Source organism: Impatiens glandulifera, chromosome 1 (genome assembly GCF_907164915.1).
Source record: "Impatiens glandulifera chromosome 1, dImpGla2.1, whole genome shotgun sequence".
Classification (NCBI taxonomy): domain Eukaryota; kingdom Viridiplantae; phylum Streptophyta; class Magnoliopsida; order Ericales; family Balsaminaceae; genus Impatiens; species Impatiens glandulifera.
In genome coordinates, this window is record NC_061862.1 from 27151230 (window position 1) to 27222316 (window position 71087).

Below are 71087 nucleotides of genomic sequence, written 5' to 3' on the forward strand. Positions count from 1 at the left end.
ACAAATTTCAGTGTTATCGACCTCTTATTCATCGGTAAACCAATTACCAATCACAATCAACCTCTTATCTCGTAACCTCACACTTTCACACTTACATTCCTCTAATCCCTCGACAAACCAACCACAAATCCCAATTGACCTCTAATCTTGTGACTTTACGATTCTTTGTTACCGACATTTTTATCTCTTAGAAAACCAACCACCAATCCTAATGTTACCGACCTTTTATTCTTTGGCAAACTAACCATGAATCCAAATCATACTTTCACATGCATTTATTCATCGGCAACCAAACCACCAATCTCAATCACATTTTCACACACCTCTTATCCCTTGACAAACTAACCACCAATCGCAATCGACCTCTAATCTCGTCAACTCATGGTCTTTTATTACCAGTCTCTTATCCTTTGGCAAACCACATCTCAATTACACTTTCACAAGTCTTTTATACATCGACAAACCAACCATCAATCTCAATCACACTTTTACACGTTTCTTATCTATCGGTAAACCAACCGTCAATTCTAATAATATTTTCACACATCTCTTATCTCTCGAAAACCAACCACCAATCTCAATCACATTTCCAAACGTCTCTTATTCCCTGGAAAACCAACCACTAATCTCAATCGACCTCTAATCTTGTGACCTCACAATCTTTTGTTACCGACCTCTTATCTCTCGACAAACCACATCATAATCACACTTTCACACGTCTATTATCCTTAGGAAAACAAACCACCCATCTCAATCGACATTTAACCTTGTGACACCACACTTTGGTTAATCAAATATTTGATTCATATTTTTTAACCACTTTCAATTGTTAACGACCTATTATTCCTCGATAAACCACATCTCAATCGACATTTAACCTCGTGACACCACACTTTGATTAATCAAATATTTGATTCATATTTTTTAACCACTTTTAATTGTTAACGGTTTATTATCCCTTGACAAACCACATCCCAATCACATTTAGTTAAAGGGTTGTACTTGTTTTATTAGGTTTTAAGTTCGAAACATACATATAACATTTTTAATTTTATTTTTAATCGTTACAAGTTTATGGGCGGGTCGACTCACAATCCGACCCAATTATCCTTTTACTCTCACGTATATATTCAAATTAACCATAATTCTCGACCCGATAAACCAAACAAATCAAATTAAGCATTATTATATATATTAGTTAGTTAAAAATTGAACTTATATTATTAAGAATGTCCCGCGTTCATCTAATTTGATGTTGAATTTAAAATATAAAATCTTATTAGCTTAATTGGTTAATGAGTTGTACTTGTGTTTTTAGTTACAAGTTTGAAACATACATATATATCATATTTAATTTTCAACCGTTTCAAGTTTATGGGCGGGTCAACCCACGATCTAACCCAATTATCAATTTACTCTCACATATATATCAAAATTAACCACAACTCGTTTTAATTTTAACCGTTTCAAGTTTATGGACGGGTCAACCTACGATTCGACCCAAATATTAATTTACTCTCACATATATATATTCAAATTAGTCATAGCTTTCGACCTGACAAATCAAGCAAATTCAAATAGAGCATTATTCTATATATATATATATTGGATCGGTTGTGTGCTTGCTCTTGCTCGATAGCTTTGAACCTTTGAACCAAACAGTCTAATTATCAGACAAACCCCAAATTTTGCAGGTTTCTTCCTCTAGAACGTCCGAAAATTGTAGATTTCATTTTTATTTTTATTTGAAGCTTCAAAATTCAAAACTAATTACACAGACAGCTTCTAAATAACCTTACGATCAAATTTCAATCTTTAAATAAAAATTAGTTTAGCATATAACGAACCAAAAACTTGGTTATGATATTTTTTAAAGTTGAGAACTCATATTAAAGTGATTTGAAGACTTAAACGGATCACAAACAATTAACTTGTGTGAAGTATTTGAGGCTTTAGGATGAATTAGGACAATCTCAAATTACCTTATCCGACAAATTTGAAAAATCAGAAACTTGAAGAGCTATCCTTTAATGGCGTTTTTATTTCGGAAGTATTGATACATATGAGAGTTAAGTTGAGAAGAGAAGAGTCACTATTCGTTTGAGAAGACGAAGGTAACATGATAATATAACAAAAATAGGAGAGAAAAACAAAAGGGAGCTAGTGCTCGTTCATTCCATAAACTTACTGAGCAAAGATTCTCTGAGCTAAATAACAATCATTTTAGTGAATATTGCCCTAATTATGTTACATATGGTATTGCCTAACAACACGATGGCTAAAACAACAAAATAAAAGAGTTCAGAGACTAAAGAAATTAAGACAAATAGTTAAAATAGAAAAGATGTAAGTTTTTAGTGCTCTCACGTGGATCTCTTACAATCGTTAGATCAATCTTCATTCACCCTTGTATCAATACCCCTTCTTCAGAACTTTGGCGTCCTCACCGGAGTCGAACCGAACGTTTCTTCTTATTTCCCCAAGCCACAAAGGTCTCCCGGTGTTGAAAAATCAGTGATTTTGCATCCTCCCATGAATTCTCCTCTTCTTCGCGGTCTGACCATTTAATCAGCACTTAACAACGTCAACCGTTTTCTATGATCACTTTCCTTTCATCTCGAATGTCCTCTGGAATCCCATTGGGCATGTTCAAACTCTGAATTTCTTCCACCCTACTCAGTGTGCCCATGTATTTCTTCAGCTGAGAGATATGGAAGACATTTTGTATCTTCACCTCTTTCTCAATTTCAATTGGTATGCCACTTTTCTAAGTCGCTCCATCACATAAAAAGGTCTAAAGTACTTAGTAGAGAGTTTGTGATATTTCTTTCTTATAGATAATTGACGATATGGTTGTAGGCTTGTAGTTTAACCAAAATCCAATCATTTACTACAGATTCTGCATCTTTTATTTGTTTATCTTGTACTTGTTTCATCCGATTATGAGCTCTTGCCAAATGAAACTTAAGAAGTTGAAGTGTTGCCTCCCTCGTTAGAAGAGTTTGGTTAATATCTTCAACTCTCGATTCCCCTAATAGATATGGAATATGTACCAGTGATTTATAACCATATATTGCTTCAAAAGGATAAGTTTGGATGACTGAGTGGAAGTTGGTGTTGTACCACCATTTCTTGAGAGCAACTCATTTATCCCATTGGTTTAGACGTTTTTCTGCCATACACCTCAAGTAAGTTCCCAAATAGTAGTTTACTACCTCCATTTGTCCGTCAGTTTGCGGATGATAAGCTGAAGATAAAGCTTGGTGTACACTCTGCAATTTCAAAAACTCATGCCAAAAGATACCGAGAACTTTTTTGTCTCGATCAAGTGGCATACCATAGAGTTTCCAGATGTTTTCAATGAACACCCTTGTTATCTTCTTTGCTGTAAGAGGATTGTCGAAGACCAACAAAGTGAGCGAACCCCAACCAGAATAACTGTTTTTCATCCTACTTTTGGTAAGTGTTCAATAAAATCCATCCATATTGATTCTAAAAATTTATTTGAGATGGGCAAGAGTTGTAGAAAGCCTTTTGGACATGCATTGTCTGCCTTATTTCGTTAACAAACATCCTAAGTACTTATTGAATTCTCGAACATCTCTTGAAAGTTCTAGCCAACAATAGTTATAATTAATAAAATTATTTATATGATATAATTGTTAGAATAATAATTTTAACAATTTCAGTTATTATTTTACACAATAAAATAATATTCATTTATTAAACAACATATCCTTGAAAAAACAAAAAAAAAGGGAAATTTGACGAAATGACCTTAAAGACTGGGTTATTTGACCTGGTGGTAATTTGATAATTTAATTGCGCTCGTGGTTCTATATTTTTTTTATACGATTTTACCCTTGTCGCGAAACGCTAAGTGACTTAGCGTTTCGCGAAGTGGATTAAGGTTAGTATAAATACTCAAATATTTTCATTTTCTTAGTTTTCTTTCTCTCTCTTCTCCCGTTCTCTCCTTCACGGCGGCCAGCGGCGACGACGGGCGGCGACGGACGGCGGCGGTTATCTATACAGATTTACAAGATCTTCTAACATAATCCATTTATGTTTTTATCTATACAGATTTACAAGATTTATAACCCTAAATCTATTTTGCATGCAGGTTTCCGATTCTAGGGTTTAGGGTATGCAGATCTCCGATTCTAAGGATTTGAAGGTCGTCGAGGTAGATGTTCATTTCAGATCTGATAAACAGCTATGTTCATGTTTATATTTTCTTCATTTCAAAACCTGTTCATATTTCGTTCATATTTGGTTCATATTTGGTTCATATTTGTTCATATTTGTGGGTTCATATTTGTTATTTGGTTCATATTTGACCATTTCGTTAAGTGTGGTTCATTAATGGGTTTTGCATATAATCTTGGATCATATGAGTTCCGTTTCAGGGAAGATTCGTTAAGGACTTACCGTTTCGCTAAGTGCTTAGCGTTTCGCTAAGTGCTTAGCGTTTCGCTAAGTGCTTAGCGTTTCGCTAAGTGTTTAGCATTTCGCTAAGTGCTAAGCACTTAGCGAAACGGATCTTGTCTGTCTTCATCACCGGTGAGACTGAGCTCAAGATTCCTAAAGGCTCCAGTTAGAGCCATGAATCCTTTGATGGTTGCAAAAGCCTTAGGTGGAAAGCTTACATGGTATGTATCATGTATGTATGTATGTAATGTAAGAAAATAAGAGTATAATTGAAATTTGTTTGTTTGATTGATTGTAGTTTCGAGAGGGATTGGCTACGGAAAGATCTGAACGTGATTGGGTTTGGGTTGATCGGATGGTTAGCACCTTCCAGTATTCCGGCGATCAACGGACTCTTTCCAGCATTGGGACTGAGCAATTAAAATATATTTCTGTTTCTTTCTAATATTAATATACATAAACAAGTAAACAAACAGGTTAGGTTGGTTACTTGACACTTGAGATTGTTCTTGGCATTGACTTTTGGACAAATTGGATTCAAGGGCAGGACTGAAGATTACTTCAGTAAATAAATAAATTAATTCTAATTAAGAAAATAATAATATGTAAAAAGTGAACTACTTTCTTTGGTATTTGTTAATGAATGTTTAAGCTGCTTTTGGTATTTGGTAATGAATGTTTAAGCTGATTTTGTTTCATTTCTTTCTATATCATTTCATTTATGCATCAAACTAAAACATAACCATTTCTCTACAAATGAACATTTGATTTATGCAAAAGTAAAAAAAACAAACAAACATTTTCTATACCATTTCATTTATGCATCAAATTAAAACATAACCATAACAAACATTTTCTATACCATTTCATTTATGTATCAAATTAAAAATAATCATTTCTCTACAAATGAGCATTTGATTTATGCAAAAGTAAAAAAAAAAAAAAAACTATAAAAACACCATCTGTGGGAATTGAACCCACAACCACATGGTTAAAAGTCACGCACTCTACCAGCTGAGCTAAGACAACTCATGTTAAAATATTTAGCGAAACGATAAGTCCTTAGCGAAACGGGAAGTCCTTAGCGAAACGGTAAGTCCTTAGCGAAACGGGAAGTAAACCCTAAACAACAGTGATTCGAAGATGCATAAACCAAACATCAATAAACTTGAAATATCATAAGATAAACGTACCAAGTGGAACAGTGCTCGTGCTCGTCGTGAAACTCATTGTCGTTTCGCCGCCGTCGCCGCCGATCGCCGCCGCCCAGTTTAGAGAGAAGGAGGAGAAGAACGGGAAGAGAGAGAAGGAGAAGAAAAGAAATGAAAAAAAATGAGGGAAGTTATATTAAATAGTAAGGGTAATTTGGACATTTCACACATTTTCACTTCGCGAAACGCTAAGTGACTTAGCGTTTCGCGACAAGGGCAAAATCGTTCAAAAAAAATAAAATCACCACGAGCGCAATTAAATTATCAAATTACCACCTGGTCAAATAACTCAGTCTTTAAGGTCATCTCGTCAAATTTTCCCAAAAAAAAATAGTATAACATTGGTAAAAAAATCTCCACTAATTGTGAGTAATAAAATTGAACTTAATTACCTGGTAGTAACAAGTTACAATAGAGAGCACATACGAGAAAGAAAAGCACTCAAGATCTTCATCATTAGTCTTCTTCTTCTTCTTCTTCTAGCTTCATTTCTCAAACCCTCGTCTGTTTTTCTCTTATTAATTCCCCCCAGCGGTCTCCTTCTGTTCTTGTGATCTCATGTCTAAGATGATGAAAGGTGCAACTTCGAGTCCATCTCCAAGTGGGATGTATGATGTTTCCAAGACCAAGCTCAAGCATCAGACTCTCTTGCAGGATTATCAAAAGCCTCAGATGGTAATTCTATCTATTTTCTTTCTACCTTCATACCTCTTTCAGATCTAGGGTTTAATTTCTCATTGCTCTTTCTGGATTCTCGCCATTTTCTTCTTTACTGTTCCCATCAATTTTAGGCTGATTTTCTTCAATTTCTCTCATGGGTCTCGAAATAAGTTCTATTTTCTTATTTGCCCACTCTTTGATCCAATACTATGTCTACTTTTGTTTTAAGAGGAGAAAATCTGAAGAAAAATAACAGAGAAGTTTCTAGGGTTCATGCTGATCCAGAATTCCTGAATCTTATCCCTCCCACACAATGTTTGGAGATAAATGTTAGGAATAGATAGTATTTGAGACAATGTGATGATGAACACTTAACTGCTCATTTGCAATGTTTAAAGATTTGTAATTATGAATGTTTTCCTACAGGTAAGTTTGAGTGCTTTTGCATTCTTGTTTTCAGAGCTTGTTCAGTACAATCAGACCCAGGTTGACAATATTGCAGAACTAGAGCGAAGGTAATTCATGTATTTTTTACTACTCATTACAACCAAGATCTTCTTTTTTGAAATGGTGGCAAAATCTGGTAATAACAATCAATGTATTGGTGAAGTACTGGTTTGTGACACAAAGAGACATTTGGAAAATAAAGTATAGAATCCCATAACATGAAACACTTTTATCTTCCGTTTGATAGGTTTCAATTTCTTTTAACATTTTCAGTCACATTGTTTTTGTTTATCTCATGAATTCTTCACTTGGTCAATTGTGTTATATTAGTGACCTGATCTTATTGTATGTGCCTCTGTTGGGGCAGGTTAGAGGATGCTGGCTATGCGGTTGGTGCAAGAGTTTTGGAACTCTTTTGTCATCGGGAGAAGGTAATGATCAGCATAATTTGGTTGATTGTTGATTTTCACTGATTAAGAAACCTAAGTTAACCATTCTCTTTAAATATCTTATAGATGTTAACTGTATATTAGGAGGCTGTTTATTTTGATTTTGGATTATAAAGTATGAAGTGATTTTGTGATTGAGAAATATTTTAAAATGCGAATATTATATAATCAATGTTATTGGACAAAATAAAATTATTTGACAAAAGTGGAATGTGCGGAGAATCCAAATTTTCTCCAAAGAAACTCTAGCTTCTTTGGAAAGAATAATTACTTAGCATTGTATATTATACATCAATTGTTTATTTTTTTTTCTCAGGGAAACCGAAGAGAAACACGATTATTGGGGATTTTGTCATTTGTACACAGCACAGTTTGGAAAGTGTTGTTTGGAAAGGTAATTAGATAAGTAAGCCATCGTTACATCTGAGATTCTCATATGTGGGTGGCCATTGAATGAAATTCATTACCAAAACTTATTAAACCTCTCGAAAATTGTGAAATCAATCAATCAATCAGGTAGCTGACTCACTGGAAAAGGGGACGGAACATGAAGATGAATACATGATCAGTGAGAAAGAGCTTCTTGTTAATAGGTGACAGTTCTGACATAGATAAAAACTAGTTGTAAGTTTAGTTGCGGTAGAGCTTTACACATACTATTATTCTGATTTTTTCAGATTTATTTCAATACCCAAAGACATGGGTACATTCAATTGCGGTGCATTTGTCGCAGGAATTGTCAGGGTCCGTGCTTGAGTTTGAGTTTTTGTTTTTAAATTAGAGCTGTAGTGATATAGTTTTTGTTTTTAAATTATGTATCGATTTTGTAGGGTGTTCTGGATGGTGCAGGATTCCCTGCAGTAGTTACGGCTCATTTTGTGCCAGTTGAGGGGCAGCAACGCCCTAGAACAACTATTTTGATTAAGTTTGCTGAAGAGGTAAGTAAACAACATCATTTAGTTTCACTTAGTTGGTTGTATATGTATCCATCCATTCTTCTGAAATGGGTTCTAATATGAAAATGCTTCTTACACCCCCAATTATTTCAGGTTCTGAGAAGAGAAGCAAGGCTCGGCTGATCGTCATTTTCACTTGTATTGGGTGGTGGTTATGATTATTTTTTAAGTGAAAGGATGGCCAAATCTGTCTGTTTGAACATTCCAAAATCTCTAGTACCCCTGATTCAACTCAACACCCACACAACATATGAATGAACAATAGTTACATTTTGTAGGCTTGACATTATTGTTCTCAAAATTTGTCTCCCACACAGCAGTTTCTTACTTTCTTACTCACACTCACTTCTGTTATGCATGCTAGGTTAAATCTTTTTTACTTTTTTTTTTAAAACTACAACAATATGCCAAAAGTTGTGTCGATGGTAGAGAATCTGAATCATATACATACACAAAAGGCCAAGTAAACTTCATCAATTAGTTTCCTAAAGAGAATCAGAGTATCTGTATCAAATGCACAAAAAGAGGCCAAACTAGCAGTTCAGTCTATTCAAAAAGGTCAACAAAATGAACAAAAGATATCAGTGAATGTGTGTTGAGTATCTCTGTTAGACCCGCTGTTCGTGTTCCATTCTATCGAAGAATCGTTACAAAACATCTTGTCTCCGTAAAAATGTAAAATGACCCTTCCTCGTTGACCCAGATTCAAAAAAAGAAGTGAGTTGTTGATTTAGTCACCACCTTATTGAATCCAACTCCATCCAGGCTGCTTCAATCCCATATTTGTATTCATTAGTTCTCTCATATAAGCTGCTTCTTCCCACAATCCTGCACTAGCATATATATTTGACAACTGAACATATATAGCCGAATCATCGTTACTTTCCGCCTTCAACAGAAAACCAGCCGCAATTCTTCCTAATCTAATATTACCATAAATTGCACAAGAACTAAAAATTGCCCACCATGTCCTCGGATCCACCTTAATATAACCGCTATTTATAATATTCTCAATCTGGTCAAGATAACCAGCTCGACCTAACAGATCAACCACAGAAGAAAACTGATCTATGCTCGGTTCATGACCAAACTCATTTACCATACAGTTAAAAATTCTTATACCATCATCAACTAAACCTGAATGGCTGCAAGCTGAAAGAACTGATGTGAAAGTAGCAGAATCCGGTAGAACCTTATCCAATTCTTGCATCAACTGAAAGCAATTAACTGCTTTCAATCCTTCTCCATGTTGTGCATAAGCAGCTATTATGGAATTCCAAGAGATCACGTCTCTTTTTGTCATTGAATCAAAAACTTTCAAAGACATGTCGAGAACACCGCCTTTTGCATACATAGAGATTAAAGCATTCGACAAAGATGCTTCGGAATTGAATCTGTGTTTCAAAATGTAAGCGTGAACCTGCTTCCCTTGTCTTGAACACGAAATGCTGGCGCAAATACTCAGAATAATACTAAGAGTATTAACGTTCGGCCTCAATCCAGACAATAACATTACATAAAACTGATTGATTCCCAGAACTGGAAACCCGTTTAGCTGAAACCCATTGATTATTATATTCCATGAGATTAAATTTCTACAAGAGATGAGAAATATACCATATGCTTGATTTATGTTGTTGTGCCTCGAGAATGCTGACATTAGTGCATTCGAAACTTCTATTATCGATATAAGACCGTTCTTGATAACGATAGCTTGAATTTTTTCGATAAATGGAACTGATTCTGAGCTAGTCAGCAGGCTTCCAAAGGTGAATTCGTCTGGTCGAATTCCCATGTTCTGCATTTGAAGGTATGTCGAGATAACTGCTCTACCCGAGTTCATTTGAGCATAGATTTTAATCATGGCATTCCAGGAAACTAAATCTTTCCCTTCCAGTCTCTCGAAAATTGCAATGGCTGTATCTAGGTCTCCCCATTTAGAATACATGGTTATGGCGGAGTTTGCTACAGATGTACTCAATTCAAGGCCAGAAATAATTGATTTGGAATGTATTTGATGTCCAGTTTCCATATCCGAACATGAACTCATAATACTAACAAAAGTAACCTCGGTTGGACTGAGATTCATTTCCTGCATCTGACAGAACATTTTCAGGGCTTCTTCTTCCCTTTCCATACTTGCTAAACCAGCTATCATCGCATTATAGGTGATCTGATCATGAATGGTGAAATCCACTTCATGGAAAACTGTAAATGCATCTTCAACGAGTTCAGAGGTAAAATACATTGTAAGAAGTGCATTAACCACAGAAGGTATGTCTAAGAAGCCAGTTCTGATGACTAAAGAATGCACCTGCTTACCAAAACCCACTGTTTCCAAACTACACAAACTCAAAATGCTAGCAAAAGTATAATTATCATGACAAATACCAATCAAATGCATTTTATGAAACAAATCAAGGGCAATCTGCTTCCACCCATATTTGGCACATCCAGTAATTACAGAATTCCAAACAGCAGTTCTTCTCTGAGGCATTTCATCAAGCAGCTTACAGGCGTATTCAACTTGACCAAACTTCGTCAATGCAGACAACAAGGTAGTCCAGGAATAAACATCTGGGTCTTTGATTTCTTCAAAAACCATTCTCACGGATGCCAACTTCTCTGATTTCGAGTACATAGAGAGAAGAGAATTGGCAACATGAGGATAGGCTTTGAAACCCGCCTTGATAGAGTAGGCATGGAGCTGAATACCTGTGCTGGCGGTGTCATGAAGTTTTGAAGAGGCGGTCAGGGAAGTGGAGAGTGTGTAGTGATCCGGGCGAAGATGGTGAGAGGAATGAACATGACAGAAGAGTTTACAGGCAAGGGAAAACTGGTTGGAACGAGTGAGTTCGAAGAGTAAGGAGTTGAGTCTGTAGAGATCATGGCCGTGATTTCCAATTATTTCAAATAATCCGTCGTCTCTGTAACCATAGAAAGTTCAATTAGATTTATTATCATCAGTTATTTCAGCTCATAGCAATTTACACAGCATTCTTATTTCTTACCTCCTCCTACTACTCCGACCATTGGTACCAATACCAAATCCCAGGTGACGGTGTTGCTGTCTCTGCCAATTCAGCCATTGAGAAGAGCTTGAACATGCTCTCAATCGCCGGCAAAGACTGAATACAAAAGTCAGATTAGAGAAAGGCAAACAGGAGGAATGATTAGTGTTGAAATCTGCTACGCCTACCAGTGAAGAAGAGAGACCTGTAAAACATTACGATTGAAGAGTTTCTTCAGTATTGAGTTCCCCCACCAAACACATATTTCATTGAGATTATTTGAAAAAAATTGAGTTATAATTTGAAATATAAATAATTTAGAATTATTCAAATATATATTTTTTTCAAAAGTCCCAATATGATATAAAAGCTATTTTTTTAAACACAAAACCAATAAAAAAAAATAGAGATTTAATTTGTCACTAAACTCATTCAAAACACAACTAAATTAATCATTTGAAAACATCAATAAAACATAAAAAAAAAAAAATGTTCACCAACAAACTAATCTAACCTAACCTAAAATCTGAGAACATGAACGTAATATAAAATCTAACATTCACCGAGTTTTCAAAAAAATCTTAATAAAAGGTACTTTTGTAAATAAAAAAATATATTATTATTATTATAAAAAAATCTCATCCATAATTAGATTATCGTCATTCGTAATTGCGATCTGATGTGACATTTCTTTCTTCAGTTTGCAACTGGTTAGATCTCAAATCTGGGTGAGAAGGGAGAGAGAGAGAGAGATGACAAGGCGATCGGGCGCTTGCTTGAGGTGCTGTTTGGTGGTTTTCGCAGTGGTATCGGCCCTTTGCGTTTCTGGTCCGGCTCTGTACTGGAAATTCAAGAAGAACATGAAGCTAGGTGTCGCTTCTCCTTCTTGCAGTCCCTGCATCTGCGATTGTCCCCCTCCTCTTTCTCTTCTCAAGATTGCTCCTGGTTCGTTCGTACCTCATACTATACTATGGAGATCTACTTGTTTCTCGATTATTTTTTATTAATCATGTTGTCTGTTGTATGAATGAGTGTGTTCTTAACTGCTATTCTGAAGTTATTCTATTGGTTTTAGTCTTTACATAGTCTATTTAGAACCAAAGAAAGACAGCTTTCTATGAAGAAGATCTTCAATCTTCATCCATGAATCATGTAGAATTAGTGAAAGAGATGAGATGAGAATTCTTTGTCAATGACAAAAATTTCAGTTTATCCCTATATTTGATAGGGGGGTTTAATCATTTGACAGATGGGGGAAGAAGTAGGTGTTGTTAAAGTTAAACCTCTATGTCTTAGCATTCATTTGAATAGGTTAGTTTTCTTATAATTGCAGTCCTTTTCTGCTGTTGATAGATAGATACACTTGATGAACCCTTTTGGAGCTGTAATATAACTTCCATTGTTGTTGTTCTTCTCCTATCATTGACCTTGAGTTTTCTGCAGCCATTTTTCACATGATGATAGGATAGGAGAGATTATATATTTTGCATTCTTATGGTCTGATGTACTAATTTGGTTTGATTTTTGCAGGCCTGGCAAATCTCTCTGTTGTAGGTGAGACTTTTTTTTTTGTTTTTCTTTTCTTTTGAAGTTTTTCAGTTGAAAAAAGGAGGATCTGAGGCTTTGATGTTTATGTAGATTGTGGAGGGGAGGATCCAGAAGCAAAGGAGGAAATGGGGAAGCAATTTGTGGAGCTTTTAAGTGAGGAGCTGAAGCTGCAAGAGGCGGTTAGGGAAGAGAACAGCCGTCACATGAACATAACTTTGGTGGAAGCAAAAATGGCGGCCATGCTATACCAGAAGGAGGCAGAGAAGTGTAATGTTGCCACTGAAACTTGTGAACAGGCCAGAGAGCGGTCAGAGGCATTGTTAACCAAGGAAAAGAAGATTACTTCCTTGTGGGAAAAAAGAGCCCGAAAACTCGGTTGGGAAGGAGAAATAAGCCTTAAGCAAACACACTGATACAACAACAAGGTACATATATTACATACAAATACTACTCTACCACTGACCTGAGAAAGATGCACCTTGTTCAATCTATTATTATTATTATGAAGATAATTCTTGTGGGGGGGCCTAAATTGGCTTATTAATTATCATAATCATAGATTATTTCTCCAATTTAGCCTTATTTAGAGAGATCCATACACTACTATTATCCTTATAAAGAAACCATCAATTTAGCCTATTGACACTATATGGATAATATAAAGGGATGGAAGCTGGTTTGGTCATTTACACCAATTTATACTTGTCTAGCATTGTTTGGAATTCATGATAAGATACAAGGTTAGTAAATTCAAAAGTGATTGAAATGACTCTAGTCCATTATGCAAAGGTGAAACACTTCTATTTAAATGTTCTTATCCTATGAAAATCATTTATAAACTAAATAAAAGTTTGGAGGATGTTCTTAGATATAATTTGTTGTTTTAAATGTTCGAAATTAGTATTATCATGTTCAAAGTAATAATCAAATCTGTGCACTTTGATATTTCAAGAAACACTCCTAACGTGTTAGCGAATTTTAAGTACTAAATAGAAAATTTTGTGAAAAAATAATTTTATAATATATTTATTCTCTACTAATTTTATTAATAAAATATCCACATATCATAAAATAAAAAATAATTGTCCACACTTGTTTGATGTTGTTTTACAAATTTCATCAAAAATATAAAAAAAAAATGGTCAATTATTTATAGATCATAACTTTTATAATAAACTTATGAAAATGTTACACTTTAATATGTATGATTTGGAAGACAGTATTTTTTTATTTTTTTAATAAGATAGGATTCTAGGAAAAAAAAAAGAAATTGTAATTTTTTTAATATATATTTGTCCTATTAAGAAATTTGGTCAAATGTAATTAATTTGACACATATATATTGTATTTTATGAAACATAATAATGATGAAACTAATGAAAAGTAGCTTTCTTCCTACAAGATAAAGTATTATATAATATATTAAATTTGTCACCATTCAATATTATTTTTTATTTTCTCCCTTTTCTTTAACTATGTTTTCTAAATTCTAGATCATATAAATTTATAAAAAAATAATTAAATTAATATTGAATGAATTTATTTAATTTTAATCTATGGATTATTCTAGAAAAAAAGAAAAAGAAAGAAATGAGAAAGTTACCTCCACTAGGTAGCTAGGTAGGTTAGCTAGATAGCTAGCCATCATCATCATCATCGATTGATCATCGAATCAGAGATGGTTAACAGAGCACTTACATCTCCCTCTGAGAATGGCTTCGAAAGAATCCAGTTCCTTTGAATTGTCCCCACATTTGTCTTTCAAATTCAATGTCTTCCTCCGTCAATTCTTTACTTCTCATGCTTGATTCCAATTTATCAATGTCCAGTTGATCTTCATCCAAGCTCGTCGTCCGGTGGTGGTGGTGGATATTATCTCGATGATTCCGTTCTTCATCTTCATCTTCATGTTCTTGATCTTCATCCTCTTGTTGTTTTTGTGCCAGCATCTTCTTCTTCTTATTCTTCAGCATCCTACTGCGTTGTTTTCTCCAAGCCTTCCTACATATAGCTGACGGAACCTTATAAACTGCGAGTACTAGAAGGTTTACCGTCATGCAAGGACAACAACACCAGATCGCTGCACAATCGGCTGTTGCTCCGCCTGCTAACTCCCCTACCCGAGGCTTATGCCGAGGCAATGGAACCAAATCGTGCCGCCGCGACATCAAAGATGTAGTAATCGGTGCAATTCCGTTGATCGATCAATCGAGAAAATTGAGATTTTGATTTGATCAAGAGAGAGAGAATGGAATAGGTGTGAAGATTTGAGATTGATAGGTTAAAATAAATAAAAGAGAAAACGTGATGAATCGATGAGAAACTGGTAACGACCGAAAACGACGGAGCAGAAAAAGATTCAGCTTTGGGTAACAGAGATAGCTGATTTCTAGGCACCAGGGATTTACGCTTGTCACTTGCTAGTAGAAAACGGGCGCGCGTGCTTTTTTTTAATTTTCATTTTTCAAATCCATCTTTTTTTTTTAATTTTCTGAATTATTTATTTTGTTTTTATTATATACATTATTATTATTATGTTAATGCTTCAAACTTTGTTAATTAATAATGTGGTGCTGTCTTCCATATATATATATATATATCATTAAATTTATATTATATCTTCCATTAAGACCTTGGTCCACAATTACAATAGTTTATAAGCACCTTGTTTTCAAAATACAATGTTCTTTTTTTTACTTATTAGATGTGCTCTGATCTGAACAAGGCCAAGAATGATGTGGGCTATATAATGCCGAAAACAAAGTCTGAAAATGTTCCCTTCCCTTGTAAAAGCCCGTGGTGGGCATGACAAAAGTGATATATATCACGACACGACTTTTATTACCCGCTTTGAGGCACGGGTTTATCCCGAGTCCCATAGTGAATAACAAAGATCGGTTAACATTCAATGGAACCATTAGACATTTTTTCGTGAAAGTCTTAATTTAATAATATATACTAAATATTTTAACTTAATTATATATAAAAAGTAATAAATTATTTTGAATTTTATTTTTTAATAAGATTAATAATTTAAATTTATTTATATTTCTATTTATAATCTTTAAAATTAAAGATAATAAATCATTTATAATAAAAATAACTATTTAAACATTTACTAATTAAATCAAGTAAATAATAATAATTAAAATAAAATAACACATTGTTAGAATAGTTTATAAGAGGCTAATTTTTAAACAAATTTTCTTTTTCTTTTGTGCAAGCTATCTCAGTAAAATTGTTCAAAGAATCTTGTTTTGATTTATCTGAATAATTTTCAAATAACTCATCACCTTTCCAACTATTCTCTCATCAATTTTATCAATTAAATTATCAATCAAAACTCAAAATTATATTTATTTTGTTTAATTATATTTTTCTGTTATATATTATTATTTCAACCTCATCAGAGCCATCTAATACTTGGTATAAATTCAGTCAAGTCCAAAAATATTTTCAATTTATGTATCTTAAGAGTGCAATATTAAGACAAGCACAAGATATATATAAAAAAAAAAAACACAGGATCAACCAAGTATCCAGTTAGCTTAAAAAAAAGAGCAGCAACTGAAGTGCCTTGTTTGGGATTAAAACATATATAAGATCAAAAATAACCAGTTGCCATAACTCTGTCTTAATCCAGATATAAGGGAAAATCAAAATCAAAAGTATCATTTCCTTCTTGTAGCTTAGCTCTTAAAGCAATCTTCTTTCCTCCTGTAGTAGTTATATCCAGTCCAGAAAATATGATATACATAGATTCTTCCCATACGCTAATTGTAAATCTTCACTGGCTTCTCATAGGTGTGACGGTTCTGAAATTTCAATTGTGTATACAATTTAAAGGGTGTAATTATTATTTTTATCCGTATAGACAGTACAAATGTAACTCCTTAGACAATAAACAAGAAATCTAACCTGATTTACTGGATAGACTCTTTTTGGAGTATTATCTGTATGTTCTAACCCCAGATACTGTTGTTCCCACGCACCATAAACATCTCTTTTCTGCACACAGATGATTCAATGTCACGACAACAACTCCATATATAATATCCATAAAAACAGAACAAATATTCCAAATAAGAACAATATCATATATGGGAAATACTATAAAAACATACACACCTGAAATCTGCTACACACAACATCCGTGTCTTCCAAATATTCAGGTCGGTTTAGTGACAGAAATGCAAATTTCCACTGGCCAAGAAAAAAACAAAGGAACATAAAATTGCTTAAAAAAACAACTGAAATATGAGAAATATAACAAAAAGGTGGAAATGAATACAGATATGGTGGTTAAGCACTCAATTAAGAATTGTACCTTAGCAAACTCCTCATCAGCAACCTGCAATTTTGCCTGTATTCTTAGTTTGACATCAGACAACGTCTCACCTTCATGGATGACCAAGAAAAATGGTTCTCCGAAGTTCTGAATCTGCTATTAACATTAAACAAGAGAACTCAGCCAAATGAGATTATTACTAGTTAGATATATACATGTGAATTAATAGTTACCATTTGATTTTGAGCAGCCTCTTTAGTAAAATGGTATACATGTATCAAGCGATCATGAGGGCCAAGATTTTTCTCCTCTTCAGAAATCTGCAGAAATGGTTAAAGTGATAAATAAATGAAACTTTGTGACTAAGAAATCAACATTTTCACATTGAATAAAACAGCTTACATACAATGAATACTTTTATTTTTGAAAAGTTCCAACTTTCATATTAAATAAGAACGCAAGGTCTATTCATGGGTTACACAAGCAAGAAAAAAGGAATAGTTGCACATCAATCATTGAATTCCTACACGAATTTGAACTATGCAGTTTAAATTAATACACTCCAAAAAAAAGATTCGATATTTAGTGAATGTAGGTTCACTTATTAACTTTTTCTTTATTTGAAATACAGAATTATTCATCTGTTTACGTGCTAGGTTCATTTATTAACTTCCTGACTCTTTAAATTGGGTTTTCACTTCTGATAGTATACCAGAGATGAATGAAAGTGCTATAAACTTACAGGTAAGATTAAGGGAAATGTCAATGCGATTATTTGATCTGGGTTTATTTCGAAACCATCTGTTTTTTTAGAAACAATCTTGTTAAAGAAAAGTGGTTTATTTGGGTAAAATGACCAAATATTAATAGTATTTAATAATTTAAAATATTATAAAGAAAAAAGTAAGTATAATTTGCTATTTTGGTTGATGAGTTGATGATAGAAGAATTAACTGATGATGGATATTGGTTTGATAGGGTTTAATCCAATTAATCCACCTCAAACAAGTCCTAGGTTTAATAGTCAATTTTTTTAGTTTCAATCCTTCCAATTGAAACTAAACTGATTCTCTTAATATTGTTTCGGCTAAATATTTTGGATACAACTGATCACATTGAAAATTAAATAATGGACAGTGAGGGAGTTAGCAGAGAGTCCGCTGAAGGGGCATAAAGATAGAGAGAGTACCTCTTCTGCTCGCAAGGTCCAATACTGATCATTAATATTCTCGATCTTTTCATTGAGTGGAAATATCTGCATGCATAACATCAGAGGCAAAAAATTGTTAAAAAACAATAAAGAGTCTTCAAATACATGACACTTTAGCAGTTGGACAAACCCTCCAAAGAGTACACTAACGGTTTTGGAACTTGAAAAAAGTATTTGAAATGCATAAGAATGTGGTTAAGATTGTAAAGGAAATTACAGTAGAAGACGAATGCTACAGGAAATTATATCAGTGTTCTACCAATGGAGAAGCAAGGACTGAAAGGAACAAATGTACACACCTTGTAGATCTTATGATAAAACACTTCGAGCAACCTGAGTTCTGCATTTGGATGAGATAACTCAACCTGTTTGTGTAGATGAAAAATAAGTAAACACATACAAATAGGAGTCAGGCGATGTTACAAAGAAGCACCATATAACAATCTTATGAAAAATACCTTAGTCTTTAATTCACTAATAACATCACCTACGTTACTCTGCTTAGGAAGTCTAATAATGTGTATAGACACCTGAAACAAGAATTACAGATATATCAGATTCATCGGCTTTTGAAACAGAAAACATCCAATAAATTGGAGGACAATCTACATACTTCATCTTTCTTTGGGAGATGAAAAGCTACTTTCAGTGTTTTCAGCCCTTGCAATTCAGGCAGAGGGATGTCCAGTACTTCATAATACAAAATATCAGATGTCTGCAACCAGAATACATAGAATGGTATCAAATATTCTGAAACCAGTAAATAATGTGGGGGAATGTTTTTTACACAAAATAGGGAAAAGATGTGAAATCCTAGACAGGAAGGGCTCAAATGCAATCAAGAAGGAAAGTATAGGATGGTTGCATCACAGCCAAGAAGACAACCAGCTCATAAGTAGTGATAAGCTTCAATTTTGGCAATCGTTTTCACGAAAAAAAAGTGTGATTCCAATCAAAATGATAAGAAAGATATCATGAGTTGACATTTTTATACTTGTCTTTCCTATTTGACATTTTTTGTTCCCTCCTTTTCTGTAGGTTGATCACATTTCGTGTTCATAAACGTTTTTTATACAAAGTTGTCCCTTTTCTCAAAAAAAGAAAAGAAAAATATGACATGATACCTGATTGTAGTGCACCAACATGTCTGATAAATGATCCACACCACGGTATTTGATAGGTTGTGGTTTGGGTTGCTGAGAGTAGCAATTGTGAGCTGTCATCCTGACCTTGGATGGATCATCCAAACCAAGATGATGGGCTACTCTTTCCCCAACATCATCATAAGTGTGTTGCTTTGACCTTGACAGTTCCAATAAATTAAAAAACATATTTAATATAACATCAATTTGATAATCACATGTCAGGAAACATTAAGCTTTGACCTTGACAATGCCATAAAATTCAAAATAGAAATTGTCCAATTATATATTATTGGTGTCTCCACTTACAACTCTAAACAAAAATCATCTTCCTTAGGCTTTTCCAGTGCTCGAAAATGTACCACCTGGGACATGTTAAGCATACATGTACAACCAAATTTAGGAGACAACAGAAAAAAAAACAGAAGAAAGAAAACAGGTTATACATTAATACTGACTGAGCTTATCATAGAGACAAAGAGTAGAAGAAAGAATCTCATAACTAAATTGCTTTCTTTGTCAAGCAAAGCTCATTTTCCTGCTTTGAGACTGCCAAATGTCTATATCAAATAATATGAAGGAAGATGAACAACATTAAGCTCTCCTTTCCATCACATTACGGACAGTTTAGGATAATATAAAAAGGGCACATAGCTTGATATTTTCAGCAGGAGACACTAGATCAAATACTAGAAACCCCAGTAAACAGACTTGATTCTATCATCAAAATTATTATAAAGCCCTTCTTAGCGTTCAAAATTGCTTCCAGTTTGGATGTTGGAGCATATGTTTAGTCATCATAAAGAATGGTAAAGACCCTAATATTATTACTACAATAATCGGACAAGTAAAAAAAACTAATAGGAAATACTGTAATGCCCTGCATCTTCACCCACTATCAATCATCTACGGAAACTCTTCCTTGACATCCAACAAAAGTCCAATTAAATCTAATAAAAATATCTAAGAGGATTAGCTAGGTAGATATTTAAGATCCCTTTAAACATAAAAGAAATATCAATATAAAGGGTTTCACAAGTATAGTAAGTTTCAAGCAAAATTGATATACTCAGGAGTACCTGGCGATTTTGGACATATTCCAAAAATGAAGGAACATCTGGATAGCGGAGTTGTTCACCACTTTCCGAAATAGATTTTTGGAAACAAACAATGTCCCCGTCTTCAAGCTGCATACATGCCTAATTAAAAATTAGCAGAAGAAGCACCAAACCATGACATCATGCATTGGAAGAAACTGTACCTGACTAGATCTAAAAGCAGATTTCTTGTCGATAGGCTCACACATGACATGTGGATCAAACTTTATTTCCTGCATGCGGTGGTATAAGAGTAAGTTGCATAAAATAAGTATTATAAAGACAATCAAGGAGAAATGATCAGGAATATATGAAGCCTTTAAGCATTCAAGTCTATAACTGTATGAATGTTATTTAATAACCTAGGCTTGTATCACCGCTCATTGAAAACAGCCAAAGAAGAATCCTATGGTGGCGATATGAAGCCTAGTGTGAGGGAGGAAAAAACAATTGCTTGCTACAGTTTAAAGCCAAAAGATATGTTTTCAATCCAACTCAATCTTTATTAACTTCGATTTCAGGAGGGGGAATGTTGCAATACTAGATATGATATTAGAATAATATCCACAATATAATATTAATTTGATATTAGTGTGAATAAGCATATGGGAATAGGATATGATTAAACTATTACCTATGTTAAAAATATGATTGCCTATAAATACTCTATCTTTATTATAAGCAAACAATTCTCAATAATACAATTTCTCTTTACTTTTCTACAAACCCATACACCTAGTTCAAAATTAAGATTAGTGAATGAATGACATTGACCACTAAAATCATCACGCAAAACATGCCAAAAAAGAAGGTGAACTATTGAAAAACAGTTCAATGTTTTAGCAAAAAACGAGTTCCACTCAATAGAGAAACCTACCAGATTGAGTGAGAGGGAAAGAAAGGGAGGTGGAGAGATAGGCTAAAAGAAAGATTGGGATAGGCACTGTATGAGAGATACAGATGTATCACAGGATTCAAACCTCATAAAGTTCAATTTCCTCATTGGGAGCATATCCAACCATTTCATTCAGCTTTGCCAAGATTTCTATTGGTTTACTCATGGCCTTCACAAACAATCTTCCAGCATATCTGGGCCAGAGACAAAAATGTTAACTAGTTGTGCAAGATATCCTAGAAGTATAAGCTTTGGAAAAAAAACATAATATACTACCGCAGTTCTTCCTTCACAGGATCATATAGCTTGAAGAAAAGTAAAATATCATCTTTTGTCTTCTCAGGATGTTTAACAGGGCACATATCCTGAAGGATAAATAAATGGTTTAGAAATACCAGAAACAGTAAATCCAGTTTATTATTATTGAAAAGTTGACCACTTTCTTCAAAGAAAAAGTAAATCCTGTATATAAGTTGAGTAAGATATTTGTATAAAGCATTACCAGTCCAATCTCTACTTCCAGAAACAACTTTAATTCTGCATTATTAACTTTATTTGACACTTCTCGCAGCTGTCCAACCTGCGATATATCGAACGTGGCCTCAAGCATATTTCCATGTAATAAAATTGTTAGCAAAATCATAGAGACACTACTAAGCATATTCTTGGAATCAGAAAGTATTAGCATAATACTGAAAAAATAAGCAATTCAACAAAAACCCACTAAGGTAAATCAAGTGACTTGTGGTTCCTAAGAGACCAAAGGTCACGGGTTCGATTTCCACTTAGAATACCTTAAGTTGAAGTAGGTGTCATGACTGTGTCAAAATAAGCAGACAAAAGGTACGCACTTGAGGACACAAGATATGATAAAACAAACTGAGCACGTAGTACAAACCGCATATAGCTAATTCAAGTGATATTCACAGTGCACACAAATATGGTTTTATTTACAAACCACTAGAAAGTAACAAAAGTACTTTTTTTTCAAAAAAAAAACCACGATAAGTAACCAAAGTTTGTTAAAGAGAATATAGTCCCTTTCAACACATACACAAAAGAGAAAATGCAAATCAAAGGCAAAACCAGATCAATATTGATTATCTAATATGTCTACAAAAGAAAACCAGAATATTTACTGTTTGTGTTTCCTCCAAGGGTGTCAATGGTCTATTAGGACGGTATGTATGGTTTTGACGTTTCGCCCACAACCAAAAACGATGGAATTCCACAGGTACACCAAGCTCCTTTGCAACTTCCTCCTGCATGTGAGGCAACAGACACAATCAGAACTTGTTGAAGACTTGAAGTAGGCAATTTTCTATATCAAGGTTTAAAGAGAGTAATAAGCTATTCTAATTTTGTTTTTTTGAAAAGAATATCAACTTTATTAAATCATAAAAAGTAGTGAAGATGAAGTTCTTTCACAAGATACAAACAAAGGAGAGTAAGGAAAGCAAAAGAAATATTAAAATGGACGGCTATGCCTGAAACATTGAGCTTCTTTAACTAGCATAACTCCAAGCAAAACATAAAGAAAAATTGCAGCGGAAAGTTATGATATACAAAGGAAATTAAAACAGGAAATATATAGTTATGAAGATCTCCTAGCTCCAAAAGTCCTTGCATAAAAATTTCTAGAATACTATTCTTCATGTGCCATGAAGCATATTTAACCTCAGAAACCACAACTTTTATGAAGGCCACCCACCTGGCCAAGCTTATCAATTAAACGGATCTAAAATACTATAAACCTTATATAACAAAACCATCCAAAATAAGAAATTGCATGTTTACAAAAAAAATGCGTCAAATATATTATATAGAATCATATCCAAATATGCAATATATTAAAATTAAAGAATCTATTTTGATTTATTATCACCATTCCCATTTTCAAATCCAGTAAACATTTATTTTCTTTATATGTGGTTTACTGGTTTCAAAGCTCTATGTTTGTAACCTAGGCTTGTATCTACCTATGCACCAATGATGTCATATCCACTATGCCGCCAGAGGACGAGCTTATATGGGTGGAGGTATAGAAAGAGAGCCTAGATTACTAACCTAGAACTGTGATATCATGTGGATTGAGAACAAAAAGATATATAAATACCAGAGAAACATAGCTCAAGTGCTCAACCTTTAAATAGGTGAAACAAAAGTACTTAGACCATACAACCTGGGAATAGGCTCATACATAATAAATCTAAAAGAATCTTCTAACACAATGTATAGTATGAAAGCTGGTACCTTGAAGTCGGTAAAAGGCATTTGCTTCTGTACACGGAAGCTTCTAACTTTATCATGATCTACAAGATCAAAATAAATATCTTTCCCAATCTGGTTTAGAAGATCCTCACTCCGTGCAACCTACAAGTAAATGTTCAGATAAGATAAGTATGAAAGTAAATACTTTGCGAAAAATGGAAACCCATGCCCAATAAAATAAAAGCCTCTAGCAAATGCTTTGTAAATTACCTTTATAACGGTATAAAGATGAGCTTCTGCTTTTTCTTTTTTCTTGATTTCCTTTTCTTCTTGTTCTCTCTTCAACCTTTCCTGCATGCTCACAAAATAAGTAACAAAATATATTTTGAACAAACACCTGATTAAATAAAATTGACAATTCAACAGCAGCATCATACCCTAAGATGCTCTGCAATGTCTGTCTCATCCACATTACAGATGATTTTCTCCTTGTCACTTTCACGTATATACACGAGCATGTATGCATTTGAGTATTTAGTGAATTTAAAGGGTGTGTTATTAAATCCTGGATTCGTTTGTGGCAACTGAGGATTGAGAAGGTGAGAACAATCAAATAGAAATGAGAAAAATAAGTAAAAAGACAATTACAAATTGCATATTACAGCATAACAACGTATACCTCCTCTTCACCACCATATTGTTCCTCTAAAGCCCTTTTTATATCTTCTTTAGTAACCCGCTCATCATCAAATTTGAACCTGAAGAAAAGAAAAATATTGCATAAATTCAAACAAAAAAAATACTTAATAAACCTGATGTAGAATCCTACATCTACCTGATCGTCAGCTGGTTTAAGGTTTTACAAGTACATAGCATATAGAAAATAAATAGCCAACTAATTTCTCAACTCATAATGAGGTGGAAGATTTGGAACTTGGAAGGAAATGAACATAAGAACATTCGAAGGGAAAAGCTACGGCTTTGGAAGAATCAAAGGCTTCCTGCTCCACATGTTTGCATCAATTAAGAAAAGAGGGTCATGTACGGGATGAGAATCTTTTTATCTTCTTCACATCCAACTTTTCTTGCTTTTGTTTTTCCCACCCCCACCTTGTAGTTTTGAACACCCCCGCGTTCTTTTTTTTTTAATGAAAAGTTGGCATTTTTTTTTCAAAACAATTTAGAAATATGATATTATTAATATTTAGAGATATCAATGCAAAATTGAGTGCATTAGGACAAGTAGTTAACAAAGCATACAAACAAGAGCTCAAATAAACACGCGTGTAAAATGAATGCATATATTCTGAAGAGAAAATACAAACCACTGATCACAAAGTGTTGGCCTTATGAAGGCATAATAGTGTCCACCATGCACCCCACCACTGTGAACTAGAACACTGCAAAGGAACCAAAAAAGTTGAAAATGAACTAGCAGTTTAGTAAACAATTAACCAAAAAAATACTATACACAATAGAAGATCACATAGATAGAATTAACAAGTCAAGAATTATAAGTTTTAATGGTGATAAACCATTGATACTGAACCAATGAGACATCAAACTTGTGAAAAGCTGTATATGTTAAATATTTGATTCCACAAGCTTTTCCCTGCAAAGATGCCAGTCTTTCCAAAGTGTTTTTAAATTAAGCCCTGTTGTAAGATTTCTGGAAGAGATTGGATAAGATAATAGCCTAGTCGACTTTGAGGTACAGTAATGAATGTTGATGAGCCGACTAAATAAAATCTAGGCAAATTAACTACGAAATTGAAGGATATATGTTAACACTGTTCACATTCTTTAAAAATAGAACATCACAGTAACTAGTTTTCCCGAGATACAGCTAATGGATAGTTATTTTGCCACTGATTCCAACTCATAGGTGATGAAAGGATTACATCTTTACAAAGACCATGATGCACTCAAAACCTAATCATATCCTAGTAAAAGGTTACAAACTAGTACAAACTAACTAGAATGAGAGCAATCTGATATGTACCTAATAAATAGGGATGGCATAATAAAAGAAATCTACGGCATAGATTAAAAGGGCAACCCACGGTTTAGATGACGCCATATTGCATATGGCTATATCGGCCTAAATAGTTGTTAGAAGAGAGTATCTAGTTGTTAGAAGAGAGTATCTAGTTGTTACAAATGGCAGAGACCAATCCCTCCTTAATCCTATATATAGTGTAGGAATGTACTAGTTAGTATGGTGAACGATGAATGCAATTAATCCTAGAATGGATGACCTCTGAGGCTTTTATCCCAAATATTGTTTGAGCTCATCCTTTTCTTGCCTAAATCGAGATCTAGAATCGTAACACAATCTTAGACATTAACCTAACATATATATATGACTAACTAGAGTGAGAGCAGCAATGGACATAGTGCCTTACAAGCTAAGAACAAGATGCAAAAAATGAACGTATTATACCTGTGAAGTGTGTAGAGGTTTCGAACACTCCTGTCAGCTTCAGGTGATAAGTATTTGCAATTTCCTCGATCAAGATCGAGTTCAAGCGGGAACTCGTAGCGGTCATTAATCTAAATGGAAGGAAAACTACATAAGCTTTGAAAACTAGTACATGAAAATTGACATTTTTTCACCAGCTTGAACCAGCAAAGATGATCCTCCATATAAGGGTACAACCAACTTATGATATATTAGGATGTCGATTATTATTATTGTTATTATCGGATGTTCCTTTTCAAAACAAAATTATTATTATTATTGGATGTAAAATATGTGATAAAACCACCCAAAATTATGAAACTGAAGCATGATTTCTTGTTAAATGGGTATGTGAGATTATAAATTCAGTCCACACATAATTATATGAAACAAATTCAGATTCAAGAGATTATTAATCAAAGTAATTTTTCCTTATAAGAGAACAATAAGATCATTAACAGAATAATGAACCAAAGAAACTTCAAAATCAAATAAGTGAGTTGACAAAATAAATATAAGAAGTTAACTAACCTTCACCATAGTATCACGCATGAAATCATATTCAAACCTCTTAAGTTGAAGTTGAAGGACAGGTGGGAAGTCCATGAATAACACACCCTTTTTAGCATCCTGAAAACAGAACTATGGTGAATAAAATCCTGAGATACAACATAATACTTTTTTTTTTGGATTTGATGACATGACACTACACTAAGTAGATGTATGATATCATCATATAAATATAGTCTTATCCTAAAGACAAAAGAATGTAAATCAGGAAACACCATATTTTGAGAAAGCAAGTCTGACTACTAATTTTTTCACCAGAAACAGCGTGCATATGATAAAGAGAAGAGGCAAATACTGTGGGGGCATATAGACAGACCAAGAAAATGGGGAAAAAAATAATTTCCCATCAAATTTAATCAAGTAATTAATTTACAAAATACAACTTAGCCACCAACAAACCTGTAAACCATGTTGTTCTGCTTGATACTTATTATCACCTTCCAGGCGTTCAACCTCAACATACTTGTCAAAAGACTCGTAGACATCCCGACAACCTTTCACGTCAAGCTGAAGATCTGTGATAGAGAAAAGAGAAGAAGGAAGGAGTGTGAAAAAAACGAAGTGATAATAGCATATACACTTCAAAACAATTCATTGTAGATAGACACCATAGAACGACTCCTTTCTGGTAGATTTGTAATCCACGTTGATGCATTCTATGTAATTCATGTGATGCCCTTCAAACAACTTCTGTATAGTACCCTCCACTACAGTTCCCTGTTGCAACCACGCATCAAAGATAGAATTGAACAATCTATTACTTCCAATAAAATAAGCATAGATGGACTCAGTGATTATGTGATAACCTTCATTTTATCCTCAAGTTTTTCACATAGAACTCTGTTAAGTTCTTGCACATCATGCTGCATAAAAGAATCATAAGTATCCCATCCAAAAGATTTTGTCAGCTCTTTTGTTGCTACACTGCTATCAGCATACTGGAGCTTGTAGAATAAACTCTGGAGGGCCAAAGGAATGCTTGCCGATGGAGAGTCGTTCTCAGTTGTAGGCATGTGATACACAGCCTAAAAACATATTGTAAGTTACTATCAAATAATAAAAACAGCTAAAGGGGATTTTGATGGAAATAGAGAAAACTAACCTTCCTAAAATAAGGAATGTGATATAGAGTTTGAAGGAGAGAATTCATATAACAAGTTGCCCCTTGGTTCTTAAGTCCAACAAATCCAGTTTCTTTCTTCGAGTCATGTGCCCAATAATCAACAACACGGCGCACTGCTATCTCTGCCTCAATTATACAAGTATCATTCACAAGATAACCTCTTCCAGGATCATACAGCTCACTAAGAGGCATAAAAGATGTGAAACCCCAATCACTCTCTCGTGCATTGAACTGGTGTTGAGTATCTACATTACCAAATAAAATATTTAAATTCCACAAGTCCAACCTTACTCATCAACAATTCAAAAGTAATTCTTAAGGAGAAGGAAAATTTAAGACATGTAACTTTGCAGTTTCTTCAACAAAAAAAAAGAATAGAAAATAAGAATGCATAAGATGAGAAAGTAAATAGAAACAAAGATGCAAAGAAGGTTCACACTACCTCCCCTGCATTTGCAATAGCAGCTTGTGCCAATGACCTCACCACAACAGAATATGGTAAAAGATAAATTGAAGATACCAGAGAAAGTTCCTCAAGATATTACTAAAAACGATAATCATGTAAGCGAAATGAATGTAAAAAAAGGTAATCCTTGAGCAGGTTTTCAGTATATAACAAAGATTGGCAATGTAATTACAGTATTCATCAATAAAATCATACATGTCTAAAGCCCATATACAATTTTTAACAAGAATACATGATCCCCGGCTACACTTGGCAAGAATGAGATAAACATGTTCAGGCTACTATGACTATTATCTCAGGAAAAAACAAGAATCATCTGAAAGTAGTTTATAATCCTAGTGAGGATACCCGTGTAAGGAAAATGTAGGCAATGAGTTGAAGATAATCAAATGTATTTATAAAGGGAAATCAGTAATCAAGACGAAAATAGTTCAGCCAACACATGAAAATTCTTTCTAAGAAGCGATAAAGAGAATAGTGGGTGCAAAGACTCATAGCTGCAGGTTGCAGTCAGCAGAGATAAGAACTACACCTACCTTTTCTTACAGAGAACTTGTTATGTATTTGATTAACCACTGCCAAACTGAAGTGTGCATATCTACTCCAGCCATATGGTAAAGTCGCTGAATCTGCAACATCTAGATACATGGACAACTGGTCCACATTGTTTCCCTTAGGAAAAATAAGAGCTCTCCTGCCCAGAAGGAAACATGACATCAACTCAAACAGTCAATCCTCCAGAAAAAAAAAAATGTAGGAGAGGGAGGAAGATAGACAGTTGCTAAAGAATCAGAAAATACCATTTATAGCCACCAACATTGAAGATTTCAGAGTAGAGTTTCTTTGTATTCAACCTAGAAAAATTCTCTACTGTCCATGAAAACCTTGATGTCTCGGGTTCTTCAACTGACTGATTATCTGGAGCATTACTAACTTCTGGTTGTGCTACAACTATAAGTCAATCAAGAAAATGTTTTTATTCAGGATACAATTTTCTCTAAGGAACAAAACCATTACAGGAGAAGTATTCATCTAATATCTCTTACAGCAAAAAGTTTAAGAAAATCCTATACATCCATATCTAGAATGCAAATGTAATATTTTATTACTACTATCTCTAAAGTCAACAAGCAAAGGAGCACCATTTACAAAATCAATACAGGAAAATATGAATAACTAATAGACTCAAATTTCCAAGTATCATGTCATCAACCATTAATATTTAGGACACTGCGCTATGAACTAATACAAAGGACATGTAAATGATTTGATATGTACATACATAACAAACCATCCCTCCTCAAAAATTGCAACCTTTTATGTGTAATAGTTTGATAGACCATGTATTATATTTAGGTCTAAACCTTGAAATTACATGAACCTCTCCCTCTCGTATCATATTCATTCAGAATTATGGACTCTCTGCAATTCAGGGTCCATAATGTAAAACAAAAACAACACAAAGGAAGAACAAGATTGCAACATGTAGATTTCCATAAAAACATTTTCATGACCTAAGTGTAATGCCATAAAAAATAACCTTTAGCAAATTCCTTTTTGTTTGCTTTCTTGGCACATCCAATTATTTTAATAAAATTGAATCCACACTCCACTTTATAGAGTCATGCAGAACATGTTCATTGTCAGTATATACATAGGACCTTCGACCAAAAGAGTTATAAGAGATCAAATAAAACATACTTTCCATAGGCTGGGGTCCTTCTTCCAAATCTGGATGTGGGACAAGCATCTCCTCATCCTCTTGCTGCAAAAAAAAAAAATAGCAGCAGTCAGCTAGTTTAGATCGAGCGATAAACAACAGGGTTGAAAACAAAACAAAATAAAATTCCCAGAACTAAATAATGACGTCCATGAAACTAAATAAATTGCATTTGTGGAATCGGCATAGGAGTTAGAAACCCATTTAGCGAAAGCCCTAGATAGAAATACTTAAAAGAAAGATGAAGTGCAGAAAAATCCCAGTAATGCCTTCTCATTCGTTGAATGTATAAAAGAAAGAGTAAGAGTGGGCGGAAGAAGAAGTAGGAAAGAAACAAGTGCAATTGGAAGAGCGGATGATGATGATTACATAGGCGGAGAGCGGGAGGGAGAGAAAGAGAAGAGAAGTGAATGAAACTTACAGCAATCGGAACAGGAGTCATGACGGTCATGGATTGAGAAAATGGTGTTAGAATCGCTTCTAGTTGTAACGAGTGAAATGGAAATGCGAGCAAAAGTTTTTAACCTGGTGACGAGGGAAAACAGGTCAGAGAATCTGATGAGAAAGAAAGAAAGAAGTAGAGAGAGAGAATTTGCGGATTGATTGGCCGCCGCTGCTGGTTCAAGCGCGCACAAGAACACCCGAACCCGGTCTATTAGCCAATGTTAATTAATTATTAAATTTAAAAAAAATAATAATTTAATTTTTGTTTATTGAGATAAAACCTAAATTTTATTTCAAAACCTAATAATTAACCTCACAAATCTAATTAATTATTTTAATAATTAAAATATTAAAATTATATTTTATTTAAATATTTTATTTTATATTATTAAAAATTAATATTATATATATATATATATCTAATATTTATTTTATTACATTATAAAATTTATTTTAAAATAAATTAAATTATAAAATTATTTAATTTTAAAAAATTATATTAACAATATAAAATCTAAAGACAACTATAATATACTATATTATTTTTATTTTATTTTATTTTTAAATAAAGGAGAATTAACCTCTTTAGTCTATCATATTATCTAATATAACATTTAAATTTTTAAAAATTCAAATAAATAAATAATTATATTAAAAAATAAATTTAATATAAATAAAATTATATTAATTAATTTATAAATATATCATAAAAATTAATATTAATTTATTTATAGTTTTTTAATATTTATTTTATTATATTTTAATTTTATTTTAATATAAATTAAATTATTTCATTTAAATAAATTATTATTAATTATGAATAATATATACATATAGATATAGGAGAAGGTATATATGATAATAAAATTTAAAAAGTGAATTTTTTTATAATTTGGTCAAATAAAAATTATTTGGAACTCTTAATTTGAATTAGTAAGATCTTCTTTTTAATAAAATTCATATTTTAATTATTATTTATTATAGAAAACTCACCTTCATTTAAAAAAAATAATAATTATTTGACTGAGAATTAAATTATAAATATTTTAATTTTGTTCAATTAAAACAAAATTAAATCTTATATATATAAATAATATTATTATTAAAATAAATTTTATTCAAATTTAAACAACAAATATGTCTCGCTTGCTGTCTCAAAGGAAAAAAGAGAATGGAGAAAGGAAAGAAAAAATTAAATATTAAAATAAAATGCCATATATATAATTTTTTAAGGTTTAAGATTTAGGGTTTATAGTTTAAAATTTAGGATTTAAGGTTTAGAATTTAGGATTTAGAGTTTATTTTATATATATATATATATATAATTTTTTATTTGTCTAATCTATTAAAATTACATAGTTTTTTGATAAATAAGACAGCAAGGAACAGCTTCATATGAGACACAACAGAACTTCTCTCTTAAATAACTATGAAAAATTTTATAAACTTATATATATATATGAAATAAAAAATATATATATATAAATATAAAATATTTTTTTACAATTATATAATTTTACATATATTAATATAATATTTTTTTATTAATGGTTAACTTTTATAATTATTCATTAATAAATATATTTTAAAATTATATAAATTATGTGTATATATATTAATAATATATAATTTCAAAATATTTATATAACTATGAGTAATAAAAAATAGTAAAAAAGTTAATTAATAAAAAAATAATTAATAAGTTAATATAATATAATAAAATAAAATAAGTTTAAACATTATTAAATCATTTTTTTATTTTAACACTTATTATTTGAATAAGAAAAATAAGTTATAATAATTTATTATAATATTGTATAATATTAAAGAAAATAACATTTAAAATTTAAAATGATTTAAATAATTTATAAATATATGATTAAATATTTTTAATTGAAAGATAAGGTTTTGTTATAATTAATATATAAATATATATTATAAAATTATTTTAATCACCTATAAATAAGAGAAAAGAATGATGAATAAATAAACTTAATACCACAAAGTTAATAACTTTAATTAAATGAGAGGGAATCAATTTTAAATTTTTAAACGTATAGTACACAAGTTGTGAGAGGATTTGCGGATTGAAGGTCGATTGTTCAATTAATAAAAAAATAATTACAAAATTAACTAATTAATAAGATACTATAATAAAATAAATTTAATAATTAATGAATCATTTTTTTATTTGAAAAAGTTATAATAATTTATTATAAGATTGTATAATATTAAAGAAATTAATATTTAAAATTTAAATTGATTTAAACAATTTGTAAATATATGATTAAATAATTTTAATTAAAAGATAGAATTTTGTGCATATTAATATAAACATATTATAAATTTATTTTGATAAAATAGAAATGATAGGAGAAAAGAGATGAAAAAATAAAATTAACAGCACAGTTAATAACTTTAATTAAATGAGATGTTAAATGAATCAAAAGTATATAATACAAGTATATATGTATCTACATAGAATAACTTTAATTAAATGTTTTTTTTATTGAATTCAAATAAAGATAACTTCTTATTTGAAAATTTTGAATTTGTAAAAAAATTCAAAAATTATGTTTGGCATAGTTTGATTTAAAAAATTATTTTTTCATTCACTTTTTAACTAATAAAATTTATCTATTCAATCATAAATAAAATCACTTATATTTATTACAAATAATATTTTTTTAAGTTGGTTTTGATCAAATTGAAGTCCAATTTTGATACATTATTTTAAATAGATTATAAAATACAAGTAAAATTAATATTACGTCATTAAGATTAAAAAAAAATTGATAAATGACTTACCTATAATTTTAATAAATATTATTAAATTTTCTTCCAATATTTTTAAATAAGCAGGACCACAACATTTACGTTTTATATTAAATTTTGTGAGGTACATGCATGTCAATCTCAATCTTTCTTTTAAGGTTTATATATTTTCAAATTCTAACAACCATCATACAAAACATTATTAACATTAAAGATAGGAAAGTCAAATAATAAATAAATTTTTGAAATTTTGTTTTTTTCTTCTTCAAACAAACATTTGAAATATTACATAACAAAAAAGGATAATAAATTTGAGACTATTATTCTAGTCTCATAATTATCAAACACTTGGTGAATTTAGTAATATTATTATTTAAATTTGAATAGATTTAAATCCAATTCTTATGTTCATTAGCTAAGAATTAAAAATGAAATTATAATATTCAAAAGGAATTTTGTATTTCTCGATTCCACTTTTTTAATTGGAATTAAAATTATAATATTTATCTTTTTTTTCAAACAAAACACCTTAATAATTTATCATTTTATATATTTTTAATTTAAAAAGTTAATAAAAAAATTTAAAGGAGTTAAATCTCATTAATTAAAAGAGAGCTACATATATAAAATTAATTTGCAAATAATACATTTACCCATTTTGAAGTTTAAAAATACTAGAAGTGAAGTTAGAGTTAAGCGAAAAAATATTATTAAATTTATTAATATATATAAAATTAAAGTATATTTTAAAACATTATTTCATCTAAATTAATACATTTATAAAATATTATAAAAAATATATAATTTTTAAATAAAATAAAAAAAATAATCGCCTAAACCCAGCTTCGGAGTTGGCCAAACCAAACATGGAACATTTACACAATGGAATTAAATAATAATATATATGTTAAATAATATAGCAAATTTGCAAAATTTAAAATTACAATAGGATGTCCAATGATTTGCATTTTTTTTAAGTTTTCCAATTACAAAATACTAAGTTTTCCTATTACAATAGAAGGCTCAAGAATGTTTGAGTTACATAAGGATAAGTGATAAACTAGAGTAATCTGAACATACCAATTAAGTGGTGTTAGAGAAATCTTTACTAAATATTTTAGGCGGTAGTGAAAATTGTCTTTATCCATGGGTTGATAAACAACCTCGAAAAAAATTATACCAAGTAATAATTTATCCTCTACATATATTATCAAAATAATGAGAAACCCACACAAAAATAAGTGAAAATACCTAAATAAGTGAAGATACTTGTAATAGGCCTTTAAATAAAAGATTAGGTCAAAAAAAAAATATATATATATATAATGATGCTTAATTTTCAATGTGAGAGTAAAAAATATGTGAGAAGATAAGTTGGTTTACAGAAGTGAATAAAATTTGGAATGAGAGCCATCTATTTTTAATTTTAATATATTATTCGTAATTTATTAAGAATTTTAAACATTCAATACATATTATTATTATTTTATTAATTTTTTTACCCGTGTGCATCGCACGGAAATCTTCCTAGTAACTCATTATTAAACAAATGAAAAATAACTACATATTTAACAACTTCATCCCCTTTCTTATTGTTATATAGAAGATGGACACAAACTCAAAAAAGATCATAAGCACAATTGACATGTATGAGTAGCAAACGACCCACTAAAAATTAAGAATATTATTTAGATTATAAAAAATCGATGGTCTAGCTAAACATAATGTCAAATCGAACAAAATATAATATCAACTCAAATCTGAGTGATAAAAATAAAAACGAGATATCAATACTATAAAGTCACCTAGGAAAAAAAAACTTTTCTAAATATTCTTTTTAGAGAGAGAAAAATGGTTACAACTCAATTTTTTTTTATAAATAATTAATTATCATTAAATCAAATAAAGAGTTATATAAGAATTATTAATTTGCAAATAATAAAAATTAACATCTTAAATAAATCTACACGTTACAAAGAATGTAATGAAACTATTCACCAATTACGCAGTGTAACTCTATAGAAGAACTTATTTAACTCCAATAACGATGAGTGATGAAGGCGAGCAAGCCGAGCAAACGAATTAAGCGGTGTTAGAAGAATCTCTACCTATAATTTTGAACGACAATAAAATTGATCTTTGTCCGAGGGTCGGTAACCAATGTCAAAAAAAAATCTGACAAATAACAACTGAACATCTACAAATATGGTCAAAATAGCGAGTAACCTATATAAATCATTATAAGATACCTGTAAAAGGCTTCTAGACGAATTCAAAAAACTCCTTATAAGAAAAATAAAAAAGAACTTTAGATCCGATCAGATTAAATTGAGACTATTTTTTGGATTTAAAAAATTCGAGACAACAAATCCTATCCGATTAAATTAATTGTCATACCAAATAAAACATAATATCAACTTAAATATGAGTGATGGAAAAAGAAACAATGAACCCTTCGATGCTTAAAAAAATCACTAAAGAGAACATTATCAAAATAAATTTTCAATTTCTCTAATAAAAAAAAGAAAAAAAGAAAGAAATTCTAAGAAAGAAAAAAATGTGACATGAGAGATGAGGTAATGTTACAACCAGGGCCGACCCTAGGGTAAATCCGGCAAGCTCTCGAGCTAGAGCAGCCCATTTATTTCAAGTAGTGAGATGTTTATTTAAATCTATTGCATTTTTAAATAAAAAAAAATGATAGTTTAGTGTTTTACTATAAAAATTTAGAATTTTCATTTGGTTATGACTTCAAACCACACCAAAATCATTATTTTTTAGACAATTTTTTTCTTCCAGAGACGTGGCAGCCCAAAACTCAGGCCGAGCCTAGTTACAACTCAATTAGTTTGATATATATATATATATACTAAGTGAGAATAGAAACTGAGACAATATATATATATTGTCACTTAAACTGTATATAATTTATTAATATGAATAATATTTATTTTCATTATAATTTTTCAAATATATAAATTATAAATTTATAAAATTTTCAAGGACAATAATTGATTTCTAATTTAATAACAATTATTATGAAATTAAAATTCAAAATTAACTTCAATTCTTATTCTCCAGACAATGTGACATTGTTAATTAGCTTTGTCAACTCTTCCAACTTGAAGGAACTAAAAGTATAGACAAGTTTGATGTTTGGTTATTTGGGATAAAATTTAATTTTTATCACAAAACTCAAATATTATATAACAATCTAATCAATACTTTTATGCATTTAAATATCAAAATTATAGGATAATTTTATTCTCTAAACTATCATTTTTTCACTTAAATCATATTCTTTAAAGTCAATGGATAAATTAGTCTTTAAATTTTAAAAACTAGTTTTATCTTACTTTTTATCTAATAAGGATTTTTAAGAGAAAACTCTGATAAAACCTTAAAAAAAATCATTTCCTCAAACAAGCTATTAAATAAATATGGAACAATTGACCTTTTAAAAAAAATATTTTATGGCAAATTCAATTTTTTCTTTTTAAATTATCATTAAAAAATAAATTAATTTTGCTTGCATTTATATAAAAAGTGTATTGAATTAAATAACTGTTTTTAAATAAAAAGATAATTTGTTGACAAATTTTAATTATACTATAAAAAGTATTATTTTAAATCAATTTTTTTCTAGCTCTTTTGTTGTCGCATTAACAAAATGAGGATTGATAGAGGAGGAAATTTAAGAAAGGGAATGACTGTTACTATAAAAAATGATAAATAGTGAGAAGAGAGAAAGATAAAAGTTTGTTAATTTTTCAACTAATCACACTTTCGCGCCACGCTAAGTAATTCATTCTTCCAATCAATTCTCTAACAAAATTGTGTATCAATAAGTCAATATAATTTGAATAATTATTTGGATTCAATGACGAGATATATATTTATTTCAATTCCGAAGAGATCGTTGTATAAGTATGCACCTGGTCTAGGTAGTTTAGTGCACTTGGTCTAGGTAGTTTAGTTTTTTGTTTTATAGTATTTTTACATGAGCAAGTTTTACAAAGGTCCGAACCTATGATAAATCTAGCAACCCATTTCCCATTACAACTTATTTATTAAAAATAATAAGATATTTAGTTAAACTAGTATGTATTCTGTGTATTTGTACGAGTAATAATATAAAAAACTGTAAAAAAAATTATTACGGTAAAAATGTTTATGAGCGGGTCAACTCACAATCCGACTCAAGTATCAATTTACTCTCACATATATATTCAAATTAACCCCAACTCTTGACCCGACAATCCGGATACTTTAAAAACTAAACATTATTATATATATATATATATATTAATTGGTTAGTTAAAAAGTTGAACTTATATTGTTAAAATGTTCCGTGTAATTTGGTGTTGAATTTAAAATATAAAGTGTTACCAGTCTAGTTGGTTAAAATGTCGTACTTGTTTTCCTAGTTTGCAAGTTTGAACCATACTTATAAGATTTTTAAATTTATTTTTAACCGTTTTAAGTTTATGGGCGGGTCAACACATAAAATATTCATTTACTCTCACATATATATCTAAATTAACCACCGTTCTCAACCCGACAATCTGGACACTTTAAAAATTAAACATTATATATATAGAGATTTATTGTAATTTTAAATATATGATGTTGTAACTTAGTGATATAAGATAAAATTAAAAAAAAAACTATTTGGTTATTAATTTAATTCTAAAATTTTTATTTATTTATTTTTATTAATTTTTTAAACTAGACCTAGGTAAAAAAAAAAAAAACCATCATTTACATATTTTTTTTAGTGGGATTAAAAAAAAGAACACAAATAAGTGTTAAATTATAACTACAATTTTTCACCTTTCACCGGTTGTCAAAATATTAATTATATATGTATTTTAAATAATTATAATTTCATTACAATTGCATATTACATTACAAATATCAAGATTTTGATGTTGGGTTATTTATTATTTTTGTTGAATTGTTTTGAAAAATTATTGTTCAATGAAATATTTTTTATATTTAAATTTGTAAAAATATATAATATTTTCATTAATATTTGGGAAGTTAAAAAAAAATAATAATGTGATTGTTTTTGATAAAAAAAAATATATTTGATAAAGAAAAGATTATTTGAGTTTTTAATAGGTTAAATTACTTCATGTTTTTTATTATATTTTAATTGATAATCTGAGTAATTATATAATTAAAAAATACAAAATATTCTCTTTCTGGTTAAGAATAACTCCAAATCCTGAAATATACTACTTCACATTGCCAAAGTAAAACAAAAATATAATAAAGGGTCACATATAATAAGAAAAAGGAAAAAAACAAAGAAGTTGTAAATATTTTTTTTCCCTTTTGTCAATATAATTCAAACTGAGGCAGGTAAATAAATGTCTATGTTAGTTAAAAATTAATTATAATAATAAAAATCCACTAGATGTTTTCTCATAAAATTTGTTATTTGGCTCTTCTATTAGTTGAAGAGAATTATAAATAAATGGAGGAGATACTATGGGAAAACATAAATATGGATTTCAAAAGTAAAGCCTACAAAGTATATATAATACACCACCTATGACCTATCCTTGAACAATGTCTGTAATTTCAACAACAGATTGGATGAAAATGAGACAAAAATAAAACAGAGGACATCAGAAGAAAAGTGATTGCCTTTGACCTAATGGTTTTAATTAGAACCAAACATTAAAATAGCAAACTATACCATGTATACATATTTTGTCTAGTCTCCAAAAATTCTTTTCTATGTACCTGTCTCTAAGTACAATTTAGGCTGCACACAAGAAAAGAAATAAAAAAAAGCACCAAAAGCTAGGAAACCAGTTACCCCCATGGGCGACAAAAAAAAGAAGCAGCTGAAGCCGATGGGCTAGTTGGAATTAATGTTATAAGCTGCAGTTACCAAAAATCAACATAAAGGGGAAAATACTATAGAAGAACGAAACCATCTAGAGAACCTGCACATGCCATATCAACAGTAGAACTTTCTTCTTGTCGCTTTTAGAACATCTTACCATTTGTAGTAAACAAATGCTTTTATAAATAGTTCTATCCATTCCACCAAATATGATGCACAAATTCCTGTACACTTACTCTAGTTGTAAATCTTCACTGGTTTCTCATACTGGTGTCGATTCTGAAATTTTACCAGTATATAGTCAGTCTTTAAAGGCCAGGCCAGGCAAGATAACTTAAAGTCGGGAAAAAAAGTGCAGATGCCCTCAACCGAAACCTAACCTGATTTGCTGAATATGGTCTCCTTGGAGCATAATCTGTATGTTCCACTCCCAGATACTGTTCCCATGCACCATAAACATCTCTTTTCTGAAAAAGATTAAGAAAAGGAGGTAGACTAAACACAAACAATTGACAAAAGGAAACAGGCAAAGAGGAATATCAAATGGCAAGACTAAGGCAAGGAAGATATGAAGGTACACACCTGAAACCTATTAGAAACAACATCCATGTCTTGCAAGTATTCAGGTCGGCCTAGTGCCAAAAATGCAAATTTCCACTGCCCACGAGAAAACAAAGAACATAAACTTAAGAAAACAACTAGACAAGAGGAATTTGGTAAATTCAAAGAAAAGTTAGAAATAAAAAAGAAAGAGCAAAAAATATGCTAGTACTAAACAGAGTTATTGCTAGGGGTAAGCATTGCTTAGGGTAAACCGAAACCCAACCAGTTCCAAACAACCTTTTTACAATTTGGATTAGTATAGTGCGGGGTAGAAAAAAAATGCAATATAAGATAATAAACCGAACAAAGCCCAACTTTATACAAATATTTCATTGTCCTATCGAGTGAGAAGCAGACCAGGGTGGATTCCTAGAGGACCCCCTAGTAGTCTTATCTATATTATTATGTTATATTTAAGCATTATTCAAAAAACATTTTCCCTAATAATGATCCTAAAATGTTACATTGATTCCATTTATACTTGAAAATGATTAATTTATTCAATTAAACATTGCCTAAATTTTATAAAGCTATTTACGATATTGTTAGAAGCGGTGAGAAAAAAAAAATAAAAAAGGAAAATTTGAAACTCGGAAGAGACGCACAAGATTCATAATAGCATCAACTATCAGGGTCGAGCAAGGCCTAATCATGCAATAGGTTTGAGTTTTCTTATGGGGAGTTTCTTAAGTTCTTTTTATTCTAATGCTCTACCTGTTGTATTTTGATTAATTTGTGACAAATGTCAATATGACGTGGTTTGTTTAGTTTGTTTTCCATACGGTAATAGCTATCTTCGTGATACCGTGGATTAGTGAAAAGGAGTCTCAATCCATAATAATTAATTTGATATTTATTTTTCTGAAAATAGTTCATGTTCTTGAGCTCTACCAACGAGCTAAATGAGTCTTCCAATTTGATATCTATTTATTTGGAAAAAGAAAAAAACAAACAATTTGATATCTATTTATAATGTGGAGAGTTTCTATTTTACATAATTTTATTTAACTGATTTATTGATGAGAGAAAATTATGAAAGATAAATTTTGTAAAATTTCCTTTGATATTTTAGAAATTTAAATTAAATGAGTTGGGAAGTCAATTTATCAAACACACCTTTAGCCTTAGTTTTATGTAATTTGGGTAGAATGGGTTTACCCAACCCAAACTAGATTGAGTTGGATATGGGTTAGGTAATTATAGATTGGTTTTGGATTGGATAAAATGGGTTGGGTTTTACCCAATGCTCACCCGTAAATGTAGTAGGGGGAGCACACAGTTAAGAATGAGACATAGAAATGTACCTTTGCATACTCCTCATCAGGAACCTGCAATTTCTTCTGTACTCTTAGTTTGACCTCAGCCAAAGTCTCACCTTCATGAATGACCAAGAAAAATGGTTCTCCAAAGTTCTGAACCTGCTTGTACAATTAATCAAGAGGGCTCAAACTAATGATACAAAGAGTATTGCTACTTTGTTAGTATGATGTATGTGAACCAACTGTTACCGTTTGATTTTGAGCAGAGTCATGGGTGAAATGATATACATGTATCAAGCGATCATGAGGACCAAGATTTTTCTCCTCTTCAGGAATCTGCAGAAAAGAATAAAGGGTAAAATAGACATCTTGCATAAAATGAACAACAACCAAACTTGTGCTACACCTTCATATAAATCATTGAATTTCTATACAGAGTGAATTAAAACATTGTTGCAAAAAGAGAAGATTCAGAATTTAGGGGATGTAAGTTCACTTATTAACTGTCTTTATTGATCTTATTGGCATTTAGCCTTCTTCTTCTCCTTTTGTTCTTTTGTTTTTGTTTCTCTTCTCCCTCCCATCTGTAATTCATTAAACGCAACTTGCGTTTTCTTTTTAATGAAGAGTTAACCTTTTTCAAGAAAACTCATTAACTGTCTTTATATTTGAATATTCACATACCAGAAATGAATGAAACTGCTACAAAATTACAGCACACTAACATTTTAGTAAGATTACGGGAAATATCTAGTTTTACTAATAATCTTCTCTCACCCCAAAGTCGGTACCTAAGAGACCAAAGGTCACGGGTTCGATTCCTACTAAGAACGACTTAAGTTAATGTGGGAGGCATGACTGTGGGGGTAGTACTAGCTTCCTAGATTTTAAAAAAAATCTATTAATCTTCTCTCAACAGTAATTTTATATAAATATTTAGTCATTTTATAGTTTACCTCTTTCCAATGAAAGTTCACTGATTTATCTTTAATACTATACTGAGCTAATTTATATTGGGTACAGACAGATTACACTGAAAAATAAATGAAATAAAATTAGCATGAAGTTCTGTCAAATGTCTGGATAAGTAGCATTACTTTTTTAACTTAAAAAACAAATCAACACCATCACCCACTATGAGCAATATATTATCACGGACCTAAAATTACTGATAATGAAAAAGCACAAAAATGGACAGTGCAGGAGTTTGTGGGGCCCACTAGGGGGAGGGACATAAAGATAGAGAAGAACCTCTTCCGCTCGCAAGGTCCAGTACTGGTCATTAATATTCTCAATCATTTCATTGGGTGGGAAAATCTGCATGCATTAATGTATTATTAGAGGACAAAAAGACAAAAATGATTTAAACAAGAAAAAAGGTATTCATAGACAGGTCACTTTAGCAGTTTAACAAGCCTTCAAAGTACATTTATGGACTTGGAACTTGAAAATAAGGATATATTTTGGATGCATAAGCATGTGGAAAAGATTGTAAAGGAAATCACAATAGCAGATGAAAGATTTGCTGAATGTTACAAGAAGTGTATATCAATATATCAGTATCCTACACCAAAGGAGAAAAGCCAGAATGAAACTAATAAAGGGATTTCCTCTCAAGTCTGAAGTAAGGAACAAATGAATACCTTGTAGATCTTATGGTAAAACACTTCAAGCAACCTGATTTCTGCATTTGGATGGGATAACTCAACCTGCTCAAATGGGTAGATGAAAAATAAGTAAACAAATATGAAGAGGAGTTATCCTATATGTATATTATTCTGTCACCATGTCTCAATCTTACAAAATACCTTTGTCTTTAGTTCATTAATAACATCACCTACGGTACTCTGCTTAGGGAGTCTAATAATGTGGACAGACACCTGAAATAAGAATTAAAGATATATTAGATTTATCAGCATTTAAGAAAGAAAATATCCATTTAAGTTGGAGGGAACAGTCTGCATACTTCATCTTTCTTTGAGTGATGAAAAGCTACTTTCAGCGTCTTCAGACCTTGTAATTCAGGCAAAGGTATGTCCAGTACTTCATAATACAAAATATCAGATGTCTGCAACCAGTGTACATAGAATAGAGATCACATTTTCTGAAACCAATAACTATTGGGTGATGCTTTCTTCTTGATAAGCTTCAATGTTGGCAATCAACATGAGAGGAAAAATATCATGATACCTGATTGTAGTGCAACAACATGTCTGACAAATGATCCACACCACGGTATTTGATATGTTGCGGTTTGGGTTGCTGAGAGTAACAATTATGAGCTGTCAGTCTGATCTTGGATGGATCATCCAAACCAAGCTGAGAGGCTAATCTTTCCACTACATCATCATAAGTGTGAAGCTTTGACCTTAACAATGGAATCAAATTCAAAATCATAATGTCAAGTTAATAATCATAAATTGGTAAAATAATGGCAACAAAAACAGAAATGTAGTGAGATTATATATTTTGGGTGTCTCCACTTACAGCTCTAAACAAAAATCATCTTCCTTGGGCTTTTCCAGTCCTCGAAAATGAACCACCTGGGGCATGTTAAACATACACATGTACAACCAAATTAGGAAACAATAGGTTGTACATTAATACTTGTAAGAATAACTATCGACTTTGAAGAATTCACAAGGCATTACATTCACAGTTAGTGTTGCATATATGTTAAAAAAATTAAAATATGAAAGGACATGCAATTTCTTGATTACACAAAACGAGGTTTGAGGAAGACTAATTTAACCAGATATAATCGCTCTAGCCTACAAACACCATACTCCTCCGACCTACAAATCCAAGTGGTGGCTCCATATAAACTTCTAGGCATCACAGGCCACACTTGAGCCTTGCAAACAACCATTTCTCTATTACGACAGTTTTCTATGGTTGAATCAAGAACCTAGAACTAGCAACAACAACTATCAAAGACAGTGAGACGAACCCCAAAGAAAAATAGTCTCATACATAGTTGTCAATAACGTATAGCGCTAAATAGCGCCAAAGCTGCTCATGATTATAGCGTAAAGCGAATAGCGTAGCGGGCTATTTGAAAATAAAGCGTTAAAAACATGTAAATATCAAAAATAAAAAACATCACAAAATTAAAAGTTCAAAACATAAAAACCATAAATTCTTAAACTACAAAAAGTTCAAAACATAATCTAGAATTCATTGTCATCATTTTCTTCATCATTCTCTTCTTCACTTTTTTCATCGAAATCAAATTCATCTTCTTCATCTAAAAGATCAAATGTGTTAGATGTTCCTATTGGTCTTTTCCCCCCTTGACTTAGATGTTATTGCCTTCTAGCTTCTTAGAGGTGTAGATGAAGTTGTATTTGATTGCCTCAATGTATAAAACTACTAAAACTTATATAAATCAAAATTATGAAATAAATATATATAACAAAACTTACAAGCAAGTTGACGATTTGACTGTAGAAGACAAAACGGCTAGAAAAGAGAAGAATTGGAAAAGGCTTGAGAGAAAAAAGGAAGAAGAGAATAAATTAAGGAAAAATAAGTGTGAGAAGAGGAAGAGTCAAAAATAAATGAGAAAAATTTGAGAAGATGAAAAGTCAAATAAATATATATATTTTTTTTTAAATAGCGTCGCTATAAGGGGCAATAGCTATTGTCGCTATGTGAGCTATAGCGAGAAATGCGGGCTATTTGAAAGTGTATAGACTATACGCTATTCGCTAGCGCTACGGGCGCTATTGACAACTATGGTCTCATAACTAGCAATTAAGGTTAGATGGCTTTTTTTATCAACCAAGCTCATTTTCCTGAATTTAAGCCTGTCAATGTGTATATCTTAAGACATGAAGGAAATTATTTCCCTAGCTGAGGATAAATCGCCTAGCCTCTTTCATCTTTGAAGAGACTAGGATGATACAGAAAGGGAACATAACTTAATCTATTAAGGAGAGACATGCAGGAAATAAGTAGGTAGATATTTAAAATAATTCTGAACTCTAAAAGTATAATAAATATAATACAAACGGAAAGAAGGGTTTCACAAATATTACAAGTTGTGAGGAATTTACTTAAAGCGTACCTGGCGATTGTGCACGTACTCCAAAAATGAAGGTACATCCGGATAGCGAAGTTGTTCACTGCGTTCTGAAATAGATTTTTGGAAACAAATAATGTCCCCATCTTCAAGCTGCATGATATACCTCATTAGAAAAATAGCAGAAGAAGAAACATATCATATGCATTGGAAGATGAAAGAACAGTACCTGGCTAGATCTAAACGCAGATTTCCTGTCAATAGGCTCACACATGACATGTGGCTCAAACTTTATTTCCTGAATGTGATGGTATAAGTTATAACCATTCTCCCCAAGGCACATAGAATATTAGATTTTAAGGTTTAAAGATATATTTTTATGTGATTTTGAAGTTCTAAAGAAATTATAAAATATGAAAGAAATAAAATATTTTTTTAATAACATCTTACTTTTCAGACAGTTTATAATAAATCATTACATGTTAAAATTATATTATTTCATAATAGGTGAGATTTTGGGTTAACCTAAAATCACAAGAAACCAAACAATCCCTACAACTAGTCTGATTTCAAGTTTCAAATTAGATGAATGAATCACATATACCACTATAACCATCTAAACATCCGAGACATTTTGTGAATCGCAATACTGTAACTGTTAAAAAACAGTACAATATTTTTATGAAAAAAAACAGTTCAACTCAATAGAAAACCCACCAGAAGACAAGATATAGAGTGGGAGAAAAGGATAGAGAGGTAGAGAACTAATTGTGTGCAGACTGAAAGAAAGATATAGATGTATTGCAAGAAACAAACCTCATAAAGTTCTATTTCCTCATTGGGTGCATATCCAGCCATTTCATTCAGCTTTGTACAGATTTCAATTGGTTTACCCATGGCCTTCACAAACAACCTTCCAATATAGCTGAGGCAGAGACAAAAAGTTATAGTTCACATAATATCCTATAAGTTTGATAAGAACATCTTATTATACCGTAGCTCTTCCTTCTCGGGATCATAAAGCTTGAAGAAAAGCAAAATATCATCTTTTGTCTTCTCAGGATAACTAACAGGGCACATATCCTGAAAGATAAATCAATGGGTTAAAAATACCAGAAACTTTAATCCAGTATAACAAGTGAGTGCCAGGTTTGTATAAAACAGTACCAGTCCTATCTCAATTTCAAGAAACAACTTTAATTCTGCATTATGAACTTTATTTGACACTTCCCGCAGCTGCCCAACCTGCAACATATTGAATGTAATCTCAAACAGCATTTTTATGTGTGACCCCCTTTAGAACACAACTTTAAGAAAGAAACTTCAATATGGGAAATGTTACTGAAGAAGGCTTATTTCTAGATAACAGAAACTAATACAACTACAGAAGCATTACTCAGTGCTCACAGTCATGCTTTTAAGCAGATAACAAAAGTAAACTTCCTGAATTTTCCTTTCCTACAAACTAACTTGTCACTTAAGACAAGTTTAATCCTGGTTCAAACAGATTCTTTCCTAACCAATCCATATTAAACATGAAATTTATCTATATCAATTGGAATTTGCTCATGTAGTCAAACAATTGTTCCAAGTGAGAGAAGAAGAGGCTTCAACTCAACTGCCTATCAAAGAAACTAAAGAATAAATTATCTGTAACAAAGGACCTTGTGACATAAACATAAAGATTGTACCATATCAACCCTAGTAGGACCATACATTTGTTAAAGAGAAATCATATAATCCCTTCCAATAACATATACAACACAAAAATTGATAATCATTGGCTAAAAACAGATAAATATTCATGAAACAAAGCCAAAAGGTTTACTGTTTGAGTTTCCTCCAAGGGTGTCAATGGTCGATTAGGGCGGTATGTATGATTTTGACGCTTTGCCCACAACCAAAAACGCTGGAGTATCACTGGTACACCAAACTCCTTCGCAACTTCCTCCTGCATGTGAAACAAAGCCTCAATCAGAACATGTTGAAGCAAGCAATTTCCCATATCAAGGATCTAAAGAGCGCTTTTTTGTTAAAGGTCAACTTTTTATATTAATAAAGAATGAAAAAACGTTCAGAGATTTTATAAAGGAGAAGTGGGGTGTGGGGGGGAGAAAAGAGGGAAAACATGATGAGGGGAATTGGTTTCCAATCGTCCGCGATTTTGTTGCTAGAATACAATTCAATCCATTTGACCCAAAAATCAGAGACTTTTGATGGTGTATCCCATTGAAATTGAAGAAGGTTATGCAGAAGAGCCCACATGCTCTTGACAAGGTCACAATGTAGAAAAATGTGATTAATGAATTCTTTACTATTCAAACAAATGTTGCATCTGTTAGCGAGATGAAATCCTTTGTTTTTCAGTTTGTTAGTTGTCAAGACTTCTACATTAATAGCTTCCCAACCAAAAAACGAGATTTTTGATGGAATTTTTGATTTCCACATCTCTTTCCAAAGAAACCGGGATTAAGTATTTTGGAGAGACGCATGATAAATGTAGCTAGTTTTAAAATCAGAAATGCCAGACAGAGAAAACTTATCGTCAGTCTCTAGATCAATCGAAACATTGGTAAGAGCATTTATGAGGAGAACTCGTCTCCCATCCTCTTCGATGGAAAGTCTTCTATTTAAAGGAATTCTCCAAACAGTTTGGTTAGATGTGAGACGAAAATAGTCTGCCACTTTAGCCTCCTTTTTATTAGAGATCTCAAAAAGATCCGTTAAGTGTCTGACAATTTTCCGCTGGGTGCCACGGATCATTCCAAAAATCAATTTTCTTACCATTACCAACCGTAAAAGTGAGAAGGGGATGGAGCCTCTCCCATGTTTTACAGATACGCCCCCATAGGCTTTTATCCATAAACTTTCTCCTAGAAAGAGGCATCCATTCGTTATCTTCGCGGTTGTTCTTTATTTATTTAGTTTCATTTAATATTGCCTATAATAAATTGGCCTCTCATTGTAATACTTAAACAATCCAATATATGAAGAAATCATATTCTCTTCAAATTTCTACATATAGTATGTAAAAACGGTACCTTGAAGAGGTTAAAAGGCATTTGCTTCTGTACACGGAAATTTCTAACTTTATCATGATCTACAAGATCAAAGTAAATATCTCTCCCAATCTGGTTTAGAAGATCCCCATCTCGTGCCACCTACATGTAAAATTTCAAGTATGAGAAAAATGATTAGCAGCAAAAGAAACTCATCCTGAACAAAATAAAAGCATCTAGCAAGTGTTTTGTAAATCTGACCTTTATAATCGTATAAAGATGAGCTTCTGCTTTTTCCTTTTTCTTTATTTCTTTTTCTTCTTGTTCTTTCTTCAACCTTACCTGCATAGTTGTAAAAGAAGTAACAAAGAAGATTCTGGATAGACACCTGATAAAACGAAATGATATTACAACATCAGCATCATACCCTAAGATGCTCTGCAATGTCCTTCTCATCCACATTACAAATTATTTTTTCCTTGTCACTTTCACGTATATACACAAGCATGTAGGCGTTTGAGTATTTAGTGAATTTAAAGGGTGCGTTATTAAACCCGGGATTCGTCTGTGGCAACTGCCAAGCATATTGAGAATGTGAGAACAATCAAATATAAATGAAAAACAAAGTAAAAAGTCAATTACGAATTGAATATTAAAGCAAAAGAAAGTATACCTCCTCTTCACCACCATATTGCTCTTCTAAAGCTCTTTTTATATCTTCTTTGCTAACTCGCTCATCATCAAATTTGAACCTGAAGAAAAAAAAAATATTGCATAAATTCAAACAAAAAAAAAAATACTTAATAAACCTGATGTAGAATCTGCAGCTAGATGTCTTTTAATTGAACTGATTTACATAATACTTGCACAAGCATAATATTATATAATTATGCATTTTATATATGGTTATCATAAAGAACAATCTTAACTAGCAAATACAACATTCTTATTTATTGGGAATATTAGATCATATAATGCAACCATATATGAAGGGACACTCACATAAATTGTTTATCAATTATCAGCAAATAAATCTTTTCAAGCTAACTATCTGTACGACCTCTAGAGAATAATATCTACACATGTGTACAAGCATAAATTGACTACCAAGAAAGAGACTATAATACAGGGATTGATGAAATTTGTCATCTTCAGAAAGTGGTTGCCTTAGTCTAATGCTTATCCATAATTAGCTCTTGATTAATATTAGAGCTTTATGTCAATCATAGATGCTAATGCATGTGAGATTTCTATGACAAGTAAAAGCAGCTCGTTCAGAAGTACTCTATGTTGCAAAGAATTATAAGTGTAATGCAACTATAGCATAACATGATCTGACCACATGTACTTGGTCCTCCGCTGATTTATGGTTTACAAGTACAATGTAAATAAGAAATAAATGGTGAGTCCTTCCCCCCCAAGTCCCGATGTTTTACATACTTCAAAAGATCATATTTAACAATATAATAAAGCATATGCAAATGTAGTTAACAGAAACGTACAAACAAAAACAACCTATTAGCATGCATACAAAATAAATGCATAATTCTGCTGAGAAAATACAAACCACTGATCAGAGAGTGTTGGCCTTATGTAGGCATAATAGTGTCCACCGTGCACCCCACCACTATGAACTAGTACACTGCAAAGGAACCAAAAGTGAAGATGAACTAGCATCTTGGTACACAAATAAGCAAACAATAATATGCACAAGAAAGATCACAAACATAGTATTAACAAGAGATGAACTCTAATCCTTAATAGAGTGATAAACCGTTGATAACTGACAATGGATTTCAAGCTGAACCAAGGAGAAATGTGAATCATTTCAGACTATCTGCTGATGAACCCAGCAGCACAAGTACACCATGCTGCTCATAATCTTCTAAGTGGTCATGGCTCAGTTACCACACATTGGACAGGTTTATCTCAAAATCTAGTCCATCCCTAAACACGAGTTATAAAGTCTACATGTTTAACCCAACTTTAAAGGCAAGGACACCCAACTCCTCCTAGCAGGAGAATGACTACATTAAACTAATTACAGTAAATCCAAAGGCATATTACACTGACAAAATTGATTTTGTGTTACCCCTCTTGTCTCCTGCTCCCTTACATCTCTCTCTCTTGTTATACAGTCCTTTCCCTTTCCACATAATCAATGAATCTATTAATGAGTATCCAGATGAAAGAAAACAGAGAAACATTATTCCAAAGGGGTCTCTTGCCAAGCGAAGGGACATGCCAAAACTTAAATCATATTTCTATATCCAAATTAAAGAGTGTCGAAAGCTGTATAAATATACTTTTCCATATTCCTTTTCACTTGCCTTTTCGCAGCGAAGATGCTTGTCATTGCAATGTGCTTTTTTATTTGTAATTTGGTAATAGGCGTTCAAATTTCTTATGAGCTTAGCTAAGATAATAGCCTATTAGACTTTGAGCTACACTAATGAACTTTACCGAATCAACTCAAGCTAAACTACGCAAAATACCTACCAAATTCAAGGATATGTTTAAACATTGTTCATTTTTAATGGAGAGAGCATCCTAGTAAGTAATTGTTCCCATGATGCAGCTAATGGTTAATTTTATTGTCTCGGGTTACATCAAACACAGGATGCAACTATAAGGATTACACCTTTACAAATACCGTGATGCACATGCAACATTCAGTAAAAGGTAAACAAACATACAAACTAAATTGAGCAAGAGCAATCATGGACAAAAATAACAGTATGTACGAGTTACTAGAGAGAAAACAATAGTGGACATAATGCCTTGGAAGGCAAGAGCAAGATGCAATCAATAAACAATCCAAGTACCTGTGGAGCGTATAGAGATTTCGAACACTCTTGTCAGCTTCGGGAGATAAGTATCTACCATTTTCTCGGTCAAGATCAAGTTGAAGCGGAAACTCGTAGCGGTCATTAATCTAAATGGTAGAACAACTATATAAGTTGCACAATCAAGAAACATTTATTTTTTTAAAAGGTCAAGTTTTTATATTAAAGAAGAAGAACGCAGGTGCGTTCATGGGTTACACAAGCGGGAAACAACAGATAAGATTAGATTCCTTTTAGATCGAAATAATCCCATCCCATTCAAGTATAGTCAGGAAAATAGTTTATGAAAATCAACATGTTTTTAGCCACCAACTTGAACCAGCGAATATGATCCTTAATTTAAGAGTACAACTAGCTGAATGAGCACTCAATCAAATGGAAATGCATTGCATAAAAGCTCAATTACATCAATCCTCACAATTGGTAAGTTTGATCAAGAACTAGGTGTCTAGAGTAGCTGAAATAAGTAATTATCTTACTCAGTTATTTTGACATTTTAATAAATGGATCCTCTTAGTATATTAGATTCATATTCATTAGAAGGCAAAAATAATTTAGAGAACAATAACAAGATTATTTCACAGAAGCAGCTGCTGGTGAATCTGTGGAAAAGCTGGTTATGATGGTAAAGAAATGAATAATCATGCATGGACAATTGAGAGACTGGTTTATCAACATGAATGCAAATATAGAAATTATCAAATATGCAGCAAGAACATAAAATATAGCACTGAGATGCCAGTGAAAAAATGTTGTAATGAAAAATTGATCTTAGCAAAAAATCAACTTAACTCAAACAGTGATTAAACTATGTCCAGACTGAGTACATGTGATATATTAGGATGTAAATTATTATTATGGGATGTCAAATGATATAATCACCCAAACTAAAATGAAAACTGAAACATGATTTCTTGTTAACTGGGAATGTGACTTTATAAATTCACTCCAGACCTAACTAAACAAAATAATTCAGATTCATGAGTTTATGGATCAAAACACACTGGATTTTACTTAAAAGGGAACAATTAGATCACAGAATCTACAAGAATGATGAATCCATAAAACTTCATACTCAAATAAGTTAGTCTTCAAAAGAGGACTAAATGTTAAAAAACTAACCTTCACCATTGTATCACGCATGAAATCATATTCATACCGCTTCAATTGAAGTTGAAGGACAGGTGGGAAATCAGTGAATAACACACCTTTTTTAGCATCCTGAAACAGAACATTGAAAAAATTACTCTTCTTCATGGATCCATATTGCCAAGATAACTGCGTATAAATTGGGAAAGAACATACTAATACATAGCAAATCTTGCCATTATTTGTTATAAGTTAATCAAAATACACCCAAATGAAGCATCAAGACAGAACTCAAAATGATAAAACCATAAAACATCAAGCGTCAAAGATACAACATACTGAAACAGAATTACAATGCATAAAATCCTAATATACGACAAGATACCTCTTCTTGGATTAGATAACATAATAATACATTAAGTAGATGCATAATATCATTATATTGACATAGTTCTTGTCCTAAAAACAAAAGAACACGAATCAGGAAACAACATCTACCGAGAGAGGTAGTGTGACAACTATAATTGAAGTTGCATGCATATATATGGTAAGTCTAAGGAGAAAAACATGTTGCCGAATAACCAAAAAGAAAACCCTGCCCTAAAATTTATTTAAGTAATTCATTTGCGAAATACAATTAAGCCACCAACAAACCTGCAAACCGTGTTGCTCTGCTTGATACTTATTATCACCTTCCAGACGTTCAACCTCAACATACTTGTCAAAAGACGCATAGACATCTCGGCAACCTTTCACGTCAAGCTGAAGATCTGTGATTGAAAAACAAAAAAGATAGGAGAGTGTAAAAACTGAAATGATAATAGCATATATACTTAAAAACACGTCAATGTAGATAAACACCATAGAATGACTCCTTTCTGGTAGATTTGTAATCCACGTTGAAGCATTCTATGTAATTCATGTGATGCCCTTCAAACAACTTCTGTATAGTACCCTCCACTACAGTTCCCTGTTATAATTGCACAGCAAAAATAGAGTTGAACAATCGATTACTTCGAACAAAACAAACATAAATGGAGTCAATGATTGTACGATTACCTTCATTTTATCCTCAAGTTTCTCACACAAAACTCTATTAAGTTCTTGCACATCGTGCTGCATAAAAGAATCATAAGTATCCCATCCAAAGGACTTTGTCAACTCTTTTGTTGCTACACTGCTATCAGTGTATTGGAGCTTGTAGAATAAACTCTGGAGGGCCAAAGGTATGCTTGCAGATGGAGTGTCATTCTCAGTTGTAGGCATGTGATACACAGCCTAAAACATGTAACTTTATATCAAATAATTTTAAAAGGAAGTTTATATCAAATAATTAAAACAGCTAAAAGAATATGATCAAAATAAAGAAAACTAACCTTCCTAAAATAAGGAATGTGATATAAAGTTTGGAGAAGAGAATTCATATAACAAGTTGCCCCTTGGTTCTTAAGTCCAACAAATCCAGTTTCTTTCTTTGAGTCATACGCCCAATAATCAACAACACGGCGCACTACTACCTCAGCATCAATAACACAAGTATCGTTCACAAGATAACCTCTTCCAGGATCATACAGTTCACTAAGAGGCATAAAAGACGTGAAACCCCAATCGCTCTCTCGTGCATTGAACTGATGTTGAGTATCTGCATTGTCAAAAAAAGTCTAAATATAGTATTTAAATTTTCTCAAGTCCAACCTTATTTACCCATCAGTAACACATCAGAAATAACTCTTGAGGAAGAAGGTTTATACTAACTCCCTGCAAGTGCAACCTACAGGTTGTGCCAATGACCCTACCATAGCAGAATGTGGTAAAAGAGAAATTGAAGATACCAAAGAAAGCTTCACAATATATTACTAGAAACGATAATCAAGTCAACAAAACACATTGAGAAAGGGTAACCCTTGAGCAGGTTTTCAGCATATAACAACATTGCCGCGGTGATTACATTATTCATCAAGAAAATCATACATGTGTAAAGACCGTATACATTGTTTTAACAAGAAACTAGCCATCATGCCTACTACACTTGAAAAGAGTGAGATAAATGACAATTATCACATGAAAAAACAAGAACCATCTGAAACTAATTTATAATCCTAGTGGAGGTCCCTTGTGTAAGGAAATGTAGGTCATGAGTTGCAGATAATTCAGAAAGGGAAATCAGAAATCAGTAAGCAAACTACTAAAATAGTTCAACCAACACATGGAGATTCTTGTAAGTGATGAGAGACTAGTAAATGAAAAGACTTTTAGCTGCGGGGTTGCAATCAGAAGAGATAAAAACTACTTGTACCTTTCCTCACGGAGTACTTGTTATGTATTTGATTAACCACCGCTAAACTGAATTGTGCATGTCTACTCCACCCATATGGTAAAGTAGCTGCATCTGCAACATCGAGATACATAGACATGTGATCTACATTGTTTCCCTTTGGGAAAATAAGAATTCTCCTGCACATACAGAAACACAACATCAGCTCAAAAAATCAATACCTAGATATGTAGGGAAAGGCAGGAAGATAGACAGTCGCCAAAAAATCTGACATACCATTTATGTCCACCAACATTGAAGATTTCAGAGTAGAGCTTCTTTGCATTCAACCTAGAGAAATTTTCGATTGACCATGTGAACCTAGATGTCTCGGGATCTTCAACTGGCTGGTTATCTGGAGCATTACTAGCATCCACTTCTGCTACAACTATTAGCCATTCAACATAAAGAAAGAAAATGGGTTTCATTAAAATTGAAACATAAAAAAAATAAGAAACAAAACAATTCCACAACAAGTGTTGCTCTAATATCTCTTGCTGCAAAAAGATTGAGAAAAGCTCATACTTCCATAGGTATTCCATTTACATGCTACTTATTTAACTAGAATCCAAATATAATATGTTATTATTACTTCTATTTCTAGAGTACTATACTTGAAACATAGTACAAGCATAGGAGCAACATTAGAAAAAGTGATGCATGAACATACGAATAAATTCAATTTTCCATGAATTGTGTAATCAACCAAGAGTATGTGGGGCCACCAAATGTATGGGCTCAGACAATAGAATACTAAACATATATGTAACTACATGTCCACAACTACATAGAACTAAGAACCCCTCCTCAAAAAGTTGCAAGTTGCAACTATATAAATATGTGTACTAGTCACTCGTGAATATGAACTCTCTACAATCCAATGTCCAAATAGAAAACAAAAACACCACAAGGAAGAACAAGATTGCAAGACGTAAGATATACAACACAGACATGTTGTAAACTTCTCAGTGACTTATGAGGTGTTGCCAGAAAATAACCTTTGAGCTTGTTTTCTTTTTTTGGTACTTCCAGTTATTTTAATCAAATTCAATCCACTATCCCCTTTCTAATCATGAGTCATGCAAGACTTAATTTTTACAGGACCATCATGTTCATTTTCTTCTTATGCCCATATAAACCAAACATCATTTCATTCAGTCCCATTCTAAAGTCGACATTATGTATCAACCAACTTATCTGACGCATAGCTATGACGAAAACAGAGAGAATGACACAGATAGAACATACTTTCCATAGGCTGGGGTCCTTCTACCAAATCTGAATGTGGAACCAGCATCTCTTCATCTTCTTGCTGCAAAATTAGCAGCAGTCATCAACATTAAACGTGCTATCGATTAAAAAAAACAAATTCCCCATGACCCATTAGTGTATCCCCAGAACCAAATTGCATTCGTGTAATCAATCTGCTTATAACGTAACAACCCATATACATATACCAAAGCCCTAGACGGAATAGCTAAGACGAACTGCAGCAAACCCCAGTAAATGCTCGTTCAATATAAAAATGGCATCGTGAAGTAAGGCACGAGCAATTGAGAAGGCATGACGGTGGATATGATATATGTCAGCATAAATATTGTATGTAGTGAGATAACTTACAGGAATTGGGGCAGGAGTCATGACAGTCATAGATTGAAGAGACGATATTGGAATCAGTTTTAGCAAAGATTGCTACTTTGAGGGAAAACAAGTGAGCGAATTGAGAAAGGGAGAGTTTGCGGGCTGGCGCAAGCAAACAAGCAAGCAAGAACAAGATCACCGGGTGAAGTCGAGCTGAGGGATGTATGTCATGGTCTTCGCTACGAGGGGTAATTTCGGAATATCAAAAAGCCAATGTAATTAAGTTTAACTTCTTTATGTATATCTTATTATATATATATATATATGATTAAATATAGAAAATATAAAATAAGATTTTAATAAATCAAATAAAAATTCTATTAATATTTTTAATATTTACAAAATTAAACTAAAACTAAGGATATGATATAAGTTTATTTATTTCAAAAGTGTAGTTATATTAATTTTACATGGTAATTTTAAAAATATATAATACTAAAAACATTAATTATTTTTATTTTGATGTTTTAATATATATATTATTTTATGGATTTATTTTTATATATATTTATAAGAATAATTTACAATTTTAAAATATTAATACAAAAAAAAAGACAAAAAAAATATGATCTTAAATATATTAGATTTTTATTTTAAATATTTATTAAATAATTATTAAAATATCAGTATACATGTTAAATTTTTATCATAAATATTTTATAATGTTAAAAAAGTATTTAATAATAATTAAATTATTAATATAAAAAGATTAGTATAATATAAAATAGATTTTAAAAATAATTTATTATATTGTCACATGTTGATGTTTTAAATACATATTTATTATTTTAATTTATAATATTATTATATGAAATTTTTATATTTTTAAATGTAAATACTAAATATAAAAAAATAAAATATATTAAAAATAATTAAAAACTGAAAATAAAATATTAAAAAATATATATTAATACAATAATACTTAACTATCTAAGCAACCAAAAAAAACTTTCAAAAAAATAAAAATAGCTAATATTAGTAAAAAAACTTCAACCCATTCAACTAATAATTATTTATATTTCAATTTTAAGAAATTATTTAAGTTAAAAGAAAATAATGAAAATTTTAAATAATAAATTATAATTATATATTTTTATTATATATTATTTATGATATTATAAACATTTAAACGGTAGGGTTGGTAGATATTGGCATAAAACTTGAAGTGGCTAGATTTGATTTTATGTATCAGACAAAATAAAAAAATAAAAAAATATATAAAAAATAAAATTAAATTAAAGTTATTAGCAAAAAATCAAATAGATTGATAAAAATAAATATCAGTTGATAATGAAATGATTACAATCAAGTTTGTTAATTTATTTTTAATTTTTTTTTGGTATGTTTAAAAAAAATAGATAATTCCAAACACTTAAATATATAAAATTATCATTATATTTTATAAGAGTTCTAAGTTTATTTTTTATAATAACATAAAATTTTAATATATTAAAATATATTATATTAAAAATCTTTTTATATAATTTGATTATATAAATTTTTGTTTTTTTTAAAATATTTTATAAACGATACCATGCAAAATGGTATTAAAAAAATTTTCAAAATAAAAACAGGACGGGATGGTAAATGCATTCCCCGCCCTGCCCCATTACTCTCGGGGTGTTCAACTGGCCGATTAACCGTTTAACCGGTTAAACGGTTCCGGTTAAGGCCGATTTTGCCTTTTATTTTACAAATTGGTTAACCGGCCGTTAATAATTCTAGTTCTACCGGTTTTGGTCGGTTTCGGTCGGTTAACCGGGTTTAACAAGGAACCGATAATTCAATTTTTTAAATTAATTAATAAATTTATGAAATATTTTTTTTCAAATTATTATTTACAGTTTCTTATTATACTATTTTCTATTATTTCTTGTCTCATTATAATATTATTATAATATAATATAATATATTATATTATTATAATATATTTTATTGATATATTTAGAAATATGTTATAATATATAATATAATATATTTTATAGCTATTTTGTTAGCTTTTTATATATTTCTTGAGAAAATTCAAATTCATTATGTCTATTGAATCGTTAAGTTATAAACGATTCAATAGACATAATATGATCGAATCTGTTTCTCAATAGATAAAATGGGTAATTGAATCGTTAAGTTATAATAAAATAATGGTTATCTGAATAAATTATTTTTATAAAATTTTATAAATTATAATGTTTTCTTAAAATAATTCTATAAAATTATAATATATAATTTAAAAATAAATTTGTTTTATAAATTATTAAATATTATTTACAATATATCTATTATTTATAGAATAACTAATACAAATTATAAAATATAAAAATATATAATTAAATTATTACCGGCTTACCGTTAAACCGTTAAAAAAATAGGTAAATCGAAAATCGAACCGTTTAATCGATAAAAAACTAGTTGACCGGAACCGCTAAAATCAATTAACCAATAAACTGTAAAATGAAACCGGATAACTATCGGTTGGATTTACCGGTTTTCCGATTTTTTTCACAATTATCTCTCTCCTTCTCTCCCTCTCTCCCTCCCTCCCATTCATTTAAATTAAGTTTAAAGTAATATTTGAAAAAATTTATAAAATTTTAAATTGGCAGTGATGTTATAAAAAATTTATTTCATAAAAGAAATGAGAATGTTAAATTTGATTAAAATTATTTATTTAAATTTTAAATGGCTTCATCTTTTTTTATTTTTAAAGTTATTTTTAGAGTCGTCACTTGATTTAAAAAATTCAAAAATATGTTTTACGTGTGTATAAACGTATAAACTTAATTGTAGAGATTCTTTTGAGTTTAATATTTGATGATACTTAGAAACGCACTCCTTACTCGTTAAAGAAAGGTATTTACTTTACAAAAGTTTTGACTATTTAAAAATTGAATTATTACGTTTTATTTATTCAATTCTAGACATTATTTAAATTTGACATTTTAAAATTTTAAATATTAAATAAATGTCACATTGAGATAGAAGTCCAAAATAGTGATGAATGATTGAAAATATCAATTAAAAAGATAGATTTAAGAAATAAATTCAAACTATTATTTAATAAATATATTCTATAAATATTTTAAAGATATTTTCTATTTTTTATATATTTTTAAAAAATTTAGAACCTTTAAATGTTGAAAAACATTAAAATAAAATTAAGAGATAAAAAAAAGGCCCTATAGCAAACTGGTAACACGTCTCGAAATATACCGCTCTCTATTTTTAAAATATTTAAATAGTCGTTTTATTCTTGAATTTGTTTTTGAAAGTGTTTTTGAATATTTTAAATAAATAGAGTAGGCCACCTAATATTTATAAAATTAGAAAAATGTTTTTGCATAATTAAACACGATTTAGAGATTCTATTTTGATTTTGGGTTGGTTACACTCGGGAAATGACTATCACGCTTACTCTTACATGCCCAATGATGATCTCTACTTTAAATTTTTGGCCAATTTTAAAATTTGTTGTTTTATAATTTTAATTTATATAAATGATTTAAATATTGATTATTAAATGAAATTTAAAAAATTTAATCATAAATAAGATATGATTTGATCGATTTTTTACTTAGTTTTTGATTAGACTTATTTTTTTTAAAGATAATTTCATAAATATTTATTTAATTTTTAAGTAGTCAATTAAATGACGTTTTAAAATTTATTTTGTTTTTGATTATTTTATAATAAATGTATAGATATTCGTATAAGATTCTCCTATTAAATAACTCAATTATCATTTCTTAAGCCACCATCATTTCCTAAGTAATAATTATTCTTTACATATTGATTTTACTAGTTAAATAGATAATTTATTTATATCTTTTCAAAATTATTATTACTTTTTAAAATATAATTATTATTTATTTTAACTAATTATAATATTACATATGTATGAATAATTTATATTAGGGGACGTGAATAGAAATATGATTGATAGAGGTGTGAAATGAGAATGAGTATGATTGATAAAAGTGTAGTGTTTTTTATATATATTAATCGTTTTCAAAAGCATCGATAATAGGGATGGCAACGGGTACCCTACCCGTCGGGTAGTGAAGTACCCATCCCCGAACCCGATTTTCATTTTACTACCCGACCCCGAACCCGACCCCGACGGGTATATGTAATGTTATCCCCATCCCCGATTCAACGGGTACCCGATCCCCGACGGGTACCCCATTACCCGATTAAAAACTTAAAAAATGTAGAAGTTGAAGAAAAAGAAACATAATAACTGTAATAAATAATAAAATTATTAATAACGAAATGTTAAAAATATAAACAAAAACATTACTTAACTAAGTATTTATGTTATAGATCTTGAAAAAAAATAAAAACTTTGTTTGTTGTTGTTAAAGCGAAGAAAAAGTTAGAATAAATGTAAAAACAAAATATTGACTTATGTTGAAGATCTTGAAAGAAATAAGAACTTTGTTGTTGCTAAAGTGAAGAAAAGTTAGAATGAATGTTAAAAAAATAAACAAAAACATTACTTACCTATGTATTTATGTTGAAGATCTTGAAAAAATAAGAACTTGGTTGTGTTAGAGTGAAGAAAATATAATGAATATTAAAAAAAAAGTTAAAGATTGAATATGAAGAGTGTTGAGATTGAAATACATCTTATTATCAAAAGAAAATTTGAAGATGATGAGAGAAATAACTTTTTTGGAGAATATAAAGAAATAATGTCTTGTTGGGGAATATAAAGAAATAATGTTTGAGTGGAGTATGGATAAGAGCAAAATATTAATGATGATATTTGTAATAATGAGATATTTGAAATGTCACATTAAACTATAATAAAAAATATATTTTATTTTTCATATTAATATAATCGGGTATCGGGTATCGGGTTTGGGTTTTACACACTCCCCATCCCCGACCCCGTACCCGATCGGGTATCTTCTCTCATACCCCATGCCCGACCCCGGCCCCATACCCGATTTAAAATACCCGAACCTGACTATCGGGTACCCACGGGTATCGGGCATACGGGTACCCATTGCCATCCCTAATCGATAACATTTTTAATATTATTAATATTAGTTTGTAAATGAAACTAGATTAATAGTTTTATTTTATTTTTCATTATATTTTATTTAATTAAAAATATAATACATTATTATTTTTATATTATAATTGTTTAAACATATAGAATATTGAAATCATAATTTAATAAAATATAAACATCTTATATCTTATCATATTAATTATATATATATATATATATATATATTTTAAAAAAATAATTGAATGATTCAATTTTTAAAAAAATTATTTATCAAACATAAATAATATAAGACAAAGTCATTAACATATTATATATTAATAATTGATCAAATTAAATATAACGTTTTACTTAATAACATATATTATAACATGTTATAATTTTTTAATAATATATTTTTATTAAAATATTTCATATTTAACTATTCTAATATTTTTTAAATATTTATTTTATATAAAATTTTTATTTTATTTTAAAATTTAAAATTTTAATTAATTTTTTATAATTTTATTATTAATATATAATATTTAAAATTAATTATATAAAAATGATTTTATCTATTGTAATTATTATTAAAATTTTATTTAAATAATTTCTTTCAATAAATAAATTTAAAAAATTATTATTATTTTAATTATATATATAATATTATAATTATAGTTATGAGAGAACATTAGAGGTGGACATAATGAGAGAAAGTGCATTATACTCAGATGCTTATCAGGAAAATCAACTCAAATTCGAATGAGATAAGGTTCTTGGTCAATGGTGAGTTGGTCTGTTGAGGCATGAAGGATTATGCATTGGTGATAGGTCTCAACTTTGGCAGATTTCCTTTGATGGAAAACATGGAGGTTGAAGAATGTCCACCCTTGTCCGCAAATATTTTAAGGGTAAATGAATGTTAGAGTGAGAGAGGTTGAAGCCATTTTCGTCGAATACTCTGATAAAGAGGATTCATGGAAGATGGGGCTCATATTCATCATTTACTAGTATCTGTTCGCAACTGATAATAGAAGGAAGTTAAGTTTGAAAATCTTTCGCATGGTGGAGGACATAGAGATGTTCCTCTAATTTCCATGGGGAAAGGTGTCCTTCAGAGCAATCCTGAATGATATTGACAAAGATATGAAACACCTCCGGGGGTTATATCTCACCAAGAAGAAAACATGGAAGAAGAAATACGTATGTGATATCACTTATACTTTACATGAGTTTACACTAGCCTTCCAAGTGTGGACCTATGAGCTTATCAATACATTTGTCCCCAAATTTGTGAAAAGGACACGACAAGATCCTACAAGGCTAAGGATATTGCTTTATACATCCTATAGGAGTTATTCCCTATAGGAGGTTTTCAATGTCCTCCACAAGTGCAATGTTCTCAACAAAATTGATGAGTCTTGGAGGAGAAGAGGAAGTATTCTAGGACGACTTTGAAGATATGAGACACAACATTTATGATGAATTTTTTGAATTGGATGAGAGAAAGAGAAAGAGAAAGAGAAAGAATGAAGGTTGTGAAGAAGATGAATGACTCCCAAACCGTCGGCCAAGAAGAGATGCTAAGTTTTTGGGGTCAGGGTAGAAAGAAAAGAGGAAAGATCGCCAAACTTATTAGTCCTTAGCTCCCCAACCCTGAATTTACCAATGAAACTAGCCAAGACAGCTCTCTCCCTTCTACGACCACTTCTCAAACCAATGAAGATAATTCTACATCTAGTGCACCCAATTGAGTGTCTCAAGCCCATACTGATGCCAAAATTGATGAGATGACAAATGATGTAAATGAGATTAAAACTGAAATCAAGCTCATCAAGAAGAATCAACATCTTATAATCACATTATTAGGGGAAATAAAGGAACAAAAGAATGTTGAATTAGTGGAGGAGTTTAAGGAGGCTGATACTACACATGATACTAAGAAGAAGGAGAAGAAGATGCAAGAGAGGAAGGAGGATGAGAAGAGGAAGGAGGATGAGAAGAGGAATGGGGTGAATAAGAGGAATGAGGATGATGAGATGAAGAAGAAGGAGGAGAGGAGGAGAGGCTGATGGAGTTGGCCAAGAGGAGGAAGGCAACTGAGTTGGCCAAGAAGAAGGAGTTGGCCAAGAATAGGAAGGCAAAGGCGAAGATGGCCAAGAAGGTAGATTTGCGCACCACGCACCACCCCACGAACCACGCATCACCCCTACGCACCACGCCCCACGTAAGCCCCACACTAAATGTATATTAATCTAATTTTTTGATTGTGAAGGACGAAAATGAGGAGGAGGAAGGAGATGGCCAAGAAGGTTGATTTGTTTCCCATGCCCTAAGCACCACGTCCCATACAAATTCCATTTTGCCTCCCACGCAAATTGTATTTTTATGGCCAAGAGGAGGAGAATAATGATGAGGAGGAGAAGACTATTGAGAATGTGGAGGAGAATATTGTTGAGAAGAATGTTGAGAATGAGGAGAAGGAGGAGTAGAAGAATGATGAGGTGACGAATGTTGAGAATGAGGAGAAGAAGAAGGAGGAGAAGAATGATGAGGAGAAGACGATTGAGAATGATGAGAAAAAGGAGGAGAAGAATGATGAGGAGAACACCGTTGAGAATGAGGAGAAGAAGGAGGAGGAGAAGACTATTGAGAATGAGGAGAATAATGAGGAGAAGAAGGAGGATAATGAGGAGAAGAAGGAGGAAAATGAGGAGAATGTGAAAGAATTGACTCCATCAAAATTTGCTGGAAAACAGTTTCAGAGAAGGGGACTACACCGACCCTATTGGGAAATGTTTAAACTCAATGATCCGGTAACAGTTAATCCTCTTTTACATTATGACAAGGAAAAAATGAAGGAATTGAAGAAATGGTTGAAGAGTAAGGATGAAGACTTCAAAGATGTGATTATTTACGAACAAATCATTGTTTATTTACCAGACTATTCACGCCTCAAAAATGGTTAAACGATGTTGTAAGTATTTTTGTTCTTTATTATACTTTGGACTTTGCGTGGGTCTTTGGACTTGCGCCCCACGCAAAGTGGATTTTGCGTGGGTCTTTGGACTTGCGCCCCACGCAAGGTGCATTTTGCTTGGGTCTTTGGACTTGCGTCCCACACATGGTGCATTTTGCGTGGGTCTTTGGACTTGCGCCCCACTCTTGCTTAATCAATAATTTTTTCGCAGGAGATATATGTCATATGTTCCCTAATGAGACGAAGGGTTGTCGATTTCCCTAAGACATATCCAAATAAATTCATAATAGCTAATTGTCATCTCTCTCAGAAGTTCGAGAATCACTATGATATCTTTGCCGCGAATCCTACAAGCTTCAACTTCGACATAACATTCATGGAATATTTAATTGGTGATGCTGAGAGATATTTGACTTCTTGGAATACTGTTGATATCATGTATGTCCTTATGAACCTGAAACTGAAGCACTAGGTCATGTGTCAAGTTCATCTAAAAGATTGGTGCACATACGTATATGACTGCGAACAGAAAATTTTCCCAAAGGTTGTATATGACGACTTCATGAAACCAATGTGTTAAATGATTTTATATATGCTTGAACAGGGATTCACCTATATCGAAAAGGCCAGGTTGTCGCGGTTCAACTTGGAGAATATGTCATATTCTATAATACCACACCCAATAGTCCCAAAGACAACCAAATTGGGGACTGTGTTGTTTTTACAGTTATGTATATATGGAATACTTTACTGCCTCATTGGATGTATCAAATGTGATCACCCAAAACATGACTTTTTGGAAAAAGAAATGGTCAATAAGGTTATTCCACCAAATTACAAACTCGTAATCTACATTGAATAGATATACATTTTTATTATGAATAGATATACATTTTGTTATGAAATATTTGTGTATAAAATAGTGAGATTTTTGGCTTAGAATAGATTGTTATCAAATAACCAAGTACAATGGCATCCACCAAATTGTTCAAAAATAAAATCAAGAAGCATTCCAATCAATAGGTGAAATTAGGCCAAACCACAGAGTATGATCCCCTTAACCCCACGCCTTACCTCACACCCTAGCCCCACGCCCCACGCCCCACGCCCCAGCCCAATATCATTAATGCAAGTTTCTCAATAAACAATACAATCCAAACAAATAATACAATTGAGATTCAATCCAAACAAACAATACAATTAAGATTTAATACAAACAAGACAACTTAATCAAAAGAAATTTTGTCTAGAGAATGCGCCAAAGATTGTGCACTAGATTGTGAAGGTTGTGCACTAAACTGTGATGGTTTAGAGAATGTGACACATGTTGTCTTGTAGTAGATGGTGCAGGCATCACTGTTGAGCATGTTGCCATGTTATGGCCTCGACCGCCACATGAGCTGCACCGTCTCTGTTCCTTACGAGGCTCACCTTGTGATGGCCTACGTTTTATTATTGTCCGACCTTTCTTAACCTTGGTAGAGATTTTAGGCAAACTTGTTCCTTGATATTTTTTGAAATATCCCAAAAATCTTCATTGCAAACTAGATAACATGTCTCCGCATATTCCATGCACCACGCTTTAGTTAAGTAAACCTTAAAAATGATATTTAAGTCATATAAATTCAATCTTATAATTAAACATGCAATCATTCTCTAACCTTGAGCAACACTCATATGGAATAGATTTTTAGTAACGGGCAATAGCCAAGGAATGTGTACAAGGAAGACCAGATATATCAAATACCCTACAAATATAAGTTCGAGTTTATAAGTCAACTTGAAAATCATGTTCACCATCATTCACATGAAACTCGAATCGTTTAAACGAATTAATGTTGTAGAATCTGGCTTTCTCGGCTTGTTCACGTAAGAACTTTTCATAATATGAAGATAAACGTGATGTGTGGTTGGAAGATTTTTCTCTTCTATTATGAAACCAATCTTGTAGTTGAATCGTAAATACTCAGCTAATGTTGTTATGAGATATTTTATAGCATTCATGCTCTGACTATTAAAGCTCTCAGCGTAATTATTTGTCATTTGATTGTATCGCAAACTAGTGAAAAGGCACGACTACATCTCTCTAGTCTTATTTGTTCCAGATAGACAGCAATCCGAGCACTAGTAAAAAAAGACCATATAGCAATTGGTAAACCAATCGCTATATGCTTATAGCGATTGATCATATATCAATCGCTCTCAATCGACAGAAGTCTTCTTGCCATTGCCTGAAATGGCAACGACGATTGGTAGATATCCAATCGCTATAGGCCTATAGCGATTGGTGTAATAACCAATCGCTGCTCACTATGGCGATTGATTTAGTACCAATCGATGTTTATTAAGGCTATGACAATTGGTAATGTAACCAATCGCTACTGACCTTTTAAAAAAAAAGAAAATGGAAAAAAAGTCTCCTTTCATCACCCGCTTACTTCAACACAATCTTTATAAAGTATTTGCATTCAATATAGAATATTGCAGTGAAAAGAACAACCAACAAAATCTAACCAAATTCTACGTAAACAAAGAAGACTTCTAATAAGAGAAGGAAAAAGAAAAGTTTCATAGACCTGACAAATGTGTCATTGTATCAACATAAGTACGTTGATAGATACTTTTCCTAAGATGCTTCAATATATGTTCTTCTTCTATTGCTGTACTAACAATAGAAGATCAACCAATTACAACTACAAACACTTACACAACTATAAACCACTCAAATATTATATCAGCATGATAAAAACAGACAACTTATGTGCAACTATCATTACTCATACACACCAAACATCTACACCAGCTTCTTTCCAACAGATACTGTACAGTAGGGCCTCCTCCAATAATTTAATGATTTCTTTCTTCAATTTGTACTTGACCTGAAGGCCAACCAAATTACTATGATAGCTAGACAAGTCTCTTCATGATAGAAGAAAAATTGCATGATGTATCCAACTGCAACATTAGTTAATAAATAGATAGAGAAGATGATTCATATTTAGGTCTTTCCTAGCTAATATACAAAGGTTTAAGTCAGCTATACATTACAACAATCACTAGCATAATAATATAAACATATAGCGTGGTTCAATTTTATACGAACTGATTAGAAAAAATAGATTGAAATTGGGCAGCTTAAATCATCCTCCATAATACTAACATCAAGAACATCAAGAATTGCACAACATACCTGGTGAAGCATTGCAAGGGCATGAAACTGTACAAGTGCAGCTCTAGATTGAATTACTTCATGGACCTCATTGCTCCACCTTTTAACAATCTTAGGGTTTGTCTGTCATCTCTCTGTTTTGTAATTACTATAATTATTCTCATCTTCATTCATGTATATATTAATTAGGTTTATATAACGAGTAGAATAATAAGCTTCTTCTTCAATCCTAATCATATCCTCATTTCAAGTCAGGAGGAGCTAGCATAGCACCCTTCCTCTCCTAGTGACAACAATTACAAACAATAATAACTGTTAAACCTTAAATGTTTTTCTTTTCATAAATGGCATCCTCACATACAAACTGTTTTATGCATTTCTTTTTTTATAAGAATACTAGAATCATTAATTACAACTAGCATGTATCCCGTGCATTTGCACGAGTAATAATATAAAAATCCGTGAAAAAAATATTACGGTAAATTTTTTATGGGCGGGTAAACCCACAATCCGACCCAAGTATCAATTTACTCTCACATATATCCAAATTAACCACAGCACTCGACCCGACAATTCAGACACTTTAAAAATTAAGCATCATTATATATATAGATAGTGATAACAATAATAATGAAATGAGCTTATTATTATTATTATTTGTCAAAATTTTAATAATAATAATAAACCAATTTCATTATTACCATCTAAACAATTTAAAGCATTATAGTATATAATTGTAAAAAAAAATATATAATTTGTCAAAATTTTACCATCTAAACAATTTAAAGCATTATAGTATATATATATTATTTTAAAATTCAAATGCTGACAAATATATTTTTTGGTTCACTTTCTAATTTGATAATATGATTAAAAAAAGGGTTTAGAATTATAATGATATGTAACAAAATAGTATCTGCAAAAAAATTAAAAAATATAAAGATTTTGTTTTGTTAAAATAATTATAATCTAAATTACAAAGAATATTCAGATAATCAGATCTAGATTCTAGACCAATATCCGAAAAGTTTCGAAAGGGCCCGGTAAGATTTGCGGAATAGTAACCCTAATTCAGTCGGTTACTCCTCGGCGAATTGCCAAGGGCAAGGGGGGTGGATCGTAGCTTGAGAAATCCATCCTTCAGCATTCAGAAAGTAGGGTTCTTTGCCTTTGCTCTTTCATTTGATATTACTTCGCAACTGCAGATCTTGCTCCGTCTTTTCCGATTCTTCATTTTTATGTATTGTAATGGAAAGGAGAGAATATAATAGAAAAGCGGCCGAGTCCCATCACAAGGATGACGAAGAAGATTGTGGAGACGCACCAAAGTTATCAAACTTCGTTTTTGAACCGGACAGTGGCGATGATCAAGAGATCAACGAAGATTCGAGTCTTAAGAATGTAGAAAAAACGATGTCACGTCCGTTAGCCACTAGTAGCGGTGCTGCTTCTGCCGCATTGAACGGAGGAGACGGGTTGTTGCCAAAAACCCAAGATTCAGATGACATGAATGACAAGAAGAAGCTTAAGGCTGTTAACAAGATTAAGAAGAAAAAGAAGACCGAAACACCGGAGGAAATTGTAAGCATTGTATTTGAGTTGTTAATCTGCTAATTTGTGTGAACTTCTGATTGTCCTAGTTAGTATAATTGTCCCCTTGGTTGGAGTAGATTCTGGATCTATGAGTAGCTGTCTAGCTGATATTGCTCTAGATTGAATGTTATGCCTCTTGTTTCCTATTAGTATAGGCGTCTATACTTTTATCTGTTAAACAAACATGTTGAAGTTTGTTATTTTGAGAATTTACATGGGTATGTTGCTCCCAATGTAACTCATTAGCTAGCTCAAGTAGTAAGAGTTGGTACCTTGGAGACCAAAGGTCACGCTTCCATTCTCACTTTAAGTTGAAGTGGGGGTCTTTGGGTTTTGTTAGCTTCCTAAATAAATAAATAAAATAATGGGTATGTTACTCCAAAAGTCAAAACTAGTAGATTCATTTCTTATTATCTCATTTCCTTTAGTTTTACTTTATTCATTTGTTAATTGCAAGGTGCACGTCACAAGGAAAGAAGGAAATGACACAGTAAATGATGTTGAGATTACTAAATTGGTGGAGACAAGCCATGTTGAGACGTCTGATAATGTCATTCTAAAGAAGCTTCTTGTGAGTTGAAATTATATGTTTGCTGTCATTTTTAGATGCAGTCAATAACTATTCAATGAAGGCTTGGTGTCTGTCTTATTTTAATGTTCTACCAGCGCGGACCAAGATATTTTGATCTTCAAGGTGGTGGATGGGTTATGTGCTACAATTGTGGAGAAGAGGGGCATAAAACTGCTAACTGTACCTCAGAAAGGCGGGCAAAGCCATGCTTTGTTTGTGGAAGTTTGAAGCATAAGGCAAATCAATGCTTAAAGGTCTGTTAAAGAAAACTTAATTCATCTTATGTATGTTATATCAATGTCTGGTTTGACAACTTCTCTCCATCTACAACTAAACCTTTGGGTTTTGGCTGGTGACCAATGAATGTTATTTAATGCAATTAGGCGATGCATCTCCTCCATTCTGGCACTTGATTTATTATGTAGGTTAAAATATACTTTTCTTTCCAGGGTCGGGACTGCTTTATCTGCAAGAAAGGGGGTCACCTTTCAAAAGAATGTCCAGAAAAATACAAGGGGAAGTTTCACGAGTCTTCGATGTGCTTAAAATGTGGAGGTTCTGGTCATGATATGTTCTCATGCAAAAATAGCTATTTTGCTGATGATTTGAAGGTTCTTGCATCTTACCCCATTTTCATTTTGAAATTACAAGCATATTTATAAGGGTTCTATTATTTATCTTGTGGTTTGGGAGTGAGAATACATTCTTCTTACCAACATACTATTTGTTTTGATTCACTCTCTTTCAATCTTCATCAGGAAATACCTTGTTATTTTTGCAAGAGTTCAGGTCATATTTGCTGTGCTAATATCGTCGATCCTGGTCCAAATGTGGTATCTTGTTATAGGTGTGGGGAGATAGGCCACGATGGCTTGGTAAGTTAGTTTCCAACTCAAAGGTTCTCTTGACGTGTGATTGTTAGATTAAGATGAATAAACAATTATATAATGATCTTTTCTGATATGTAACCAAGGCTTTTGCTTATGTAGACACATTTGAGATTGTATAAATATGCAATTTAAATAGACCTATCTGAAACTGGTATTTCTGCATATTATTTTTTATTTGTTGGGATGGGAAGTTTGCGAGGTAAATGAAAGTTCATCATGTAGGACTGTGGAAGATCTCTTGGTGAATCTAATGCTGTTGTGTCTTGCTACAAGTGTGGCAAAGGACATTTTGCTCGTGATTGTCGAAGTTCTTCAACAAAGGTAATTTCTGGCCCTACATAAGATGATGGTTACCCTGTTTCACGTGGAGCTTGTTTGATGTAGCTTTTTTCTCTCTAAATAATCAGTTTTTTCAGAAAAAAATGTTTGAGAAAGTGGATTTTTTGAGGATTTAAATGCAATAAACAAATTAAATTAAGATTAATTTTGTCTTTCAGTTGTTGATTTGAATGATTTGATTGATGGAGGGATAATAGATATTCGGATTAAATCCATATAACCCTTCATCAAGCAAGGCCATGGTCTATGTTTTCCAATTTCACTTTAAGTATTATAATAGTATATATTTCAAATCATATCTGTGAATGGATCACACGTTTTGAGATGATTTGTTGGGAATGTTCATTATGTAGGAACGTGGAAAATCGCGTGGTGAATCTACCATTGCTGGGTCTTGTTACAAGTGTGGCGAAGAAGGACATTTTGCACGTGAATGTCGAAGTTCTTCAACAAAGGTAATTTCTGGCGCTAAATAGGATGATGATTGCTCTATGTTAAACCTAGTTTATGTTTTCCAATTTCATTTTAGATTTGTAATTGTATATATTTAAAATTATATGTTTAAAAAATCACAAGTATCGTGATTCCAACCATTGAAGAATATAATTGGGGTGGAGGAAAATTTGTATGTGTGAATTCAATTGGAATGTGAATTTCAGTTTCAGCACTCTTTCAATAAACATAGGAATTGACAAAAAATTCAATTCCACCCCTAAACAAATATAGCCTTATACTATTGTCAGATTCTGGAGTTTTTTCATTGTTTACATTTTTGGGATGACTATAGGCAATTCATTCT

The 71087-nt window shown here is 31.6% G+C and overlaps 8 protein-coding genes across 15 annotated transcripts in view; 4 read left to right on the plus strand and 4 right to left on the minus strand.

Moving 5' to 3' along the window:
* The first annotated feature begins 6089 nt into the window (after positions 1–6089).
* Positions 6090–8481, plus strand: LOC124921150 (trafficking protein particle complex subunit 5). The gene is made up of 8 exons (XM_047461767.1): positions 6090–6317; positions 6729–6817; positions 7117–7180; positions 7515–7592; positions 7715–7791; positions 7876–7942; positions 8029–8136; positions 8248–8481. Exons 1-8 carry the CDS (start codon positions 6201–6203, stop codon positions 8275–8277), a joined length of 630 nt encoding a protein of 209 aa, XP_047317723.1. The 5' UTR covers positions 6090–6200; the 3' UTR covers positions 8278–8481.
* Positions 8482–8566: 85 nt separating this feature from the next.
* LOC124922090 (pentatricopeptide repeat-containing protein At3g49740) lies at positions 8567–11428 on the minus strand. Its single transcript, XM_047462818.1, has 3 exons — positions 11385–11428; positions 11166–11282; positions 8567–11081 (listed from the first exon to the last, which is right to left on the minus strand). The coding sequence occupies exons 1-3, from the start codon at positions 11426–11428 to the stop codon at positions 8897–8899; spliced, it is 2346 nt and encodes a 781-aa protein (XP_047318774.1). The 3' UTR covers positions 8567–8896.
* Positions 11429–11851: 423 nt separating this feature from the next.
* Positions 11852–13404, plus strand: LOC124921138. Its single transcript, XM_047461754.1, has 3 exons — positions 11852–12110; positions 12696–12719; positions 12804–13404. The coding sequence occupies exons 1-3, from the start codon at positions 11918–11920 to the stop codon at positions 13124–13126; spliced, it is 540 nt and encodes a 179-aa protein (XP_047317710.1). The 5' UTR covers positions 11852–11917; the 3' UTR covers positions 13127–13404.
* A 1000-nt stretch (positions 13405–14404) lies between these two features.
* On the minus strand, positions 14405–14881 carry LOC124922099. Its single transcript, XM_047462826.1, has one exon. The coding sequence runs from the start codon at positions 14879–14881 to the stop codon at positions 14408–14410; it is 474 nt and encodes a 157-aa protein (XP_047318782.1). The 3' UTR covers positions 14405–14407.
* A 1318-nt stretch (positions 14882–16199) lies between these two features.
* On the minus strand, positions 16200–30514 carry LOC124921151 (ubiquitin C-terminal hydrolase 12-like). 4 transcript variants are annotated; one of them, XM_047461770.1, is made up of 32 exons: positions 30318–30514; positions 29878–29941; positions 28977–29127; positions 28713–28870; positions 27690–27955; positions 27394–27612; positions 27196–27304; positions 26987–27102; positions 26549–26647; positions 26000–26109; positions 24882–24956; positions 24236–24314; positions 23994–24140; positions 23827–23907; positions 23599–23718; positions 22485–22607; positions 21848–21925; positions 21622–21710; positions 21431–21539; positions 20615–20683; positions 20433–20552; positions 19663–19718; positions 19336–19513; positions 18825–18926; positions 18670–18741; positions 18511–18576; positions 18191–18256; positions 17235–17321; positions 17041–17154; positions 16842–16916; positions 16632–16721; positions 16200–16528 (listed from the first exon to the last, which is right to left on the minus strand). In XM_047461770.1, the coding sequence occupies exons 1-32, from the start codon at positions 30345–30347 to the stop codon at positions 16487–16489; spliced, it is 3360 nt and encodes a 1119-aa protein (XP_047317726.1). In that variant the 5' UTR covers positions 30348–30514; the 3' UTR covers positions 16200–16486. The 4 variants fall into 4 exon arrangements, with proteins under 4 accessions (XP_047317726.1, XP_047317728.1, XP_047317725.1 ...); XM_047461772.1 differs by having other exon boundaries at positions 20433–20540; positions 30318–30513; XM_047461769.1 differs by having other exon boundaries at positions 17041–17157; positions 30318–30513.
* An 8237-nt stretch (positions 30515–38751) lies between these two features.
* LOC124921152 (ubiquitin C-terminal hydrolase 13-like) lies at positions 38752–55890 on the minus strand. 2 transcript variants are annotated; one of them, XM_047461774.1, is made up of 32 exons: positions 55730–55890; positions 55358–55421; positions 54347–54497; positions 54092–54249; positions 53172–53437; positions 52855–53073; positions 52657–52765; positions 52450–52565; positions 51829–51927; positions 50686–50795; positions 49428–49502; positions 48534–48612; positions 48288–48425; positions 48122–48202; positions 47903–48022; positions 46690–46812; positions 46029–46106; positions 45856–45944; positions 45678–45786; positions 45091–45159; positions 44907–45014; positions 43325–43380; positions 43028–43205; positions 42804–42905; positions 42646–42717; positions 42481–42546; positions 42089–42154; positions 41087–41173; positions 40883–40996; positions 39558–39632; positions 39356–39442; positions 38752–39254 (listed from the first exon to the last, which is right to left on the minus strand). In XM_047461774.1, the coding sequence occupies exons 1-32, from the start codon at positions 55757–55759 to the stop codon at positions 39213–39215; spliced, it is 3336 nt and encodes a 1111-aa protein (XP_047317730.1). In that variant the 5' UTR covers positions 55760–55890; the 3' UTR covers positions 38752–39212. The 2 variants fall into 2 exon arrangements, with proteins under 2 accessions (XP_047317730.1, XP_047317729.1); XM_047461773.1 differs by having other exon boundaries at positions 48288–48434.
* A 6927-nt stretch (positions 55891–62817) lies between these two features.
* LOC124922107 (cilia- and flagella-associated protein 251-like) lies at positions 62818–63715 on the plus strand. The gene is made up of 4 exons (XM_047462835.1): positions 62818–62910; positions 63022–63058; positions 63144–63211; positions 63275–63715. Exons 1-4 carry the CDS (start codon positions 62818–62820, stop codon positions 63713–63715), a joined length of 639 nt encoding a protein of 212 aa, XP_047318791.1.
* A 4205-nt stretch (positions 63716–67920) lies between these two features.
* Positions 67921–71087, plus strand: part of LOC124921670 (protein AIR1-like) — a 5080-nt gene continuing 1913 nt past the window's right edge. For 2 of the 4 annotated variants that reach the window (XM_047462354.1, XM_047462355.1), the window contains exons 1-7: positions 67921–68476; positions 68946–69059; positions 69155–69313; positions 69509–69670; positions 69818–69934; positions 70172–70270; positions 70642–70743. In XM_047462354.1, coding sequence (XP_047318310.1) covers positions 68144–68476; positions 68946–69059; positions 69155–69313; positions 69509–69670; positions 69818–69934; positions 70172–70270; positions 70642–70743 — 1086 coding nt within the window. In that variant the 5' untranslated portion in view covers positions 67921–68143. The remainder of the gene's footprint in view (positions 68477–68945; positions 69060–69154; positions 69314–69508; positions 69671–69817; positions 69935–70171; positions 70271–70641; positions 70744–71087) is intronic. The other 2 variants (XM_047462356.1, XM_047462357.1) reach the window with 2 other exon arrangements.

Excerpts from the sequence above, each read along its gene's own strand:
- LOC124921150 (XM_047461767.1), top strand. The coding sequence starts at position 6,201 with ATGTCTAAGATGATGAAAGGTGCAACTTCGAGTCCATCTCCAAGTGGG. Across the intron at positions 7,792-7,875 it reads AAAGAGCTTCTTGTTAATAG|ATTTATTTCAATACCCAAAG; the intron begins GTGACAGTTCTG and ends TGATTTTTTCAG. Across the intron at positions 7,943-8,028 it reads TTGTCGCAGGAATTGTCAGG|GGTGTTCTGGATGGTGCAGG; the intron begins GTCCGTGCTTGA and ends TCGATTTTGTAG.
- LOC124922090 (XM_047462818.1), bottom strand. The coding sequence starts at position 11,428 with ATGTGTTTGGTGGGGGAACTCAATACTGAAGAAACTCTTCAATC. Across the intron at positions 11,283-11,384 it reads ACTGAAGAAACTCTTCAATC|TCTTTGCCGGCGATTGAGAG; the intron begins GTAATGTTTTAC and ends TTTTGTATTCAG. Across the intron at positions 11,082-11,165 it reads GGTCGGAGTAGTAGGAGGAG|AGACGACGGATTATTTGAAA; the intron begins GTAAGAAATAAG and ends CTATGGTTACAG.
- LOC124921138 (XM_047461754.1), top strand. The coding sequence starts at position 11,918 with ATGACAAGGCGATCGGGCGCTTGCTTGAGGTGCTGTTTGGTGGTTTTC. Across the intron at positions 12,111-12,695 it reads TCTTCTCAAGATTGCTCCTG|GCCTGGCAAATCTCTCTGTT; the intron begins GTTCGTTCGTAC and ends TGATTTTTGCAG. Across the intron at positions 12,720-12,803 it reads GGCAAATCTCTCTGTTGTAG|ATTGTGGAGGGGAGGATCCA; the intron begins GTGAGACTTTTT and ends ATGTTTATGTAG.
- LOC124922099 (XM_047462826.1), bottom strand. The coding sequence starts at position 14,881 with ATGTCGCGGCGGCACGATTTGGTTCCATTGCCTCGGCATAAGCCTCGG.
- LOC124921151 (XM_047461769.1), bottom strand. The coding sequence starts at position 30,347 with ATGACCGTCATGACTCCTGTTCCGATTGCT. Across the intron at positions 24,957-25,999 it reads AACCTCTACACACTTCACAG|TGTTCTAGTTCACAGTGGTG; the intron begins GTATAATACGTT and ends GTTCCTTTGCAG. Across the intron at positions 20,553-20,614 it reads CTGCTTTTAGATCTAGTCAG|GCATGTATGCAGCTTGAAGA; the intron begins GTACAGTTTCTT and ends ATTTTTAATTAG.
- LOC124921152 (XM_047461773.1), bottom strand. The coding sequence starts at position 55,759 with ATGACTGTCATGACTCCTGCCCCAATTCCT. Across the intron at positions 42,155-42,480 it reads TTTACCATAAGATCTACAAG|ATTTTCCCACCCAATGAAAT; the intron begins GTATTCATTTGT and ends TAATGCATGCAG. Across the intron at positions 39,443-39,557 it reads TTGTTTCTAATAGGTTTCAG|AAAAGAGATGTTTATGGTGC; the intron begins GTGTGTACCTTC and ends AATCTTTTTCAG.
- LOC124922107 (XM_047462835.1), top strand. The coding sequence starts at position 62,818 with ATGGAGTTGGCCAAGAGGAGGAAGGCAACTGAGTTGGCCAAGAAGAAG. Across the intron at positions 63,059-63,143 it reads GGAAGGAGATGGCCAAGAAG|AGGAGGAGAATAATGATGAG; the intron begins GTTGATTTGTTT and ends TTTATGGCCAAG. Across the intron at positions 63,212-63,274 it reads AGAATATTGTTGAGAAGAAT|AAGAAGAAGGAGGAGAAGAA; the intron begins GTTGAGAATGAG and ends GAGAATGAGGAG.